At 43.3% G+C, this 72,089-nt stretch overlaps 1 pseudogene; it reads right to left on the bottom strand.

Moving 5' to 3' along the window:
• Nucleotides 1-54,692: 54,692 nt before the first annotated feature.
• Nucleotides 54,693-55,599, bottom strand: LOC115780791 (ubiquitin carboxyl-terminal hydrolase isozyme L1 pseudogene; annotated as a pseudogene).
• Between the last annotated feature and the right edge of the window lie 16,490 nt (nt 55,600-72,089).

The raw sequence follows: 72,089 nt of genomic DNA, 5'->3' as shown, positions 1-72,089 counted from the left end.
CTCTGGATGGCATTACTTTGGCCTCCAGTAACACTGTGAGAAATCTTGGAGTCATTTTTGACCAGGATATGTCCTTCAATGCACATATTAAACAAATATGTAGGACGGCTTGTTTGCATTTGTGCAATATTTCTAAAATTAGAAACATCCTTTATCAGAGTGATGCTGAAAAGCTCATTCATGCATTTATTACTTCTAGGCTGGACTATTGTAATTCATTATTATCAGGCTGTCCTAAAAGCTCCCTGAAAAGCCTTCAGCTGATCCAAAATGCTGCAGCTAGAGTACTGACAGGGACTAGAAAGAGAGAGCAGATTTCTCCCATATTGGCTTCTCTTCATTGGCTCCCTGTTAAATCTAGAATAGAATTTAAAATCCTTCTCCTCACCTACAAGGTCTTGAATAATCAGGCACCATCTTATCTCAAAGACCTCATAGTACCATATCACCCCAACAGAGCACTTCGCTCTCAGACTGCTGGCTTACTTGTGGTTCCTCGGATACTTCCTGTTTCTTGCTGTTAAAGGGAGTTTTTCCTTCCCACTGTCACCAAGTGCTGCTCATAGGGGGTCATTTGACTGTTGGGTTTTCTCTGTATTATGGTAGGGTCTTTACCCACAATACAAAGCACTTTGAGGTGACTGTTTGTTGTGATTTGGTGCTATATAAATAAAATTGAATTGAATTGATATTTTTAGTTTCAATTGTTCAAAATTAATTTCAGGCACAACACAAACAGCAGCATAGAACAGGTGGGTGTAGCCTCATGGACAGCAGCACCTTCAACCACCACAACCTGTATATAGAAGTGCTTCATCTAAAGTATCAGCCTGAAATATCTGCTATCAACCAGCTGGCTGTCAGTGACATCATCAATCCAGTCCAGTGTGAATGTACGTACGCACTTACAACAGTGAGTCCTAATACTGAGACACAGCAATAAGCATGAAATTTCTATGATTACACTATAAAGTAATCCTGAAATAATTATCCAAAAAAAAAATACTCTTCAAACTGACAGAACAACTGTGAGAAACAGCACAGCTGTGTTGTGTGTCCTTGCAAAACTGCAGCACATGCAGAGTGTTCTCAGCAGCATGTGGGACCTTTCAGTCTCAGACAGACACACACACACACACACACACACACACAGGATGACGTGGCTTCAAACTAAAGGTATTGACAGAAAGACTTGCCCTGAATAATTTCCCCCTCGGTTTAAAATGTGTGTTTTTTGTTGCATGACGTGGTTTCATATTTTTGCATGTTTCCTGTTGGATCTGCTTTACTTCATCATCCCAGGTATTCACTCGTCGTGTGACCGGCTGGCAGAGAAATGATGAAAGATTTTTGTGTTACCCTTTTCTGGGTAAACTCGGTCTGACATGTGAAGTCTGAGTGAGCTGCATGCATGCTGGAACCTCAGAAACACATGCAGATCCCAGAGCGCTCTCTGCTCAGCTGCTTCATGCACATTTAACTGTTTTACAGTCCAATTTAAAATTCCAATCTTACACTTCCATCTCCTTCCTGATTGTCCTCCATCTGTGTTTTATTTTTACCAAGTGGTACATAAACTTTAATGATGTATTTTTCAGAGTTTTTCCACTTCTTTTTAATTCATGACAGGCTTTGACCTTTGAACTTCACTGTAAAGTGTAAAGACAATCGAGCGTGCTGATGCTGCAACTGAAAGCAGATCTTGTACCGACACGTTTCCTGAAATATTATCCGCTGATGTTGTTATTTGGAGCACAACAGTTTTCCTGATCCTGCTTGTACAGGATTTCTCTTTGTTCCCGCCCCCACCCAAAAACGTTCCTACTACAGACTTTCACAGAATTTGTGTCGTCTCCCATCCCACCGGGAAAACACATGATTTCACTGTGCAGTACAAAAATGAGATGCAGTCCTATCAGATTATATCAAAATGCATAATAACTTTCAGATAGTGTTTATTTGTCACATGCGCAGTTATACACAGTACAATGCACAGTGAGATGTATTTCACTGTGTTCACAGGCTTATAATAAATAAGTTTATTCTACATTGTATCTAAGAGATGGTTGTGTTCTCCTGTGGTTGCAAAAAGAAGTCGGGGTGCACTGAAGTCTGCACAGAAACTACTCGACTTCTCACTTGATGACCTCAGCGAACATTTTCCAGATGTGTTTATGATCTCAGCTGCTACTAAAAGTTTATTATTTATTTTCATTATGTTCATTTCATGAACTGATGCTGTGATTTTCACTGGGAGTGAGCAGGATGGACAGGATTAGACTTCAGAGGGACGCCTCAGAGTCAGAGAGGCTGAGGTGGTTTGGACATGTGCAGAGGGAGGGAGGGTGGAGATACTGGAGCTGCTGGGCAGGAGGAGAAGAGGAAGACCACAGAGAAGATCCATGGATGTAGTGAAGGAGGACACGCAGAGGGTTGTGTGATGAAGCGGGGAATGATTTAGGGCACAGCTAGTCAGGACCAATCTCAAAGCTCCAATGCTATGACCATCTTTTATTTACAGCTTATGTTCTGCTCCAGCCAGGACACCTCTTCTACTGATCGGCAGGTATCTGTGTACCTGTGCAGTCTGTGCTAGCATTACCATAACTTACCATTTCTGCTGCAGTCACGTTGGCTTTTTCGAGACTATAAGACTGTGCAGTAGTCTGGTGGGCAGTACTGTGTTCTTTGTATGTATTTATTTGTTATAAATGAACATGTGTACGACTCTCACTCCAAATCTCTTTTTTGTATTCAGCTGATGTTACAGCAGAGGAAGAGCCAGAGGGAACCTCTGGGTTTGTTGGTTTGAACCTTTCAGTGAGTTCACTGCAGCGGAGCCCTGTTTTTAGAAGTGAAACTGAGTTTTCCTGGGCTCAGGGTCAGTGACCTCAGAGTCAGAGGCCTGCTTTCGGGGCGTGTTTGTTGGTAAAGGTGACATCAGCACAGCAGATCATGAGAACATGAGCGCGATCGTCCCAAACCTCTGTGTGAATTCTGAGTGGTGGTAAGAACACAAAATCCACCCTGGCCCCCTGCACACATGCATAATATGTCTCTGTGAGCTAGAACATTTTCTGGCCTCTTAACCCAACAAACACTGGCAGTACTCTCACACACACTGGCAGTACTCTCACACACACTGGCAGTACTGGCCACCAGTATTTTTCCCCACTTGCTGGTTTCTTTTATTCCCTCACTGGTTAGCTGAAGGAACTAAAGTAATCTTTGTATAACTAAGAGTGGCAGATCCTTCTTGCTGATCCTGTAATGCGTCACCGTACAGACTGAAGGTCATCGTGTGCATCATTCACAAACTGGCACTAACTGACATCCTGGGGATGAGAACAGGCTGTGCAGGAAAGGCTGTACTACAGTGTTTGCCATCGAAATCATTGAGGGAAATGTAAACACACACACACACACACACACACACACACACACACACACACACACACACACACACACACACACACACACACACACACACACACACAGTCCAATCCTGGTGGTTCAGGTTTGTCCCTCAGAGGTTAATATAACTGTTAACATTTCAGGGCAGCAAATGAACTGAAATCACATTTAATTCATATTTAATGATTGAAACACTAATTATATTTTTCCTGTAATAACTTTGTGATTCTTTGGTCACACTGTGAGAAGGAAACATAAGGAAACATTGGTCTCGGTTTGTGATTATGTCATTATGAATATCAGCCTCTGTTCTCCATCAGCGACTCGGTCACCGTCTGGAAATTCAGCAGAATGAAGAGCAGCTGTAGCCACGGTGCTGAGAGCTTTTAATAAAAAAAAACTATATCTCTACGTTCTTGTCACTGAGTGCATCATGTCCGGGCACGTTTCCTCTTTCTTTGACCACAGAGCTTTTATTTGGCTCATTCAAACTGAATGTGTGCATCAGAGGGAGGTGGTTACAGATGTAACCAGTAGCTTTAGTTATCTTTAATAAAAATAGTGACCTGAATGACCCAGTTTTTATTTTTATTATTATTTCTGTAAAAATCAGCACCAACCTCTGGACTTCATTTTGACTCAGTGTTTAAAAACATGGAGAATTATTTTCATGCCACCATGTATGAAGCATGTGTGAGGTTTAATGTTACATTCCTTACCTGTAGTTACATGATAATGTATGCAGGTGAGAAAGTAACACTGAGTGGTTCAAAAACTTACTTTCCTCAGTGTGTAAATAACTAAAATAATGCATTGCTTTTTTTTTTAAGTGTGTAATTTTTATGTGAGTGATGACCCCAACACTGATCTTAGTGCACACACAATCAACAGAAAGAAAAAAAAAAAAGATGATCTAAACTGTAAGACTTCATTACAACACCTCTTTCTGTGGTTTGAACAGTTTCTGTGGCATGATACCAAAAATGCTGCAGGAGCAGAGCTGTGGGTACGTACCCCTGATTGTGTCAGATAACTTGGGCTCTCCTCCCTCAGAAACAACCAGCCATCTGCATCGAAGCAACACGGGCTCTGCAAATAAAATATGAGAAAGCACAAACTCACGCGCAGTAACATCGTCAGTTGGAGGAGCTGTACAGGTTCTGCAGCCAGCTTGGCATCTGTTTTAAAACTCATTTTCAGGTTGTGGTTGGAAAAAAGACAGAACGTACTGAGGTTGGATAACAGCTTGAGGTTTGGAAAGTAAGCCACACATTTCAGGCTGTTGAATCATAAAAATGAATGATTTTTTTTAAATATCCAAGGGGAACAAATGGTTTCAGGACTCATCATATCGTGAATGTTTAAGTTTGAGCTTTAGTGCCACTTCTGCTTTCTTTTTCCCCAACACAAATGAAGAGGATGCGTCAGGCTTTTCTTTGTTTCCTGCTCTCTATATATAGTCATAAACTGCTCATATTTAACACGACCAAAGTGTCAGATAATAAGCCAAACACCCAGCATTGCTCTAGGTAAGCACCAACGCCCCGCCCACCTGCCATTCAAAGTTTATTTTGGGGTGGGGGGCAGCCAATCAGAAGACATCTTAAAGAGAAGGTGGCGTTACAGAGGGAGTGGCTAAAACACGCAGTATAAAAGACTGTCATAGCTTCTGAGTCTAAAATTGAACACCAACACATAAGTGCCTTAAACCTGCATTCTTTTTAAAGGCCACCAGTGGCCTGCTTAATTTTCTGAGTCACTCTCATCTTTTTGGTCATTCTGGTCAGAAAAGAGGATTATCCAGGATTTCCTCACTGGCTAATGACTTGTAATTGATGAGTGATAAGCCAATGAGCATGCAGTTTCACAGTCTGAAGCGCCCCACACTCTTGACATTCATGATTGGACTAACCAAAGGGTGACGTCACAGCAGCTACAGCATCTTTCTGAATGTGTATGCTAAAACCACTCATTTCAGACAGAAGACGCACTGACCGCCTGCTTCAAGGTCTGAGATAGTTTTGGGTTATTTTGTCAACCTATTCAAGTAAAGTCAAATAAATATATTGTAAAAATTGTAGCGGCGCTGCAATGAAAGAGCCAATCAACAGCCAGAAAGCGTAAAGATGTAGGTGATGTTCTTTACCTTTGTCCTCGGCTTACTGCATCCATGATGTGAATTAGCATGGCACTGAGTGCTGTGGTGGGATAAGCAGATGTGCTGTTTGCATTCTGGATTGAGCGGCTAAGGATATGAAAATTAACGCATATCTTGCAGAGTAAAAAAAGCTTTTTAAAAGTTTATTTTTGCAACAATGTTGAAACATTTTTGAAACAGTTTTTGTTGGATTTGACAGGTGATTCTGTACATGTGTGTGTTTTTAATGTCCCTGCGATACACAGTCATGGATGAAAATGTTGGCACCCCTGAAAATTTTCCAGAAAATGGAGTGTTTCTCTCAGAAAATTATTGCAATCACGTGTTTTGTTATGCACATGTTCATTTCTTTTGTGCGTTTTGGAAGAACACAAAAAAAGAGAGAAAAAAACAAACAAACTTTATATAATTTCATGCTAAACTCCAAAATGGGCCGGACAGAACTGTTGGCACCTTTTCAAGACTGTGGGTAAAAAACTTTGTTTCAAGCATTAGATGCTCGTTTAAACTCACCTGTGACAGTAACAGGTGCGGGCAGTATAATAATCACACCTGAAACCAGTTAAAAAGGAGATAAGTTGACTCAGTCTTTGCGCTGTGTGTGTGCCGCACTAAACATGGAGAACAGAAAGAGGAGAAGAGAACTGTCTGAGGACTTGAGAACCATCATAAAGCACAAAGAAATGGATGAAAACAAAGAGCTGCAGAGTTCTGAAGTGGCAGCAATGAGTCTGGATCTGAATCCCACTGAACACCTGTGGAGAGATCTTAAAATTACTTCAAATATCAGACACCTGGAGCAGTTTGCAAAGGAAGAGTGGTCCAAAATTCCAGCTGGGAGGTGAAAGGAGCTTGTTGATGGTTATAGGAAGTGATTGATTTCAGTTATTTTTTTCAAAAAGCGTGCAACCAAATATTAAGTTGAGGGCTTCGTCCGGCATAGAATTATATGAATTTTGGCTTTTTTTCCTGTTTTTTGTGTTGTTCCAATACACACAAAGGAAGCAAACATTGCCATAACAAAAGATGTGTAAAACGATTCTGTAAAAATTTCAGGGGTGCCAACATTTTCGGCCATGACTGTAGAAATAAGAGGATTCAGAATAACCTGATTTCTTTCCTAGATGAAGATGCTGAGTTGCCAGAAGAACTGTGTTAGTAGAGCAGCTGTTGTTGTGTGAATCTACGTTTTCTAATAGCAAAATTCACACAAAGATCAACGCTGCGTGGCTGGAGCTCCTTTGACAGAACTGATTGTTAGCACACAGCTAACACGTGTCTGTCCCGGCTGTCGGTCACCATAAGTCATATTTTTGAAAATACCCCAAAACTTTTTTTTCAAACTATATCACAAAACATGTTGTGCTCCTGGAAACTGTTTTTCTAATGAAACATGGCTAAATATGAAATCAAGTAAGATGAAGATACGCCTTTAAGAACTTCCTAGAAGCCCCGAGACTGATGACGACAGTCAACACGATCCCGTTCTGGTCTGACATCGATAAGTTCGGCTGTGGTCAAACTCCACGCTCATGTTCTCATAAATAACGGCTGTCACACACAAACACAAAACTGCATACAGTGCAAAACTATAAAGGCTCACTTTACACACTGTCTACTTTCTTATCATGTGATAGAAAATAAACACACACACACACACACAGTCATCATCATGACTTTTTCCAGGTACACTGTAAATGCACCTTGTGACACATTAACCTACAGTGTTGCTTGTGGGACTCCAGAGCGCTGATGTGGGTCTGAAACGCACCAGCTGACAGACAGACTGTAAGCACAGCAGCTCTAAGCTGAGGGTGCAGCTGGAGTAACGGAGACACTGAAATACTACAGTTCATGGCGACCTTCCAGATACAGGTCACATGTCGCCTGGTGCAAACGGCAAGTCCAGCATCTATAAAAACACCGAGCGTGAACCATCATCTTTAATATCACATCCACATCTCTGAGATTTCACCAACATTTTCTTATTAGACACTCGGTGGTGGCCGTGTAAGGTGGGGGTCATCCATGTGGAGACAAGAGCTGCTGCTGCAGGATGTGTCTCCAAGCAACAACCACCAACACCTGCTGAAGAAGAAGAAGAAGGAAACAGCTATCAGTAGTTTACTTGGTTTTTCTGGGTTGAATTTATAGCCAACACGTTTTGACATATTTAGTGTTGAACGCTATCTTATCAACTAGTGCATCAAGTTTGGTTAGCATATCCATGGAGACCAAAATCACTGGAGGAGCTGCAGTTTTGGCGTTTCCTCACTGGCTTCATTTTTCAGTTGTGTAGGTTGTTGCTTGACCCGGCATATACGGATGTTTTGGGTTGCAATTTAATGTTTAGTGCAGGTCACAAAGATATCCCAGATATAACTTTGTATAACACATCTACTTCCATGCAAGCAGCACAATATAAACAATGCACCTCAGTAGAAAACATAGAAACTATAAACAAAAGCAGTGAGAGACGGAGGTCAGGGAAACAGCACACACACAGTTTATAATGCAGCAAAGTAACAGAAAGGAACATTTTAAAGGTGCCTGGTCGTTTCTTCAGGGTTAGAAACACAAAGCCTTAAAGTACAGATAACAATTACTGATTAAAAAATTTGTAAAAGTTGTATTATTAAGATAAAGTTATGGTGTCACTCTATTCAAAGACTGGAAGTAGTGCAAATGGATCTGCTGTTATTAACACTTAACCTCGGTGTAAGAGCACAGTCTGTCCACTAATGAATGAAGGTGGTTCCGGGTTTCACCCTCATACGCTCACACAGAGATGCTGAAACCAGAACGCAGGTGGGGGTCGGCCTTTATTTGTGAGCCAGGGATGGTGCAATCCTGCACTGACGAGGAGAAGATGTGCCATCCTGATACTGAATTGTTGGCAGTTGGCGTGCCAGGAGAATTCAGCCATAATTCAGCCAATAATGGTGCACGTCCCACCCGACGCAACAGTCGAAGTTCCACGTGAATGAAACTTGCTGGGATACAGACTAAACATCCAGAGGCGCTCCTTGTAATTTCAGGAGGCTTCAGTCACGTTTCTCTCTCCTCTCTCCTGACTGCATGAAAGCCGGCTCTGTAACTGGAGCCAGACTGGACACAGTGGGAGAGGTGGTGAAAAAGAAGCCATCCTGAACAACTGTGATCAGCCACTTTATAAAATCAGCACATCAGGACTGGAAGACTCCTCAGAATAATCATTGGTACCTGCAGCCATCACACTTTTAATTCTCATGCAAATAGCAGATGAGCTATGTCAGACATATGAATTTCCGTCTGGGATCAATAAAGTTATTCGTATTCTTATCTAGTCTTTCATGTCTTTAGATGAAGATGGAAAGGAGGAGGTTTGCTCTTCTTACTGAGCAGTGGAGATGCTGCTGAGGGACTTTAGATGATCTGGGATGCTCAAAAATGTGGTGCTTCTGTCTCTGCAGGAAACCTAATAATGTATGGTGGGGTGGTGGTGGGGGCGTGCAGGATAGCCTCAACACAATAACTGTCGCTTTTGTTTTGTGAACACTCAAAGGCAGTTTTTGTTTCCACACCTGTCCACTCAAAGTTTCACCTCCTCTTTGTGTGATGACTCTGGTGTCATCTGCAACTTGAGAAAGTGGTTTGTACTCTTTTTGAAAGCACACTCATGAGTCACTGCAGTGAGCAAGCAGGCACGCAGCGCTCCCGTGCTCTTTGTGAGGGCCTGTGCCCACCCAAACCGCCCGAGGCCTCCCTGCCAGGAAGTCCAGGACTCAGTTACAGAGGTGTTGATGTCAAGTGAGCAGTATTCTGACACGAGCATCCCACCCCAAAGGTCTCCAAATGTGATGAGTCTAAAGAAAGTGACAGGGATGTGGTGTCGGCAGTAGAGTGGATGGTTTGGGATCCAAACTGGATTGAGTCCAGAGTGGTGGTTAGACCGGGTTCAGCCGAGTCTCCTGAAGCACACCGGGCTGCTCAGCTTCTCCAGGGCAGAAATGCAGACATAAGCTGATTCCTTACATGAAGCTTGGAAATCAGGTATGAGTATTTTCCACAGTACACATGTAGCATATTAGCAGCAAACATTCACACTGCTGGAAATACTGAGATTTAGGTGGACGAGCTGCCTAAACTGTGCTGAGAGTGGAAACACCCGACTATGAGCTGGACTATTCTTACGTGGCTGCTGATAAAGACCAGCTAATCTCTGATCCAGCTGCAGCCGACGCTGCTGTTCTCACACGAGTGTCAGCTGATGTCCACAAAAGTTAATGGCTGCACTAACTTTGTGAAATATACGTCCCCAAACTTAAATACCCTTTAATCACCAAGGAAATCTGTTAGGTCAAGTTTAGAAATGATCACTGACGAGAGGACGTAAAATGTGGATGGTTGGAGTCCGTGGAGTCTGCTCTCTGAGCCAGGCACTGATTATTGGACTCCGTTTGTTTGGGGTTAACTCGTGCTGATTGCAGCTGATGCTACGAGTGGAGGAGAGGCTCTGAGACACTCGGGAGTGAGTATAAGTTTCATCCTGCCTTCTTCACAAAGAAGTCCCTCCACAGGCTGTTAGAGAGCTGCTGAAAGTCTCGTTTCTCATCTAAACATTAGAAACAAAAAGTGTTTAATTTAATATTTTAATGCTGTGACTCTTGGAATAAGTGTCAGATCAGGACACTGGATTAATACACAACTCCATTCTTATGTCATATCTGTGGGCAAGCACACACACACACACACACACACACACACCTGTCAGGGTGTGACCGTTGGAGGGAAACTCTCCACGTCCTGTAATTTCCTCTGGAACTCAGTTCTTATCTTTAATATTAAAAGTGGGTTTAAATGAAACCACTCAAACAGGGACGACCTCGTTTTAATATTTCCAAATGATGAGGAACATATTCAGTTTAACAGGTCATTTAATCTTCCTGTAACAAAACCTTAATACTTAGATTTTTATCAAATGATCATGTTTCCAGATAGTTTTCTTCTTATGTTCAGAATTCCCTTTTTCCTAATTTAGGAGCGTTCTTAAACTAAAACAAAGAAAATGTATCCACATAAAAACATTTCCGCTGATTTCCTAAAGTAGAGAAGGATCGTGAACGTTTATGAAGTAACTTCTAATATGAACCTGTCTGCATCAGTGTTGTTAGTCTCCTCAGCAGGTCAGAGAGTGGAACGCGCACTGAAACCAGGGAAAAACTTTGAATTGACCTTTTCAGAGGTTACAAACAGTTAACAGGGCGTGGGAGTGCAGGTCTGCACCGCATATTGTCCCAGTAAGTACTTCCTGTTCCTGCTCCTGGTCAGGTGAGACAATATAACAGTTAAATGATTTACTGCTGTCGGCGCTGTGGCTGTGATGATGGATTGGAGGTGAGTTTCCTGGCTCGTTGGGATGGGTGTGGAGCTATAAAGAAAGTGAAAATCATTTGATAAATAAGAATTGGACATTCTGTTCGACTAGCCCACAAATAAAAGTGAGCTCAGAACACCTGCCGCTCCTTATTCATAACTCACTGATTAATATGTATTTTAACACGCCCACACACCAGACTGACACTGCACAGCTGTGAATGTTTAAACATTACAAGGCATTAAATAAACAGTTTTCATCACAGCTGCACCATAAAAACAGACAGAATATCTTACAGACAGAATAACGTTCAGCTGAATGGACCATCAGAACCACCCTCCCCAACCGGCAGGACATTTACACCAAGCAGTGCAGGCTGAGGGCCATGAAGATCCTAAAACAGCCCAGCCACCCCGGACACTCTCTCTTCTCCCTGCTCCCATCAGGCCGGCGTTACCGCTGCCTGAGGACTAAGACTGAAAGGTTGAAGAAGAGTTTTTACCCACAAGCCATCCGTCTGCTCAACTCTGAGCCCTAACTGGACCATTATTGCACAATGTAAATATTATAATTTATAATCTATAATTCCATGTAAAAGTGTGTATAGTGTATAGTATATAGAGTATAGTGTATAGTGCGAATTACTTATTTTTATTTTTATTCTTCTTATTTATATGTGTGTGTGTATATGGTTGTAGGTACAAAATACATTTCACTGTGCATTGTACTGTGTATAACTGTGCATGTGACGAATAAACACTATCTTATCTTATCTTATGATAACTAATGATTACAGATTTAGCCACTAACTGCTTGTCAGTGACTTCAGGAAACATGAGGACTCAGTACATGCTGGTCTGGTGATTACTGGAGAAAAGGTGGAGCAGGTGGGGACCTCTCAAGGGTAGTAAGCAGCAGAGACTCTTCTTCCACAGGAAAACTGGGCTCCCACAAAAACTCCTCACCAACTTCTACCACTGCACCACAGAGAGCGTCCTGAGCTACGAGTGCACGGTGAGGTTCTCCAGCTGCACCTCAGAGGAGAGAAAATACCTGCAGCAGGTTATTAAAACTGCATCGAGGATCACTGGTGCCACTCTCCCATCCCTGAGCCAAATCCACTCTGCCCGGATCCAGTCGGACCCCCCCCCCCGGCTCAGGCTCAGGGTCACGAGGGCACGGACAGAAAGACTTAAACACAGCTTCTTCCACAGAGCCGTAAAAGCTCTGCTGTAAGCCAGAGCATGGACTTCCTCCTTACTCCACATCCACACTTTATGGACATTTAGGCCTCTGTTATCTTATTTACTATTCATATTTGTTGCTATTTTCTTGTTATTCACTCTTCACAAGCTCAAATGAAACAAAAACAACTTCAACTCTTTCTTTACTAAGTCCCCAATGATCCGGCCCATTATTTCTTATTTCCTGGTAACATATTATCCAACAGAGAAATTCACTCCTGGAGTGCAGACTTCCTTCTGGTTTCTGGATTACTAAAGTAGACGGGGAGGACGAGCCTGCAGATTTCAGGCCCCCCTCCTGTGGGAGCAGCTCCCAGTTTGGGTGCAGGAGGCAGACAGCCTCTCTATCTTTAGGATTAGGTGTCAAATGTTCCTTTTTGATCAAGCTTATAGGGCTGGATCAGGTGACAGTGAATGTCCTTTAGTTTTTCTGCTACAGGCTGCTGGGAGGACTTCCCATCAATGCACTGAGCATTTCTGTAATTAAAACTGTGTTATCTCTGCTGTGGTTGTGTTTTGTGTTGTTTGCTGTTTGTGGTTGCTCTATACTCCTCATCTCTGTCTCTTTCTGACTTCTAGTCTAATCTGATCGTTCTCTTTGAGTCAGCTGGTACACCCCCTCTGAGTCTTTAACATTACTCAGCTGGTTACTTGGAATTTGGTTAACTGGATTTGATGCATGGTGATGCATATGAGGGTGTTACTCATCTCAGTAATCCTGACTGAACGCTCACTTTAGTAAACCATCATCATAAAACAGCTACAAATGAACAACAATGCATTTCAGCATTTTGATGCTGATTTTAAGGAGCCGGCCTGGAAGCACATCATCTTAGATCTACTGTAACACAATTACTGTCAGCTAGATGCACAACAAATGTAAACTTAGATTCTGGATAGATGATCTGTCAGCGCTCATCTTAGGATAAAAATGTTTGAGTAACAGTGATAGGTCAAAGGTTAAAAACAGCTTTTATTCATCCTTGCTGACCGTCTATGATGCTGTGTATGCTAAAGGTCACCTCACTGCAAATATAAACAAATACTGTGTGTGTGTGTGTGTGTGTGTGTCTGTGTGTGTGTGTGTGTGTGTGTCTTTCCTTTGAATTGTTAGTTCCTCTGATTGAGGCTCATTGTGCTGTAGAAGTGCAGAACATTTATATCGGGTTCTCTTTCTTGTAACCGTTTTCCCGTGAACGTTATCATTCAGCACTGTTAAACATTAACGCGGTGCTGCTGGCAGCCAAAGCTGTGTGGGAGGTGAGGCTGTAAAGTCTTCATGCACTTCTGATCTCTCTGCGGCCGAACACAGGAGGCTGGATTGTAGGAGGACAGCTGATGCTGTTCTCACCACCGTTTGAAGTGATGCGAGAAAAATCTCAGCGCATTGTTGTAGGGTCTTTGCCTTACAATGTTTGTTGTGATTTGGCGCTATATAAAATTTTTTTAAAATGTTCCCTTAGTCAGAAAAATCTTCTTTAGCAGCTTTTGGTCACACCACAGTCTTCATCAGTAGACTGAGATGTTGTGGAATTAACTGCAAAGACATGAGTACACATAGATTTCCCTCTGAATGGTGCCTGCTGACATAAAACTGTAACTGAGGTGTCATCTTATGCGTGAGATTTAAGTGGAACAGTTTGACACATTTACTGGTTACATAAACAGATATTAATCATGATCCTCTGTATATTTGAAGTGCTTAGATAACTGACCACATCAAACACATGAAACAATTCCCCTGTACTGCTTAGTTTGTATAGTTTATGTCTCCATTGTTTGTGTTCTGTTTATTGTGCATATTTAGCTGCTGCATGCTTAATTTCCTTCAGGAGCAATAAAGTATCGATCCATCTATTGGCTGCAATGATTTCTCACCCTGAAGAGCTTTTAGGCATCTAGACTCTGTGCAGGTCATGCACAGTTAAACTGTGTGACACAGACCTAATAAACTTGGGTCAGACATTAAGTTTACAGCATGTATCCTGTATGTTGGCCATGACGCCTGCTGAAGTCTTCCTGAGCTGTTTTTCCTGTTGTCCTCTAGGTGTGACAAATGTTGGAGGACACGTAACCCAAGTTCATAAGATCTACTGTGAACTGAACAAACAAGCCATCAGCAGATGAGCGCGAGAAGCAGAAACCAGTGTGAGGGAAACATCAAACAGCCGTGTGGATCCATTTTTAGTTTCAGTCTCATGACGTCCACCTTCAGGTCTTGTGGCTAAAATCCATTCTGATCGAGCTTAAATGAGGATTTGTTGAGTCAAAGTGGTTTCTTTGCCATCAGTTATCATGCTGTTCCCTCACCTTATCTACTAAATATTCTGTTGAAGCCACTGAGAGCTAAGATGAGACCCAGTGTTTTATGTTGTGTATATTTTTTTGTTGTGCATGCCTGCATTTTCTGTCGACGTGCACAGATGTCTCTAATAAGCACGGTGAATGTTACCTTTACAGGCTGCGGGCTGGATCTGAATGACAGCTGACCTGTTGGACTTAACTGTTTCTGTGAACTTGGCACTGAGAACATGAGACTGTTGAACCGTGATGGTGAGCCACCCACAGGAGAACTGAACTTCCACCAAAGCCTTACTGTTCCTGGATCAGCTCACTGTAACACGACTACACAACAACACACAACGGACTCAACCCCAGAACTGATTACACACTGGATCATGAATTCAGATGGTTTTCTCTGTAAATCTGTGGTGTGGTGCTGGTAACTCACTGACACGCAGGTCTAGTGAGGGAGAGGGTCGGCTGATTGGATTCAGGCCTAATTAAATTAGTAACTGAGCCGACTCATTTTGAGAGTTTGAATGGCAGCTAAAAGAAATCTGGGTGATCCCTAAAGAGACTGGTTCAGGATTAAAACCAAACCTGACCTGGACAGGAAGCGAGACTTATTTGTTTTTACTAGTTTTATTTTATTCTGGGTTTGGGATGCATAAATGAATGTGCACTGGAAATTGTATATAAACTGGTCTGTGGTCTGTATTTTAGGGCGTCCAGTTACAACCTTTTTCTGAGGTAAGTGAACTAGATTTTCTCTTGTGGGAGTTCCATACACTTTAGTGCACGCAGCTCCTCCAAAGCCAAAAAAATACACAGAATTACAATTAAATTTTTAAAAAAAATGCACCGAAAGAAAACAAAATACCAAATGAAAATGTGCAGGTTTAATTTAAACATCTTCCTTATCTTGTAAATGACTTCTGTCACTGTTGGATGTCATCACTTCTAATTTCTTGGCACTATCCTATGGATGCTGATAAATCTGGATTTTTTTTTTCAATGCAGTGAGTTTCTCCTCGCTGGCTGAGAGATCCTAATGTCTGTTATTTTTTTTTTTAAACTGTCATCCTTCATTCTCATGGAAACTCTTTGGAAAGCAGTACCTTCTCTGGCTTCCTCAGATGCAGTTATTTCAGTTTCTTCAGTGAGACTTTGTGCTGCTTTCTTGCCTTATTGGTGCAGGCATCTCTAACATCATTACTGCTTTCTGCTTCTCCTTAAATAGAGAAATGGGCCCTGTCTGTAAGCCATTTCTCTATATAAGGAAACACAGGATGTGCAGATACACAGTGGTAAGAACAACTGCCACCTTTGGTCATAAGAGCCTTGAATAGATCCCCTTCAAACCTCTCTCACTAGACTGAGTATTTTTCTGAGGTTGTCACATTCATCACCTTTCATCTTTGGCAGCACAATAAAAGAAGAGTTTACACACAGCTTTGCACAAAAATTAGTGCATGTATACAGGTTTTTAAAATGTGGATTCACTCGTTTATGTTAGATGTCTCCTTGTTAGTAGATGAAAAGCTAAACCAGGAGCCGGCCTGTGGTAGAGTGAGCTGCTATCTGCTGAGCAGGCTTGTAAAATGGTTATCTTGTCTCATTATTTTCTGCAGTTTGTGCTGCTTTCAGACCCTCCAAACTCTGAGTTTCTGCTCACTTGGTGTCATGTTTCCAACACCAGCCTAGGAGCCAGATCCAATAAATAACCTTGACCACTGCAGTCATTTTATCCAGAATTGAATCCAGATTGTACCCTGTTCCACTGATAAAAAGCTCAAGGTTGGTGGTGGTTTCTCTGGTAATTGGGCTTTAGCGAGGTCACACACTAATTAGGGGTAATGATGCTTCACTTTGTAGCTGGTATTTTAGTTCATCCCAAATTTTTTGGATGGAGTTGAGGTCAGGTGTCTGAGAAACCAGAAGGTGTTTGTTTAAGGATGCTGCTTTGTTCCCTGAGATCAAATGCTGACCAACTGTCGCCACAAAGTAGCAGGTTGTTGTAGCTTTTAAGATTTAAACCCTTTACCCCAGGAAAAGCAAAGCGTGCATTTTGTAGGATTTTTACTCAAGACAATGGAGAAAAAAGGAAAAATGTTTACTCCAAAGATAAAAGCACAAACAACCTTTAACCCATACAGTAGTTTTCTAATGCTGTGTTACAGTCTCAGGCAAAGCCATTCAGGGAAATGCTTCAGCTGAAGCAGATTGAATTTTTTCACAAATGTTATGATGGAAGAAAACTCAGTGATCTTTGACCAGAGGAGTCGAGCAACATGTTTACCCTGAAGTTCTTCACAGGTATCATTAAACTGTGGAAAATATCAGCAAATGATAGAAGACAGGAGACAATGTGTGGTCATCAGCTTTCTGTACAACATCAACCACCGTGTGCTGACTGCTGCTGTCAACTGAATCTGCTGCGTACGAATGCAACCAAACTGAGGCCCCGTTTACAAGAGAACGGCGTGACAACGACACTTTTTGAAAGTGGGTTCAAGACTGGAGCGTTTTTGAAACGTTTCTGAACTCGTTACTTTTCGTAAATGTAAAACAGTAAAACGGAACCGTTTTCGCTGAAAACTCCTGAATTAAACTCTTCCAGCAGAATTCCCAGGAGGTGGTGTTCTCACCTGCAACATCACATTAAATGAACATAACAGTATAAAGTTTCAGTATAAACATCACATTAACTGCTCCTGGACTGCTCGAAGAAGACCACAGACTTTGATGGGACGCAGGAACAATCAACCCAGAGGACTCAAAGAATCCCCTGTAGACACCCGTCCTCCATGTCGGGGTTTGGTAGTGCTCACTTTACCTCAGTTTCACTTTTGCAGTGATACATTTGAGAAATAAAGATCTTTAAATTTGAATCTTGAGTCATCTCACAACCCCGCTCATCACCATGCTAGAAACCTCTAGTGTAACTTATCACTGTGAGCTGCAGTAGTCATTTCCCTGCCTGAAACCTGAGCTGGTTTCAGTATGACTGCATTTGTGAATGACATATGCTGTAGGTAGCTAAAGCATGACTTTCATTGCAGAGCTGTTTGTTAGTCATTAACACTCACCAGATTTTATTGTGCTTCCTTGGCAAGAGATTAAAGTTAAGAACCGGCTTTCAGTGAAGAGCCGGCAGCTGGGATTTCAGTTACTACTAACAAATGTCAGTGAGGTTAATGGGTCATCCGTCCCTATGAAGTTATAGTCTTAAGGATCTCTTTCGGGCCCTTTTCACTTGTTTATAAAACAAGGTTTAATTTCAAATATCCATTTTTTTTTTTTAAGAGTAATTTTGTTTTTTATATTTTATTGAAAGGGCAAAACGCTCATGTAAAGGGAAGCTTATGTTCCTTTGGCTGTTGGTATATCCATAGACTGGATGTAGACGTCACCCACTGCTCCGTGAAGTCCTGTTGTGAAGTCTCGACCTGAGCATTTCTGCCATCACCATCTTCTTCTTACAGCTTCACCTTTCCACCTGTCTCCTTCTCATTCACTCATATTCTAACCTGCTGACTTTTTTATGCTAATCAGATCCAGAAATTATAAAATAATCACAATGCTGTATTCAATAAGACTTTAAACTTGTGAATGAAACCATAAACTCACTGAGAAAGTCTTTACTGAGGTCATCAAGAGAGCAGAAGGCTGATTTCCCATGAACGTCTTTACTATCAATTTTCCTTTATCAATCAGAGTCACGTCCAGGTTTAAGACACTTTTTACACCTCGAGGCTCATCTTTGACATAAAGCTACCACAGTGTATTTAACAGGCCGTCTTTATTTGTGAGGTAAAAGGTCTCTCACTCAGCCTCTCATCACTAACTCACACAGAGGATTATTGCACTTTCAGTTGTGGCCGAGCACCACCTGTCCAGCTGCTGCTGCTTGTGAAAGCTGGGATCGAATCCAGGAGTTTAAAAATGAACTCTGACCTGGTTAACTCTGAGATCAGCAGCTGATCAGATCAGTTTGAGCTCTGATTAATCACTGCAACAGTTAAATACAAAACAGAGCCTCCATTTTAATCCAGTGGACAGAAGAGTATGAACGTGCTGCCCTCAGGTACGTTTTAGGAACAGTCTCTGACATTTAGTTTTTTCAGTAATTATTCAGTAGAAATGTAATGTACTGATGTAACAACCTCATTATTTTATTTTATTTTTTTAGAGAATTTCATTATTTCTGCCATTACAATCAGACTGTCTGCGGCTGCATCTGAAGCCACTATAAAATACATTTACTTTCATTTTAGAGTCTCAATCATTTTGTCTTCACTCAAACATTCATATAATATAAGACATTTTTCCATCAGCGTGACCAACAGGGGCGGCCCGGGAGCTTGGTTTGGAGAGGCCTTTTATACGATCGTACAACGGACAAATCTTAATTTTAAAACGAGAGCTTTATTTGCGGTATTAAAAACAGTTTTTCAACAGCATTAAAACAACTGTGTGTGTGTAATGACAAAGCAAAAACTAAAAATCAGTCAACAAAAGATCAAACAAACAGCTTATAAAAAGAAAGCAGATATTTGGGAACCAAAAACCTCCAAAGCTATACAGACCTAGGACCCCCCCCAACAGAAGGAAACTGTCATAACTTACATCATTAACAAACCCTTGAGCAGCACACTGGTCTCTGCGACTCTATGACAGCATCATTGTCTAAAGTCATGAGGGTCTCTTTCTCTGTCAACATTAGCATAAATGCCTCAAGATGACCCCGTGTCAGTGTGGTCCTCAGTCTGTTTTTCACAAACTGGAGTGTAGAGAAAGTCCTCTCACAGGCCACTTGACAAAAAGAAAGCGTTAGCAGGAACTTATAGGCTAGTCCAATGACATGATAGGCATCAGTCAGTAGGTTGTATTTGGACAGTATGTGATAAACACAAACTGCACAGTTTTTACAGGAGGTGCAACTGGTGTTTGTTGGCTCCATGTCTTCCACATTTTCTGTCTCTTCTGCAGTCACAACTGTGTATGACTCCAAATGGGGCAACTTAAGTCTCTCCCAGTGGCTGGCAAGATGACAGAGCTCAGCCTTCAGCCTTCCAGATGTGGCTCTGTCATCAAACCTAAGGAGACACTTACTGAGCTGTTGGAGTGTTTCAGATGGAACCCCCTTATCTCTTATTGCACCAAAGTTTCTTGGATCAAGGCATGCAAAATCATCATAAAGGGCTTCATTTGCTGAAAAGCGAGTCTGAATGCTCTCACTGACCGTGTCCAAAATAATATTGTGCACGTTTACCCTGTACTGTTCCTCTGCTACTTCAACTGGCATGGTTTTCTGCTTTCTGATCTTTTTTTCAGGTAGAGTCACCTGAACCACCTCTTTTGATCCGCTCTCCTTCAGCTTCTTGTTTGCCCACTCAGCAAATACATTTGCTGCTTGAGTGACACCATCCATGTCCCTGGTGCATATTTTTAGTCTGTCTAAGGCCCCCATTACAAGCTGATGAGCGGTGATTAGGTCCATGTTGCTAGTCTGGAGATATCTGGAGAGGGGTGAAGTGATCTCAAAGATCCTCAAGAATATCTGTGCTGTAAGCACAGTCTCGTGTTTTAGTAGGGACTCAATATAGCCCTTAGCTTTTGCTCTGACATGTGCTTTCACTGACAAATCTTCCACTATTCTTTCCAATGTTGTGATCAAATCAACAAACAAGGCATTGTCTGGGTGGCCAAAACAGCCAAATATCTTGCCCAGGGCTTGGTCCTTGGCCCACCACCTTGTCTCACCGATGGAGGACAGCCGTCTGTGACGCCTGTCCTCACTCACTTTTCCCCACATATTCATACGCTTGTAGGAGTCCTTGATAAATATGGCAATGTCATTCACAATGGAGAAAAGGGAAGCACTTTCTATTACAACACCTGTGGTGTCTCCCAGAACGAGACTGAGCACATGTGCATAGCACCAAATGTGCACTTGGTTAGGAGACTCTGATGACAGCAGAGTGGAGAACCCCTTGCTTTGCATATTTGCTGCCCCATCTGTCGAGTTACCAACACAGTACCGGATATCAATCAGCCCTTTCCCGAGTTTCCTTAAGAAGTTGAACAAAATGCTCTCCTGTTGGTGACTCACATGAAACAACACTGATGAGCTTCTCATGGACCGTGTCAGTCACATACCTGAGCACAACAGCACACTGGTCTGTGGAGGTAACATCCTGTGTGGTATCTATCTGCACAGAAAACATTCCTGCATCCCTTACCTCCCTTGAAATGTTTTCTTTGATCATTTGGCTAATGATGTTGATTATTTTGTTGACAGATGTTTTAGAGAGCAGTGTAATGACAGATCCTCTCCCTTTAGCCCCAGTTTCATTTAGGCTTTTGCTTTTCTTTATACACTCACTAACATGTTCTTGAAGAGAAACATCAAATTTGCTTAACAGCAGGATCATTTCCAAGAAGTTTCCATGATTAAGAGCCATGTTTTTCCAAGTGTATGCAGCCTAAAATTTAGTGCCCCTGTAGCTATGACCACACTTTCCAATGACCTTTATCACATCTATGATATGGCTCATGACTTGGCGTTTTTTTCCTGACCTGTTCACGATGAAGTGACATTTGTTTTCCTCCTAGTAGACTTGCTATGTCTGCTTGGTTGGCCTTCATAAAATATGCTTCTGCACCATCTCGATGCACTTGGTTTCTTTCATGTTCTTCTATTCTTTGATGCACATGCTTCCATGTTCTCACTCCACCTTTAACAAATGCCCTGTCATTTCCTGATGGCTTTGCAAATGCCAAACACACTGTACAGTACAGTGAGTTTTCTTTCTCACAGTATGTAAGCCACTTTCTTTTAATACCATCTTTGGTTTGCTAAAAACACATCCCCTTTCTGGGGGGCTGTTGAGGATGGTAAGAAAAAAATAGATCAAAATCTTTGGGGCTTGGGCGTGCATAAAAAAATCAAAACCCTCATCCTCATTTAGTTTCTTCCCTGGCTCAGTTTCCCCTATGCTGGCCCCTGCATTTTCTTCAGCCTCTTGTGCTGCTAAAGAAACAGTGATAATAAAGATTAGCAAGAATTTACTATCAGTGGACAGAAAACAGATGCTTAATTTAGAAAACCACAGGCATAACTGCAGAGGTGATATGCGTATTGTTTCTGCAGTTGGAACATCAACAAATTGCATTTTAACCTCTTTAGACCAAATCAACTTAGTCAAAAACTATTCTGTACTTTTTAACAGCTGAAAACATAAAAAAATATGAATTTCCCTTAAACAAATACTTAAACGTTCCTCATGACAGATCTTGCAAATTCATTTTATTCAGAGTGAGTCTTCATGTTTGTGATTAAAGAGGTAGATTTGATGCATTTTAAACATTGTGCACATTTATGGACATGAAGAAAAGTGCAGAAGACTAATCTGGATAAAATTTACACATCTGCTGGGAGAAAGAATGAAATATGTTTGAAGGGAAATTGATAATTTCTTAGACTGTTTTCAGATGTCAAAAAGCCATTATTGGTTAATATAATCATAAAGAAAGACATAATGCTAACACAATCCCAAACGCTGCACCTGGCACTTCAGTGGTTCCTGCTCCACTCTCCTGCTTCTTCTCTTCCTCCTTCTCTTGTACCTCTGCATCCATCTCTTCTTCGTCCTCCTCACTCCTATTTGCCTCATCCTGTCCCTCATTTACAGGTCCTCGTACACAGCTGACACTGTCCTTGTCTGCTACTTTACAACAATGATAAATTTTATTCAAACAAATCATAGTGATAGAACACAAATAAAATATAAAAATCAACTTAAGGAAACGCGCTAAACATTACTGACTTTGTTTTTTTCATGAGTGGGTAAAACAGCTAATAAAAAATCAAGAACAGATATATTCAGATATTATATTTTTAACTTTGAACACAGACTTGCTCCTAATTTTTTTCTTTTGCAATAAAGAAATGTGTCTTTTTGTGTTCAGCCACAGATTATTTGTGCACCTATAGAGTAACCATTGCTGACAGGCAACTTTAATGTTCTTTGTGCCCTGAACACATCCAAAAACACAAGAACACACTATATTCCAAGTCTGGGATAGCAGTCCTTGCTAACCTGCTGTAGTCTTGCTGCTTGGTCCCTCGTCACTGCCCTTGGACCCTCCACCAATTAAAATATCAGTTAATTTGGCACATTTGGCTGCAACCTGCATCAACTTTTTCTTTTTTCACGACGTTTTTCAGCCCCACCCATCTCTTTCTCCTTTCTTTTTGACATTTTGGCTAAACGAAACCACTACTCTTCGTGCTTTTCTTTTTGAAACTGGGAGGGGCGTCGTATCAGACTGACTCAGTGTGACGTTGATGGGAAGTTCGGCTCTTTCGGCTCCCAAACGGCTCTTAATTTATTATCATCTGCAGCCTCATATATTTTAGCTTAACGTGGCAAATATTAATGTTTTGTAAGATAAATCCTTATGCATTCAGTGTTCCCTATATAAGAAGCCTTATTCTTGCTTGATTTTATGCATTTGTTACGAAAGCAGGCATTCTTACTTTTGTATAATATTTTAATCAAACTTTTAATTTTTATTTAACACAGAAACAAACGATAAAACACTGCCAACAAATCTACCAAACAGACCCCTAATAATAAAAATAACAATGATTTATTATTATTTATTGTCTTGCCTTTCACCTCTGCTATGTCGTGCTGGCTGGGCTGTTGTGTTTGCAGCCCCTCCTGATGAAAAATGGCTGTCAGGGAAGAGCCAGCTACTGTCATTCACTTCAAAGAGCTCTTAGAGCCGAAACTTTCGCGACCGGCCATCACTGTCTGCACCTGCTGGGCTTACTTGGGTAAAAAAAAAAAAAAAAAAAAAAATCTTATGACCGGCCGTTTGGGAACCCTCCCGAACCTCCCGATGGCCACCCCGCCCCTGGTGACCAATGATTGATCATTGATCAGTGTGCTGTATCCAAAGCTTTATGCACTGTGATTAGGGCTGTGAATCTTTGGGAATCCAAACGATTCGATTCAGAATCGATTCTTGGGGTCACGATTCGATTTTTTTCCGATTCTTTCAAATCCAAACGATTCGATTCAAAACTGATTATTTTCCGATTCAAAAAGATTCTCGATTCAAAACGATTCTCAGGATCTACTCCAGTCTGCTGGCATGAAAGCAGAGTACATTTATAAGGATTTTATTTTTTGCTGCCATTCTGCTGTGATGTATTGCGCTGTAAATGTAGCGTATGAGTCGGTTGCCCTAGAGGTCCAGTGATCACACTCAGCGCTACTCTGGTGGTGTTTTTGGCCACGGCTTCCCCGACCTTTAGCTTTGTCTCTCTTTAAAGTTCAGGTACAGCAGTGTCCGTGAAGTATGTGCGTGAAGGTATGACATACCGTGGCTCAATAGTCTTAATCATGAATTTGAAGCCGTCTCTCTCCACTGCGCTGTATGGTCGCAGGTCTTTTGCGATGAAACAAGTGATAGATTTTATCTTCTTTGCCCGTTCACAATTGTGTGGCAGTTTTTCAAAGTGGTGAAGCGTGTGCTGATCAGCTGGTCGTGTTGGCGCTGTCTTCACTGGATTACCCAATTTTACCAACAACACTGGGTGATGTCTTTCCAGGTGAGAACGGGGATTTGAAGTATTCCCAAAATACTTTACTGTTGCAATCTCTGCAAATAGCATGAGTCATGTCAAACCTTTTCTTACCCGGGCCAGGTGGATGGTAAACTCCAAAGTGTTTCCAAATGGTTGCTTTCAAAGACCACAGAGGCGGTTGGATTTCTTTTTCTTCATCCTCCAAACTTTAGCAGCGCAACAACAAACACCCTAACACGACACTACACACCCCTCTGTAGCCTACTAGGCTTCCATGCCTGTACATAGCCCACGCTGCTTCCTTGTTTTGCCTAGCACTACGGTGGCTGAGAAGGTACACCCGCAAAAAAAAAAAAAAAAAAAAAATTTGATTTTTTGAAAATGAGAATCGATTCTGAATCGTTCAATGTTAGAAACGCGATTCGAGCTCGAATTGATTTTTTCCTGCACCCCTAACTGTGATTGCTACTGTTGCCTCCCTAGGTTTGTCATCTGAGGGGCAACTGGCTTCCTGTGCCAGTGTGGTGCTGTGGTAAAGAATAGCAAAAGGCACACACGTTGAGCTATCGTAGCTTCATAACAGGAAGGTTTATTCTTCTCAATAGGATCTATAAACATACCTCAGGTATTACTAAACTGAATATAAACCAATGGCCTTTCACTTCAGTGTCTTTTAAAAAAGTCTCTTTGAGTCCATTAACACATTATAATCACAATATATGAACACATTCCTTTTAAAGATAAACACAAACACACTCATACTCATTCTTAAATCAACCCTTTTAAACTACATGTATAAAAGACAGTAACACATTTGCTTTTAACCATTTTAACAGCTATTACAGCATTAAGTGCAACGTTCCTTTAATGGCGCTTTTCTCTCATCAAGAGTCATACATCAGCAGTCGCCATTACACACCAAGTCGCTTTACCATACTAAATTACTGGTTTCAGTATTAAACCACAAAACTGTCCTTTAACTAAACATATTAACCAGAAGAATAACACATGACTGTTTCATAGAGCGCACAGTGAATAAAAGATGTGAGTTCAGCAGTTTGTCATTTGTTTTAGGCTAGCTTCCCCACACTACTCCACATTAGCCAAGCATTAGCATTCTTTAGCATGCATCAATAAACCACGTCTCTGGAGCTTGAAAAAGGCGACTGGACTTCTTTTTGTTTCTTGAAGACGTTTCACCTCTCATCCGAAAGGCTTCTTCAGTTCTCAACCAAATGGTGGAGAGACCCAGTGAAAGGATAAGACAGGTCCATTTCACCATAGATGCACTCCAGAACAAAATCCACCAGACTCAGCAGAAACTGTCATCCCTCTTACCTCACACCATCGCAGAAGAAGTTTTTACATTTGTGGACAAAGCCCAGCTCGCACAACACATCAAAGGCAAGGAAAGACAACTACGTAAATTTCAAACTCTGCAAACCAAGGCATACCATTCATCTGTTAACAAACAGGACGACACGATAAGCAATGGAAACCAAGGAAAGTGGGTGAAGAACCTATCAGACAGGGTCCTCACCAAACCAGAAGAAAATGTGCTAGCCAAAGGACTCAACTTTGCCATAGCCCCACAACAGCTTCCTATAGTAGACCTCATCACAGCAACAGAAACCGCTATAAGAAATAACAAACTTTCTCATCCTGAAGCAGAACAGATCAGGATGAAAGTTTCAGCCACTCTTTCCAGTGCAAGACTTCCTCCATCCAACCTCACCATTCAGGAGAAGAAGGCCATCACAGCCCTAAGCAAGGATCAAAACATCACCATACTGCCAGCCGACAAGGGGAGGTGCACGGTTGTGCTGAATTCATCGGATTACCACAACAAAATTACTACACTCCTCAGTGACAACAATACTTATGAGGTCTTGAGACGTGATCCCACAAGCAACTACAAGAAAAAAGTTGTTTGCTGCCTGCAACAACTTGAAAAGGAAAAAGCCATTGACCGCCCCACTTACTACCGCCTGTACCCTGGAGAAGCCACTCCATGCATTTATGGACTCCCAAAGATCCACAAAGAAGGAGTCCCACTTCGACCCATTATCAGCAGTATAAACTCGGTCACCTACAACATTTCCAAACACCTCGCCACCATCTTATCACCGCTTGTTGGCATCACACCCCACCACATTGAAAACTCTACAGATTTTACTAACAAGGTCCAGAATCTTGTACTGGATCCAGATGAAACCATGGTGTCCTTTGATGTGGTTTCACTTTTCACTTGCATACCTACAACTGAGGCAGTGGAGACCGTCAGAAGACGACTACAGGAAGACGATTCCTTACTGAACAGAACCAGCTTCACCCCAGATCAGATTTGTGCACTTTTAGATCTCTGCCTTACCACAACATATTTCAAATACAATGATGGATTCTACAGACAGAAGCATGGATGTGCCATGGGCTCCCCAGTGTCTCCCATTGTAGCCAACCTTTACATGGAGGAAGTGGAAAGTAAAGCTCTTGGTTCTTTCAAAGGTGTGGCGCCTAGCCACTGGTACAGATATGTAGATGACACCTGGGTCAAAATCAAAACCCAAGAAGTAGAAGCCTTCACTCGTCACATCAACTCAGTGGATAAATACATACGTTTTACCAGGGAGGACACCAGAGATAACAAGTTACCATTCCTGGACTGTGCAGTGCTTATCGAGGAAGATGGAAGCCTCAACATTGAAGTTTACCGGAAGCCCACACACACAGACCAGTATCTCCTCTTTGACTCCCACCACCCTCTGGAACACAAACTTGGGGTGATCAGGACCCTACAACACCGTGCGGAAAGTGTTCCCTCTAAGGCAGAAGGGAAGCATAAGGAACACACACACATTGAGAAAGCCCTCAAAACATATGGTTACACCAACTGGGCCTTCATCAAATCAGCTAAGATGCACAGGAATGAAGGCCAAACACAAACTACAGAGAATAGGAAGGACAAGAGGAACAACATTGTCATCCCATATGTGTCAGGCTTGTCAGAGAAACTCAGAAGAATTTTCTCCAAGCATGACATCCCAGTATACTTCAAACCAAGTCACACCCTAAGACAAAAACTGGTTCATCCCAAGGACAAACCCGCCAAACACAAGATCAGCGATGTAGTGTATGCTGTTCAGTGCAGTGAAGAGTGCTCGGACCTCTACATTGGTGAAACCAAACAGCCTCTTCACAAACGAATGGCACAACATAGAAGAGCCACTTCGACAGGACAAGATTCAGCAGTACATCTGCATCTGAAGGAAAAAGGGCACTCTTTTGAGGATGCCAATGTCCACATTTTGGACAGGGAAAACAGATGGTTTGAAAGAGGAGTGAAAGAAGCCATCTATGTCCACTGTGAACAACCATCATTGCACAGAGGAGGTGGATTACGTCACCAACTTTCCCCCGCTTACAGTGCTGTCCTGAGCTCCCTTCCCAGACGTCTCAACCCCCATTCACACCTTTGTTCCAGTGACCTCAATAGGCCACAGGAAACAATGGAGCGGAGTCCTAAATTGGTTTCAACTGAAACCACTGATTAAATATGACCCACGCCCCCTTCACACCTGGGCACATGTGTTCACGCACATGATCAATAGAGGGTCATAACCACCTCCAGGGGACTACGCCCACAGGGGTTTAAATACCGGGGTCTCTCCACCATTTGGTTGAGAACTGAAGAAGCCTTTCGGATGAGAGGTGAAACGTCTTCAAGAAACAAAAAGAAGTCCAGTCGCCTTTTTCAAGCTCCAGAGACTACTATGACCTGGATGACTGAGAATCTACACAGACATCAATAAACCACGATTTACACACCAGTCTCTTCACAAACGGCTTCTTTTGCCGACTTGTACGAGTCTCTCTTACACAAAATTCTCTACACATACGGTCTGTATTGTACAATCGTTGTAATGTGTTTTTACTGACCTGTGGTAAAGAATAGCAAAAGGGACACACGTTAAGCTATCGTAGCTTCATTATTCTTCCTCTGTGCCCCAAAACGACTCCATACCACGAGCGCGATAGGCGCCCTCTAGCGTCCTGCTGTGGAAATGCACCATAATACATGAAACTGCACATAACTCACAAACATGCTTAAATGACAGTCAAATTCACAAATAAAACAAACTAAAAAACTTTAGGGGTGACTGTTTGTCTTTATCCCCTTTGATACTTCATCTCAGAAGTGAGATCATTTCAACTCTCTGCACTACAGTACAGTGAATATTTTAGAGTATCAGTCTGACAGCCGCTCACTGAGTCTCACTGTTACAAAGATGCAGACTATAGATTTTATTCTGAGCCGATAATAAATCTGCTGCATAATCATCTCCATCCTTACACACACACACACACACACACACACGCACGCACGCAAAAAAAGGTGTAATAGCATCTGACCAGGATTTCAGTGTTTGTAAAGATGTAAACTTCTGCAGATTAATTTGTTCCGTTGTGCACAACTTTATGAATGAGGAGATGAATCAGAGTGTCAGCCACCTGGTTCAGGTGCTGCAGGATGGGAGGAGTCTGTTGAAGAAAACCTGCCAATGAGCAGGTGAAGTTCACAGAGTCTGTTATCTGACTCAGAGTTTAAGTTTCTTTGTGGAATTAAAAACAGTTTCCCCTCATCGCAGGGCGAACCTGCTTCTTGAATCTGCAGCGGTTTGTGGTCCTCTCCTGTGATTCATTCAGGACAATGGTGAGTTTACTTGGATGCGCATGATTCAAAAACTGGTTTCACTATGACTGTGAGATACACATACAGGAGGAAAGTCATGTACGGTTTTCACTGCTCGGCTGAAGCTGAAAGCCTGATTTCAGCTACAGTTTCACAGTTATTTGATGCTGAAGAAAGGTATGATCTTTGTCACATCACAAATGAAAGAACAGGACTGGAATCTGTCAGAAACTAACTGAACTCTGATGAGTTTTAACGTTATTTTTAAAATTACATTCTAATAAGTCTTTATTTCTCATCCCTGTTTGTCCTGTTAATTCACTGTTGCTGCTGTTTCCTGATGACCTACATATATACATGATGCTAACTTCATAGTGAGTTTTGTGATTGTCTTCATGGTGGTTTCCAGTGTTATCTTCCACAGGCCACTGAGTTCCTGATGAATGTTATTAATGCACTATTAGCCTTGTACAGTGCCAAGCCCTCCAGCACCATCCATGTGTGGGGGGGCACTGAGTGGTAGGCTTCAATCCATATTTTATATATTTAACCAGTAACCTCTGAGCAGTGTGCACGGGTGAAGGGGGTGGGCTGCATGTTGTAACTTCAGAGGTTACTGGGCCTCTCTTTGAGTGTTACAATATCTTCTAATGTGTTGAAACAATTTGGCAATTTAGCGTTTTCGCTGGGATTTCTTCCCCCCATCATCATTATTACAGCTCACTTCCTCTAGTTATTTTAACTGACTTACTGTGACTGACTGTAAATGTTGCATTTATTACCTTTACTGTTGATAGATACGTAGAAAAGACAGTTTGATAAGATCTGAGAGATATGTTGGAAATAGTGACAAAAACTAATTTTAAAGTAGTGAAAGGCTGCCTTTCAGTAGCTGCAGCTGCATGATTTCTGATGCTAAGAAAAGCAAATTTATACAGTTTTTTCAGAGATCACTTTTTCAGATCTCAGATAATGTTGGTTTTTGCACCGTCATTGAGCAGTTAGCATAATGCTTGTAGGTTCTCAGAAGTTCTTGATTATTTACATGTATGCTGTCTCCTCTATAATTCTTTGTCTAGACTTGTACATCTTGTCCAGTGTAGACATCCAGATTTTAGAGGAACTGCTTGGTTAGATGTTAGATTCAACTCTCTGTCATTGTGCACACAAGGCACACAACGAAATGAGCGTTCCAGATCACTCATTCAGAGACGAGCATCTGCGGTCATGCAGCCAGAGACCGGCACTACCGTTTAAATAGGCAATGTGGTTCAAGTGTCTTGCCCAAGGACACAACGCCAGCGCAAGGACAGGGGCTCAAATGGGCAACCCTCCGGCTGCAAGGTGAGTGGGTAGGCTGGTGGGTAGCTGATGGTTGGGCTTTTATCAGGTGCCAGGTGGTGATGTGGAGCGAGGTTTCAGAGTACCTTAAACGTAGCGGGAAACAAAACTTATCACATCACACTTTGACAACTCAGATCCGCTCATTGAAGTCGATTCTGAAGCACTTTGAAACAAAACATTGTGGCTGCATTAATGGTTCAGTCCATGGTTCTGACATGCTCACCATCTCTGCTCAGTCCACCAGAGTATTAACAAACTCAGTGCCAATTCCAGATATAGAGAGAGAGTTCATGAGGAAAAGGTAAAGAAGTACACTGGCCCACATATTAACTACAGTAATTAGAAAAAGCACCACACAGCAGAGACTGTTCGGAACCTACTTTGTGGGTACATCAGTGAAACATGTGCCCCTCTGTTGAGTCACTGCACAATATCAACTACAATCCTGTATTTTAACTAGAGTTTGAAACATCACAACCACAAAAGTGATTGTGGGTCTGTTGAACACGTGCAGTGGAACTAGGAGGAAAGTCTGAGATGCTGCCTCAGAGGTTTTACATTGACCCACATAAGTGGAAGAAGATGGATGGATGGATGGTAAAGTTTCAGGAGCTTTCTTGTTGCACTTTGTGTAACAGCACGTGTGAGCTGCAGTGTTGAATGATTGATTTGCAGTGTATACTATCGTTAGTGAATTGAAAAAGAAAAACTAGCCCTGTGGGCTTTTCTGTGGAAGTTTGTTTCCGGCAAGTCGAAATTTAGCTCGGCCAATCAATGATGGACGTCATTTCCTTGTTACCTGGAAGCAGATGGTGCAAACACATGCACATCAGTGAGCCTACAATGTAAAGCAAACATGAACACACTGGCATCAGATCAGGGTCTTCAGCTTTGAATACCTTCTAGTGAAAGCTGCATAAAAGGTAAGAAATCAGTGCGTTGGCGACAAACTGTTGGACAGCTGATACCTTCTGCTTCCAGGTAACAAGGAAATGATGTAACTTCACAGAGCTTCCTGATTGGCTGAGCTAACTTGAAATTTATGGTAGACATTTTTTCCAGTGGCATAAACAAGTTTCCGTGCTTACCTGCTGGGAGCGTCCCTGGGGAGGGATCGTGTGCGCAGCACTAATACTGTTGTGTTTGACACGATCACCACCAAAGAAACCAGGTCACTGCTCTGACACCATCTCAGGTTTGTCTCCACAGTGATTCCTCCACCTCACTGACTAAGACGTGAGAAAAAAAAAGTGTTGTGTGAGCTAAACTTTGACAGGGGAATCCCTGACTTTGTTGGCATGTCTGTTTCCTCAGACCTAAGTTTAAACTGTGACCATGACCTTTGGCCTTTCTAACATAGTGATATCAGACAAAGCCTTCCTTGCTCCAATCTGACAGACAAATAAGTAGAGAAATTTCCTTTTCCTGTGTGTGTTTCCTCTAGATTTAACACACACACACACACACACACACACACACACACACACAGAGAGCAGGGTCAGTCCTTCCATGGAGGTCAGTGAAACAGCACCGCTGACTTCTTTTGTTCCAGATAATTCAGCTGGACAGAAAAAAAAAAAAAAAAAAAGGTGACATATTAAACAGCTAAATGGGATTCTGTCACCACGTCTTCATTCACGCGCACGTGTCAGACAGAGACAATGAAAAGTTCATTTACAGTTTTTTCCTGTCGCTCTCTCCACCCACCCTCTCCAATTACCCCGTCGGTCCCTCTCATAACAGAGAGAGGGTCTCTGTCTTTGACTCGTGTCCAGACGTGTTTCAGCTCTGACTCCGTCCATTAAGGGCTTCATAATAGAGCCACAGAAGGCATTTATTTTCACTGGTGAGTTATTTGGAATTTATTTGCTCTCATGTCAGAAAATCAGAAAAATGGACATCATGGAGTAAAATCTGGCATCACCGAAGGTCAACTTCTGTCTGTGGCCCAAAATTCAGCGATATTTAAATGCAGTCATACAATAAAACAAGACAGCAATTCATCCATATAGTTATATATCTGACTATAAGTATGATTATAGATTATAGCTGATGACTGTATTTGCCTATTGTTGATCAGTCACAGAATATTGGGACTTATTTCAACTGCCTAAAGCTTTACCTGTGTGTTCTACATTTACAATCGGACAGTGTTGGTATTAAGACACAGTTCAGATTTTAAAACAGACCATACCTCAAGGTTTCATGTCCAGGACTTTTGTCTCTCTTGTTCCTTACTTCCTCTTTTAATAGACCCAAATAAAGTCAAAATAAAGGTGAAAATAAAGGTGAAAATATCTGAAGCAGTTTTTCACAGATTATTTTTTTGTTGCTTTATTCACATCCGTGATAAAGTATTTCTTTAGTATGTGCCATGATTTTAAAATGATCTATTGTTGCAGAAGAAGCTACTTTTTTGTTTTGTTTGCATTAAAATCTGTTTTCACAGCTCTTGAGGATTCTCGTGTGACGTCATGTGCACATTGCTCAAAAGTTGTCCGCCACATTGGATGTGATGTAGCCACCGGTTGCTGGTGAAAAATATGTGCTCCCTGACTCGCTGGCAGTGGTTCCTGGGAGTTGGTGGAACCGAAAACCTCCTAATGATTGCTTTGGTTGCTAGCAGGTTGCCACAGTTTCCTGTAGTTTTTCATGTTTGTCTGCAAGTACTTGGTGGGGGGGGGCTGTAGCTCAGGAGGTAGAGCAGACCAGGCAGAGATCACCTACCAATCGGAGGGTTGATGGTTCGATCCCTGGCTGCGCCAGTATATCATAGTGTCCTTGGGCAAGATGCTGAACCCTGAGTTGCTCCCTGATGCAACTGTGAATGTGTGTGAATGTTAGATATACTTGGCTGTAGAAATGTATAAGTGTGTGTGGCTGGTGAATGAGGGGTGTTAAGCGCGCTGAGTGCTCAAAGTAGAGCAGAAAAGCGCTATACAAGAACCAGACCATTTACCAAATATAACCAATACGCTGGGAGGATCTAAATAAGGGAAAAATAAATATTCCATTAGTTCATTCCCATCTTCAGTGCAATGAGCTAATCTTCACTCCTGCATGGAGCTGAGCGTGTTGCTGTTTCAGGGCTGCTGACTCTGAAATTCCACACCGCAGGCCGGGAGCGTGCGCGCACACGCGTCTGCTTTATGTGAATAAATGGCTCCGTGTGACAGAGCAAGATGATGTGTGGCCCTGCTGGTTTCTCTGCGTGTGCTTATGTATCTGAAAATGTGCGTGTCGTCAGTTTGTTCATCGATCTGCTGCGTGTGCATGTGTGGGTCTGCGTGTTTCAATGTGTGTCGCAAGCTCAGCTGTTTTTGACATTTATACAATGACTGATGTCCAGAGAGCGCTCCCTGCTCCTCTGCTTCATCCATTATCTTATTCTCGCCATCTTTCACGATACTCTTTCAGTTCCTGGAATTTCATGGAAGGTTCGTTCCAGGGAGAGAAAACAGAAAATAAAATCTGAACATCTGATGAATTTAATCAAAGGTGCCGCTGTTAATACAAAACAGAACACTTCCATAAACACATAAATAAGGGGGGGAAGGATCAAACTCCTGGGAACTACAACAGAGCAGGAATTCTTCTGCTTGTATGGATGAACATGCATGTGTGTGTGTGTGTGTGTGTGTGTGTGTGTGTGTGTGTGCTCATTGGACCTCACCAACAATGGCTGAATTTTGGAGACCAGACCAAAAAATAAGCTGAAAGTCCACATCTGGTCATCATTTCTTCTTTTGAGTGCATTGTCAGGCAAAGCCATAGATTTAGCACCACTTTGATATTTTGTCACCACACCACTCCACTGGGCTCCACTGAGCCCACTGCTGCCTCTGGATCAGATTCAGTCCCTGTTTGCTTTGCTCGTCACCGTGCTAACATTTCCTGGGACGTTGATGCACTGACAGCTGTTATTATCACCGGTCCAGCTGAAGCTGCAGACGTTGTCATTGTTGGTGGGTTGTCTGCGCTGCTGGTTGGTTCTGTTGATCTGATGTGTCACACTTTAAAGTCCCATCAACTGGAAACCCTGTGAAACAGACGGGGGTGCGTTTTGACCTCACAGAAACAAATAAACACACAATTACAAGTACGGCTACACTAAAGCAATATTTCATTCAGAACTTTTATTTGTAGTTGTGCAGTGCAGTAGTAATGTATGGTTATTAGTAGGGATTTTTACTGAAGAGTTAGATAAATCCCACGATGGGGAAATTCTATTGGAAAGGTTCCCAAAAGGACTCTGCATCACTATTTTCCTCAACATCTTTCTCCAGCAGCGTCCTGTGTTGTATTCGTGTCTGCAGTGATCGTTGAAGGTGAGAAAGCTGAGCTGTAGGCCGGAGAGGTCTGTCTGAACTGGGCTCTCAGTGGAAGGACGGCCTCAGGACTGGAAGACAACAAATAGTCGCCTCAAGGCGCTTTGTATTGTGGGTAAAGACCCTACAATAATACAGAGAAAACCCAACAGTCCAAACGACCCCCTATGAGCAGCACTTGGTGACAGTGGAAAGGAAAAACTCCCTTTAACAGGAAGAAACCTCCAGCAGAACCAGGCTCAGGGAGGGGGGGTCATCTGCTGAGGGGGGAGGGAGACGGGACAAAGACACACTGTGGAACAGGTGATTTTTTTGTTATCCACTTATGCCTTCACAGTCAGACTCCATGAGTCCCAAACATGTGCGTGCTGCTTGCATACATGACAACTACACAATGCTGCAGTCATTTCCCTCCTGGACAGCAGCATTTCCTGTCGCTGTGAATGTCTTTATGAAAAATGGGTCCATGTTCAGTTTTTGTCGATTTGTACTTCAGGCTCACGGCCATCTGTCAGAAACGGTGTCTTATGAAAGTCTGCATCTGCTGCGGCTCTAAATGTCGGGCTGCTGTGAAAAACCCTTAACCTCCTGACCTCTTGTCTTTTACAGCATCTGCATCACCATCTGTCCATCCTGGTATCATGAAAGAGTTTTAAGTTATTTAGGTAGTTAACACCTGATTTTTGTGGGTTTTTTGGTGCCATTTCATGCGAAGCACTGACTTATGGATGAATGGCACCCAAACTTTGACTCAGTAATTTCATTAACATTAGATGAAAAGCAAAAAGGTTAAAATGCATATACGAGGCACAGAAAATAGACCTGAAGTGGTGCCTCTTTGTCTTCTTGATTCTCTCTCTTCCTTTTTTCCTTTCCGAGTCGCTTCCTTCGGTTTCAGTTCTCCCCCTATCTTTTCCCAGAGAAATATTTGAGCTTGCAGCAGCTGTTACGTGCGCGCTCTGTGTGTCGGTGTCTGTGTGCGGTTATGCACTGAAGCGTGATCTTTTGGCGGGAAGAAACTCTCACGTGTATCCGTGCAGTGTGTCACAGGAACTGCCAAAGAAGGCAGCAAGAAGAGCAGGCATCTGCTAGCGGAGCATGTGTGCATGTGTCGAGCTGGCAGATCCAGCAGGTCTTACTGTTCAGATGTCACTGAGCATAAATGAGTCACTGTTCCTCCAGGATATGAAAGTGGTGTGAAAAAGGTGCATTTTTTTTTTTTTTTGTAATAAAACCAACATCTGTATCAGGCTCAGTTAATTTGCTGGTAACAGGTTTCTGTCTTTGTTCTCTCTGAACAGGTGTAATTCAGAGGGGTGGGAAACCTGACACAGATTAAAGGAGTAGAGGCTAAAAGAGATGCATTACCTTTCTTTGTGATTCTTTGATGGGGAAAATAAAAATTGGAGCTCGAAGATCCTCAAGACAGGAGGTGCAACTACCATGTAAGGAGCCATTGCAGACCGCTGTATTGATTGAAATGCAGTCTGTGTTGACAGGAAGTGCACAGGACACATGACTGTAAAGCACAGCTGCGATGAATCCCATGTAATGTAGAGCGGACTGTTAGGGCAGGTGCAGGTGGAGCAGGAAGATTCATAAGTCCTCCTCACTCCACGGTGTCTTCACAGTTTGCATGTGCTTCTCACTTACTGCAGGAAATAAAGGGAAATAAAGCTTCCTCTATAACAAGGGAAAATCCTGACACAGCAACATGTTTCACAAAAATGTACGAGTGCAATACACAGACGCAGACACCTGCTAGTGACAGACTGATAAGATACTCAGCTCTCAGCCCTTTACTATTCTCCATGTATACATTATCTCAAGAGAACCACATCAGTTTGCATTGTTATGCAGATGACTCCCAAACCTATTGCTAAGGAGGGCTCCCTTGAGGCTGGAAATCATTTCTCTCCGGGACAATGTGTGATGGTCGCTCTCCCCCTCAGCCCCCTCTGTGGTTTGTGAAGCTGGATCTGGTGTACCAGGGCCGCTGATGAACATCCAACACTATCAGCAAACTATTTTGGCTAGGAGCTTAGATCTGGCTCCACAATGCCCCCACCCTCTCATCTCCGTCTGCATCCCCCCCTGCCCTCCCTACCCTACCCTACCATATTGCTATCCTAGCTTTTAATGTGCAAATATGCTTTGCTTAAGGAGGTTTTTTTGGACCAGATGAATTTTTTTTAACCTAACTACCCTGTTGTGTGTCTGTTTCCTTTCTTCCGGGGACTGATTGTAGCGGCGGCGCCCGTAGTGGCAGCGGCTGCAGACACCTCCCCTATATTAGTCTTGTCTGTTCTCCTCTGGATGATTATTCTGAACGTAATTTCATTGTATGACTTGACGTATAATGACAATAAATTCTTCTTGATTCAGATAACCCTAACCCTCCTGCCAACAAGTAGCCACTAAGTCACCATAAGTGATGGTCAAACTTCTCAGATGTGCTGTACCAAACAGAAGGCAATATTATCTATCAGATTTCATTAAAAATGTTCCCGTGGCTCCAGCGTAGTGGGTTACACATTCATCTAAAGAGTGAAAGATCCGCAGTTTGACTGGGAGGAGATGTGACCTCTGGAAGGACATTAAAAAAAAATCTGCCACATCAAATGTGGAGCTTCCTGCTGTGGAAACCTCTTGTGAATATAAGAAACCGCTGAACTAAACATCTTTATTAAAAATGTTCCTAAAAGTAAAAACTCCACAAACACGGTACAAAGATCCAGATCAGTAACTGGAATTAGCAGAAGTGAAGCTTTACAGACGTAAGAGGCGACTTTTGCAGTCAGCCTCATTAGAGCCATCAGAGGAGCTGCAGGTTTTGTCCTGCTCTTTGGGCAGTGGGCTGATTACCATTCATCAGAGACGCTTTCATTCAAATAGAGCATTTAAAAGCATCCGTGCATTATATTTGACCTTTAAAACTCATTAAAGCAACACAGAGGAGGCAAAACCCAAAGTGGGTGATAATATGAACGAAAACACTGAGCTGAGCATCTTTCAGCGATCACTTTTATCCGGTACATGCTGCTAACCTCATACTTTCAGTGAAATCTATACATGTAGCATCTTCACAGTGGAACTCTCCCACATTGATTTAAAACTGTACCCATGTGTGCAGAGGTCATTTTTTATTGGTTGAGACACAAAATCAAATGCAGGAAATATGATTTATGCTGTAAAGAACCAGTCAGGGAACAAATTATAGAGAACGTCTGGTACAGCAGCCCTACCTCCAGGTTTAAAGAACAAAAGCACCCGAATACTCAAACTGACTGAAGCTCCCGTTTTTGGCAAATTTAGGGACGTGTTTCCCGTTCCACTGCACGGCCCAGCAGGTCAAAATTAAACAAAGGTTCAACTTTGACCTGCAAATTTGCACGGCTGACCAAACAGGACACTGCTGTCTCGATATATCTAGAGTTACAAAACTGAGGACTACAAGCAGCTTGACATAACCAGACTAAGATGTGTGACGCTCAGCCGCTAGATGCAAGGTGTCAGCTGCTGCGGAGGAAAGTCTGTCAGTGTTTCTGTGGACCGACAGCAGAGGAGCTGTCAGAGTGGGGCTGCGCTGGAGTATCAGCTCATAATGAATTCAGCTGTGTGTGAACAGGGCTGGACCCAAAACACAGGACACCGAGGACAGAGTGTAAACTCAAGACTTTACTGAGGTCAACAAAATACAGCCCCAAATACAGGACTAACACACAACCACAGGGGGACAACACAGCAAAGAACTGCAGAAACAGGGGCTTAAATACATACCTGGGTGATTAGGGAAACAGGACACACCTGGAGAGAACAGGTGAATCAACTCAAAGTAACAAAACAAGTGAAGCAAAACTGAACACAATGCACAAGAGACAAACTGACCAAAACAGGAAGTAACTAAGCAAGAGACAAATGCAGACTTGACAGGACAAAAACACAGGGACTCGGGGAACACAATAAACTGAAACCAATAAAGAACCCAAGCAGGAACCAAACTGCAAACACAGAACAAACTAAGAATTACAGAGATCCTAAATAACTGAAAACGCTCGGTCACCGACTCAGGATCATGACAGCGCTGCTGTGCACCTGTGTGGACACGACTGCATGTTACTACTCAGCTTTCTGTGACCATCAACTGAAAAATGAAGTGTGCACTGACCTATTGTTGCTGCTCGGTGTAAACTCAGTGTGATTAACTTTATTTAAACATTTACCTTTAATCTTGGTTACACAAACTGGAACTCTCTTTGGCCTTTTCACCACACAGACTAATGTATGTGCTAAAGGCTGTGCATCTCCTGCTGTTCTTTCAGGTCTGTGCAGTTACAATCAGTCACTGTGCTGCAGTGTATGAAGTTGTGCAATGTTTCAGATGATGAATCAAAGGCATGCTTCACATGAAAGCTGCAGTAAAGCTGTACAGTAAAGCCTGAGGAGATTAACAGTATACCCCAGCTATGCAGGTTACTGCCTGTTACAGAGATGTACATGGGAGAATTTATGTGCAGACTGTATACCTGCACATGAGGGAGAGAAATGTTAAAGGGAGGAAGAAGTGATGTGGAAAGAGAGGAGGAAAAAGGTAACCAAAGAAGAGGGAGGAAAGAGGAGAGGAAAAGTGTGCACGTGAAATAAAGAAGGAGATATCACTGGCATGTGAGTCATTTAAGATGTGAATAATGATGCAGTTATAATTTCGTGTGTGTGTGTGTGTGTGTGTGTGTGTGTGTGTGTGTGTGTGTGTCAGTGAGAGAGAGATTATTTGAATTGTGAAATTAAAACTTTCTCCCAGAGGATTGTGTGATATATGTCCACACCCATGCGCTTCATTCCTGAGTGACACAGTGATACACTTCCCTGAGGAGTTCCCACACACACACACACACACACACACACACACACACACACACACACATACACAGACAGGATTTATACCTTCTTCAATCCCACCAAGCTCCAAATCATGAAGTGACAGGTGATTCATCCCTGTTAGACCGTGCTCTCCACACACTTTAAAAACAACACAATTATCTTTATAATTTCCCACGGCCGTATTTCCGTGTACACTTCAGAACGTACACATTCTGTGACACACGCGTTCAGCAGAGGTTTTCCTGCAGGAAGTTTTCACTCGGCTGAAGGCTCAGAGTAGTTTGTTACTCATAAGATTCCAAACAGCTGTTGGCCAAGAAAATCAGGTCCCCACAAAAGTGTTTGAGGGGGCAGATAAAGGTGTGCGTTTCTAGTGTAGCAGGCTTAAATAGTACTGCTTAAAGAGTCTGTGAACTTGTTGTATGTCTACACTTCACACATTAACTTTGGACTGTTTTGTGAGAATCGGACCTTGGTCACACTTTCTCACATGCTGAACTCAGATACTGGAAGTACTGGGGTTGGTTCAGTTTGTGGAAATTTCCAGATAGGGCTTGCAGGGGGCAGCACACATGACACTCACTCAGAGGCACAGAGTGCACTGATAGATTAACTGTGCTCTTTGCACACTGGCACACTCCAGCATTACGCACATTTTAACAGGTGTTACAGTTCCTGTGTCCATGAGTCCACTCGGGTCTGCTTGGCTTACGTAGAATTCATTATCAGATGGTGAGCGTGAGGATCCGCGTGCCTGCCAGTTTTTGTGATGTCATCATATAGGGACCAACAGCTGGGAGATTACATCAATACAAGTGAACCAACAGTGCATGTACTGATAGCCCAGATTTTGGAAAAGGCTCTAACTGTGTGCTGGCAGAAAGGCAAATATCTAAGAGACGTGTGTGTGAAAGTCAGAAGGAAATTGAAGGAAGTGGTGCAATGGGCAGTATGTTGAAAGCCCAGCTAACTGCTAACTATGCTGTTGGTGCTTTTGGTCCAGTCAAAAGTGTGCGAGACTATCCCAAAGTTTGAGGGACTTGTCAAATACCTGAAGGACTGGTTAGATCTTTTATGGATTTGTCATATATGTGAGGGACAACTTTGGATTAGTCAGTTGTGTGAGTAAGGAAATAAAAGTTTAACAGGGTTGTGAAACATTCTGGAAACTCATCAAATGTCTATGAGACTGGTCAGATAACCGAGCCGTGGCTAATCTAACTCCACATGAGATGGAACTATCGAGACTAACCAGATACTTTCATAATTTAAGGTCTGTGTGGACATCCCAACAACATACTATAATCTCATTTAAAACTATTTACTTTAAACTCCCTTTGACATGAATAAGTGGGTCTTTTAAAGCATTTTTCCAGGTAGATTATTTCTTTATTTTTCACTCTTCCACAGAAACAGAACACACACACGCACAGACACACACACACTGAATACCAGAAGAGCTGACAGTGTGATTCACTCCTCCGCTGAAATATTTTCCCATGCTGAACAATGAGAAAGGGCAGGACACTGTTTACAGAGCTGGGCCGGTGTATGACAGAGGCGTCACTCTGTCAGTAAAACTCACATTAACATCAAACACAGAAAGCAGAGTGACCACGGCTATGAATGTGAATGAAACACTATGAATCTATTTCCTTCATAGTTCATTGTGGAAAACATTTAAGCTAGCCATCTGTAAAATATAGTATGCTCAATGCCCTGCAAGTATGTAAAGACCCTACAATAATTACAGAGAAAACCCGACAGTCAAAAAATGACCCCCTATGAGGAAACACTTGGTGACAGTGGGAAGGAAAAACTCCCTTTTAACAGGAAGAAACCTCCAGCAGAACCAGGCTCAGGGAGGGGGGGTCATTTGCTGTGACTGGCTGTGGCTGTATGCAAAAGTTAAATAGCATTAATATATGTAGTCTTGGTTCTGACTTCAGTTAACTCAACAGATTCAGAGCACATGGATGCTGCAGTGGACATGTAGCTTTTAACATAGTGACAGTAGCATACGGTAAATGAATGTCACTCTTTAAATGCTCTTAGGTGAGCTAATTAGGATGATATGGCAGAAAGTTTCAGTCAAAAATGAAGTGGTCAGCTCAAAATGAAAGTGAGTCCTCTATTTGTCTTTTACATCATCCTAACACGTCAAATTACATCATCCCAGACAAGCCCCCAGTCTGCCATGACTGTCACGACACCATGAATTAAATAAAAGAACCACAACTTTATGTGATATGATCAGAAATAATTACAGTTATCAAAAAGAAAATGACATTAATCAGGTCATTAAAGCAGTGTTGTTCGCATGTAGCATGCTGAGGCAGAAAGACACAACATTTCTATTCAACTTTGTAAATATGTTACATTTACATTCTAAAACTGCTACATTTGATATGGTAACATCACCCTGACTTTGGTACATCATTGCATAACAGTTACAACATCACCAGTTGGTTTTATGACCAAATGCAATGGTAGTACTCTGCCATGTGTTTGTAATGGTGCTGGATGTGTCACCATGAGAAGAGTCAGGCTGTGTGAACAAGCTCACAGGCTTTATTACATTTCACAGATGTGTGTCTGTGTGAAAGATAAAGAGTTGAAACAAGTTTAAAAGCACAGTTTAGACTTCAGATTTTCTAGAATGTTGCTACAGGTTTGGTTTATGATCAGAAAGTTAGTTTTGCATTAAAGCTCAGCATATCTTGTATCTCATCTGTAAACTTAAACCATAATTGATGAATTAATATTGACAGAGTGGTTCTTGATTCTGAACCATTACTGGGCTGAGTTCTGGTGAAGAGTAGAAGTTACAGCTGTCATGGTCCGGGGTCCAAAGGACCCCGTGTGTTTTTGTTTTGCTTCATTTTGTCTGTTCTGTTTTGGGATTTCTTTTGGTTGTGAGGTTTAATTGTTTTTTCTAGTCCCTGGTGTTCTCTCTGTATTCTGTGTCAGGTCTGCGTGTCTGTTCCATCGTGTTACTTCCTGTTTTATTTTGATAGTCATCCAGTTCTGGTCTCTTGTGTTTAGTTTTGCTTCCCCTGGTCTCGTCAGTGTTATCAGTGTCACCTGTGTTCCCACCTGTTTCCTCTTCCCTCATCAGGCCTCTTGTGTATTTAAGTCCAGTGTTTTCAGTGCCTGTTGTCGCGTCGTCGTCTATGTCTCCTGCTGTGTGTCCTGTTCTGCCTTCATATTTTGCTCTGTGTTTTGTCACTAGCTCTGCTAGTTTGGCATTCTGGTTGTGCACCTAAAAATACAGACGAGTTACCTTTTACCTGTGCCTGAGGTGTCCTGCATTGGGGTCCTCCTTCCTGCCTGCCACACAGACGTTACATGACAGAACGACGCGACCAGAATGGACCCCGCGGATATGGAGGTGTACAGCGGCTCTCGCCTGGCTCTGGGGGGACCCGGATATTGGAAGGGTCCCCGACAACGCCGCTCACCTCTACAGCCTAAGCCGCAGGTTTATTGTGGGGACGGACTGTTTTTGGCTCCAGCCGCTCCCGCACCTGCCTCTCCGCTCATTCGCCCCTCTTCCCTCTCGCAGTCAGAGCAACAACGGAGGAAGAGGAATTCTCGGCGGCAGCGGAGGGAGTTTTCTCCGGAGCCAAGTGGGATGACGCCAGAGGAAGCGTTTTCCCGGTACCTGGGATATAAAGGTCCCTGGCCACCCAGTTCACTCTCTTCACTGCCGCCTCAGCCTGTTCCGGAGGGCAGGCAGCTAGACTCCCAGCAGCGGTGGAGAGGATCCCCTCCGGCGCCGTGCGGTATAAAGCCGCGGATTTCATCGCCACTATCGCCGCCGCAGGTTTCCCCGCCGTCTGCGCCACCAGTATCTCAGCCCACCAACACAGTGAGTCAGTCTGTTTTGGGTTCAAAAGGAACTATTAAACCACAAACTGTTAGCAAGGCTCACATGGACAAACCCGAAACCATATCATACCGTGAAGCTATGGACTCAGCGGCTCTTGCCCTGTTTGAGGAAAAGAAAAAAACAACCATTCGGAGAGTGGACACTCTGTGTTTTGAACTGTTGTCTGACCCGTGTGAGGAAGAACAGAAAGCCATTGCAGCCAAGCTTCAAGGGCTGGTTGATAACTCTCCTTGGCTTCTGGATTCCTTACACGGGTTAGTAAAGGACTTTCTGATCACCACCCTTCGCCGTCAGCCATCCACACCTGCAGCAGCAGAGCATCCGCCCCAGCTTCAGTCTCCGTCGCCTGCAGCAGCAGAGCATCTGCCCCAGCTTCAGTCTCCGTCGCCTGCAGCAGCAGAGCATCCGCCCCAGCTTCAGTCTCCGTCGCCTGCAGCAGCAGAGCATCCGCCCCAGCTTCAGTCTCCGTCGCCTGCAGCAGCAGAGCCCCCGCTGCTACAGCCTGCTGCAGCAGGCCCCAAGCTACAGCCACGCACCAAGCCGCCTGCAGCAGCAGCAACAGGCCCCAAGCCACAGCCACGCTCCAAGCCACCTGTAGCAACAGCTGCAGCTATTCCCCTGTCTCAGTCAGCTCCAGCTCCAGCTCCTGTCGCTCTGCCCCGTTCTCAGTCAGCTCCTGCTCCTTCTGTACCTCCGGTCACGTCAGCTTCCACGCAGTCAGAGTCCCCAGTGTCAGCACTACCAGGTACCTCACAGTCTTCGGTGTTAGCTGTGGCAGTCTCCCCTCAGTCTCGGCCAGCTGCAGCTACCCCTCAGCTTCTGCCAGCACCTCTTGTATCAGTCTCAGTAGCTTCCCTGTCTCAGCCCCAGTCTCTCCCGTCGGCTGCTGTAGAGTCTCTAGTCTCCCAGTCAGAGTCCCAGTCAGCTCCCCTGTCACCATCAACCTCACCATCGGACTCACCCAAACAATGCCCTAAGCAGCCCCAGCCGTCGGAGGAGACAACTGCGCGCCCTGCAAAGCAGCCCCAGCCTGCGCATCCAGAGCCCACGCTGGAGGGTCCCGCTCAGTCCGAGCCTCCTGTCTCGTCTGTTTGTCGCCGCCGCCATTGGAAGCGCAGCCGGCCTCCTGTCCTGTCCCGCGGCCGGCCTCCAGTCCTGTCTCTTCGCCGCCGCCGCTGGGAGCGCGGTCGGCCTCCAGTCCTGTCTCTTCGCCGCCGCCGCCGCTGGGAGCGCGGTCGGCCTCCAGTCCTGTCTCTTCGCCGCCGCCGCCACTGGGAGCGCGGTCGGCCTCCAGTCCTGTCTCTTCGCCGCCGCCGCCGCTGGGAGCGCGGTCGGCCTCCAGTCCTGTCTCTCCGCCGCCGCCGCTGGGAGCGCGGTCGGCCTCCAGTCCTGTCTCTCCGCCGCCGCCGCTGGGAGCGCGGTCGGCCTCCTGAGGACCCTTCTTTTTCCTGGCCTGTGAATTTTGCCCCTTGGCCGGGGCGGCCCCTGAACATTATGGACTGTTTTCTGGCCTTGTGCTGTTTTTTGTTTTTGGCTCTTTGTGTTTTTAGTTTTGGTTCCTTGACTCTCCTGAACTGCTTCATCTGTCTCCGCCTTGATCGCCTGGACTTTGTTTTGGACTGCTTTTTCCGGCCTTGGGCTGCCGCCTTTTGTTCTCGCTCTGTGTTTTTGTTTTGTTTTGGACTTTATCCCTTCCCTGGCAGACCCCCTGAACTGTTTTTGATTTCTGTTTTGTCTCCCGGGTTTGGTTTTTTTCGGTCCCTCCGGCCGGTTCCCCCTCCTCCCGCCCTGGTCTGGTTTTGTTTTGTTTGTTTTTTGTTTCGGTTGGGACGTCTGGGGCCGTCCCTTCAGGGGGGGGTACTGTCATGGTCCGGGGTCCAAAGGACCCCGTGTGTTTTTGTTTTGCTTCATTTTGTCTGTTCTGTTTTGGGATTTGTTTTGGTTGTGAGGTTTAATTGTTTTTTCTAGTCCCTGGTGTTCTCTCTGTATTCTGTGTCAGGTCTGCGTTTCTGTTCCATCGTGTTACTTCCTGTTTTATTTTGATAGTCATCCAGTTCTGGTCTCTTGTGTTTAGTTTTGCTTCCCCTGGTCTCGTCAGTGTTATCAGTGTCACCTGTGTTCCCACCTGTTTCCTCTTCCCTCATCAGGCCTCTTGTGTATTTAAGTCCAGTGTTTTCAGTGCCTGTTGTCGCGTCGTCGTCTATGTCTCCTGCTGTGTGTCCTGTTCTGCCTTCATATTTTGCTCTGTGTTTTGTCACTAGCTCTGCTAGTTTGGCCTTCTGGTTGTGCACCTAAAAATACAGACGAGTTACCTTTTACCTGTGCCTGAGGTGTCCTGCATTGGGGTCCTCCTTCCTGCCTGCCACACAGATGTTACATGACAACAGCTTTAACACTGGACACTGCAAATCTGCAGTAGATACAATCTTCATTCATTCATGAAACTTTTACCCCTACACGTACACTCAGCTGCTAACAAGTATGTGCATCCTTTGAAATGTATGCTGACTACATGAAATTGAATTTTACAGTTGTATTTCAGCTCTGGTTTTGCCAAGTGGTGCATTGTGAAATCATTTCAAACACATGCTTTTATGAATGCTCTGGTGACATTTCAAATAAATAAAGGTGTTACACAAGTTTCTGGCATCAGTACAGGGCTGTTTCCGGTCTTATTATCCTTCATGTACTAACGTACACTGCTGTTCCATGTGCATTAGATAACATACAGAGATGAAATTATGCAGAAGCTGCCAAGCCAAACACACCCACACACTGATTCCCATGGGATTCTTCAGTGTGTGCATGTGTGCAGATTAGGGTTAGGGCATGTGCCGGCAGGTCAGAGTACTGTAGGTGTTTAATGAGTGACTGAAAATGAAAGGTACGAGTGGAGGAGAGCAAAGGTTGAAATAATAACCGCAGATAGGCGGATAATTAAATATCAATTAATTACACTTTAAGGATGGCAGGTGTTTTTTTTTCTAATCAATCATAATTGAAATGAACACTTAACAGTAAAGTCGGGTGATGTTCACCCACATGAAAGTGAAAGTGTTGCAAAACTACACGTTAGTGTTCTGGGGTTATAAATTAATGTTGTATAAATTAATAAACCAGAAACACAAGGACAGGTGTCAAACTCCAGGCCTCGAGGGCCAAGGTGTCCTGCAGGTTTCAGATGTGTCCCTGATCCAACACACCTGAATCAAATGGCTCAATTACCTCCTCAGTATGCAGTCAAGTTCTCCAGAGTCCTGCTAATGACTTCTATATTTGACTCAGGTGTTGTTGAAGCAGAGACGCATCTAAAACCTGCAGGACACCGGCCCTTGAGGCCTGCAGTTTGACCCCCCTATTGGCTCTGAAATCTCTGTGAAGTTAAACTGAACATTACCTAAAATAGGGTAACTGTGGCCTCTTCTTTCACACGCTGGGAATCTAAGTTAGACCGATGCCAGGTAACGCACCTGTAGAGCTGATCTGTCAAAGACAAAGCTGCTGATTCCATCAAATGCACCTCAGCAAATTTCAGTAGATTGCCAGGATCTACTTTTGATGGAAGTTGTGTTAAGCTGACACAAAGTAAGGAAGAGGAAAGGCCGAGCAAATTCAGTCACTTTTCAAAATAAAAGGTGGGGTGTAAATGCTCAGCTCCTGAAATGCTCCTGATATGATTTGAAGCTGGTGAAGGATGGCACAGACGTGCACCCACAGATGCAGTTAGGCTGTTGTTGTTGATTGAAGATGATCAAACTGTTGATCATCTTTAATCCTTAATGTAGTCACTGACTGGTTCTCTGCTCATCCTGCAGCTCCTTCACTTCTTTCATTTTTTCTGAGCGCTCTGAGCTAACAGCAGCTGCTTCATTAAAACAGCCACTCTGCCCAGGCCTGAGTGAATCTCTGCGGTTTGGTGCTCTGTTTCAGATATATACTAAGTGAGCACTGCAGCAGCACTTTGGTTTGTTTTTAGATTGAGAGCCTTTATTCTTAAATACAAATATCACGAGCATGCATCGGAAATCATTTATTGTGACAGTCCTAACTCAGCCAGCATGTCAGATTCTGGAAGGCTGATCGAGCTCCAGCCTGTCTCAGCTCACTGACAGCACAGGTACATGTTGCCTCAGACCTTGAGTACATAATACAGTTGAAAGGCCTTTTGGGTAATACCCACCTGTATGAACAGTGGGAGTGCCTTCATGCCTTTTCAAGTGAGTTGACTGAAGGCAGTGAAGAGATGTGGATTATGGAAGTACGTCTGACTCCAGAACCTTTGTTTGGGTAATCTTTAAGTACACGGGCAGGTTTGCTCATAGGGCAGATTTTGTTCTCCAGCTCCTCTCCGCTGTTCATTACACATTTACTTCTATATATACACAACTGGCATCTGCACTGAAATACAGGTAATTATTAGCTTTCATAGGCACCATTTTTATCTGTGCATTATGTAATTTGGTGTGTACAAATTTCCCCTTTACAAAAAAGGGGGGAAAACATGCTGTAATCTAAAGAAAATTAATTATTTGTATTTCTTTTGAAGTCATATTGCAATGTAAATGTGCAAAAAGTAATAGCAGCACACACAAACACACATACACATATATATATTAGATTTAATCTGAATGCACTTCATGATGATGCATCAAACCTGTATCTGGGTCCAATCTCCTACTGTGTTCACTGAGGCTGCTCTCTTTCTGTTGGCATTATTTATGTTACATGTTTAAAAACTACAGTACGGCCCACAGGCTCACGGTGACCCTCAGATTTCTGTGTGGACATTAAGCTCAGGAAATTGGACTTTTCCATAAGGAGTAGTCCAAACCTCACAGCAACATACTGATTACTAACCTCGCGTTGTAGATGGATCATCTCAGGAGTCCTGTTGGGTGAAGTTTGGTCCATTTTCCATGTCTTCTTCCTATCATATGATGGTGTTTGTCTCCACCAATCAGGGACCCTCAACATGAACTTTTATTAAGGAAAAACCCTCATCCTACACCTTCCTAATCCTAACCACAGCTCACAGCTGCCACCAGGTACCACATCTTTATACAGTGGCTTTCAAAAGTATTCATACCCCTTGAACTTTTCCATTACAACCACAAACATAAATATATTTCACTGGAATTTAATGTGAAAGACCAACACAAAGTGGTATACAACTGTGAAGTGGAAAGAAAATTATACATGATTCAAAACATTCTTTACAAATAAAAAACTGAAAAGTGTGGTGTGCAAAAGTATTGAGGCCCCCTTTTCTCTGAGTGCAACCAATTGCATTCAGAAGTTGCCTGATGACTGCTAATGACTGAAAAGAGTCCACCTGTGTGTAAAGATTCTCACTGATGACCAAAACAGTTTTTTTTTTTACAGTGTCCATAAGAACATTCCACAAGTTTAAATGGTGAAACACTGAAAGAAAACCTGTTGATTTTTATCCCTCCGGAGGGGCTGACAATGTTGCATCTGAAGAACAGATCATTAAGTTCTTCGTTCAAGCACGTTTGCATGACCGACACAAAATCACTGTTGAAGGTGAGCCTCTCCAAGTTACAGTGGGCTTCAGAGAAACTCACCTGTCTGGGACATGTGATCATGTCAGATGGTAAGTCCCTCTCTGCAAACAGGACTGCAGCGATTTAATCCACTCCAAAATCACAAATACATTTTCTTGGCATGACGTCATGTTGCTGCCAATGGATACCCAACTATGCTGTGTGCGAGGCTCCACTGTCAGCAGTAACACATGACGCCACATGACAGACCTCAGTGGACTGATGATGCAGACAGAGCCTTCACTGACCTGGCTAAGCCTTTTGATCGTCTACAAATGGATTTCAGTGAAATCCTTACCCCTAATGGTAATGCACATGACAACCAGAGTAAGAGTTAAACATGACCTCGGTGCTTTTTGTTTAGACGAATGACCGAAAGGGTTAAAAAGATTTCCACATTGCTGAGGAAGACAGCGGGGTGTACGACGTGCTGCGCCCTCTCAACCTACAGCTGCGCTGGAATGACAGAGCGAGGAGCGAAAAAGCGCCCTCCTCCAGCGCCTGGAGCGTGCCGAGCTCCAACTAAGAGACGTGCAGCACGAGACTGCATCACCCATGAGGATGATGGGCAGCGATAGGCACCACCTGTTGAATCAGCCAGTCCGTGTGGGCTGAAAAGCAGTTATTGGTGTGACCCTTCTGAGCTTTCTACCACATGATCAACATGACTCTCCAAACATCACAAACGCAGCAGGAAAAGCTTATCAGTCACCCAGGGTGCTTCCTGGAGAAGGGTGTGAACCTTTTTCTGTTACCTGACAGAGAAGGTGTGTGTGTGTGATGTTTGGTGATAGATACTCATTCATTCCTAATAATAGTGTAGCAAATGGGTTTTACTCACTAATTGGAAACAGTGATGAATTTAAAGAGGGAGTTTGATTAACACATCTTTAAGTGTGGACATAAAGGAGCTGTTATTATTTTTCCTTTTGGTCACTGTGGTGCAAAGACTCTTCGTGCTGTTTTGATCCCTTTGCAAAGATTTCTTTCAATAAATCTGATGCTCACTTTATTTTTTCCACAACACTACTTACCCTGTTAGTTCCTATGGCAACAGTAAGGGTGTACGTAGTTTTCCAGAGGACTGCGTCTGTGTTTTGGCTTATTTTTATTACATGGTGTGATGTATCATGTTCTTTAGATCAGCTGAGGTGGTATTTACCTCACTTTAAGAGCTGCTAAGATTATCTTTTATTATGTCCTGATATAGAAAACCTTAAAATAAAAAAGGAGTGTGTGACCATCTTACTATGACTTATAGATGCTAAGGCTGTGTTCAGGAGGGCGCTGCATGTGTAACTGTTATTTAGCAAATTCATGATATTTATTTTATGAACTTAATTCAGTTTCGATAGCCGGGGATCAGTCCGCCAGGGCCTCCGCCCTCGGCCACCGCCCGACACACACTGCACCCGACCCCTACGACACCTCCTGCGGGTGGTGGGCCTGCAGGAGGGCGGGCCCATGTAACCTTTCCGGGCTGCGCCCGGCCAAGCACCACGGGCTAATGCCTGGCCACCAGACGCTCTCCCTCGAGCTCCCTCCCCAGGCCTGGCTCCAGGGTGGGGCCCCGGTAACCCTATCCCGGGCAGGGTAAACTGTTCCCTTGTTTTTTCACTCATAAGGGTCTTCTGAACCGCTCTTTGTCTGGACCCTCACCCAGGACCAGTTTGCCATGGGAGACCCTACCAGGGGGACACGCCCCCAGACAACATAGCTCCTGGGATCACTGGGCCACACAAACCCCTCCACCACGATAAGGTGGCGATTCCCGGAGGAGCCGCCTTGGGGTCCCTCCGGATGAGCTGGAGGAGGTGGCTGGGGAGAGGGAAGCCTGGGCTTCTCTGCTTAGGCTTCTGCCCCCGCGACCCGGCCCCGGATAAGCGGACGAAAATGGATGGATGGATGGATGGATGGAACTTAATTCAAACTGAGCAGCAGCACCTGCAAAATGCATAAGATGCATGCTTTAGTGCATGCACACACACACACACACACACACACACACACACAATTCTGACAGCTAAAAATAAATTAAAACTAGTATTAATGAAACTATTTATGGAGTTATTCTTAACTTTGAATTATTATAAAAGTGGTGAAGTGGATCTCTGCATGTGTGTGTTGAGTTCAGCAGCAGAGTTGTTTGGTTTCAAATCTATCTAAATCTAAAAATATTCCATGTGTCACTTCCTTTTTATCACATGTGATGCCGACTCTCTGCATGCATGAGGTAGGAAGCACCAACAGCAAGTGACCACAAAGACAAAAACACATAAACAAATAAAAACGAATGCAACATAAATTAAACAAATGTTTTGCAATGTGAGCTGTGTGTAAATAATGGCCTGACTGCAGCACAGCCTCCTGCTGCAGCTCTGTATTCTGTCTCTGATCTGATCAAATGTCTTGATGAGTTTCCTAGAAACACAGAATCAAGTGGCCACTTCCTTTATGACAGGAAGCTTCCTCGGCACAAAAAATGTACAAACCTGCAGATGCGTGTAGTGTGTGTCTGTGTGTAGTGTGTGGCAGTATAGTGTGTGTATGTGGTCTGTGGTTGCACAAACAGGTGAAATAAGCTGCTCCATTTCGAAGGTTGCAGCAAGTTCCTGTCAATGTCAAAACACAGCAACGAGAATAAAAACAGCAGCAGGGCTTTAAAGTGGTTCACTTTCACTGCAGATGTATCACGGCAGAAGGAAATATAGAAAAAAAGAAAGTAGAAAAAAATCAACGAAAATAGAGAAAGTGTGTACAGGTTATGAGAGCAGGAGCAAGGCATAAAAGAATAGGGAGATGAAAGAGAGGCATAGAGAATGAATGGAGGCCTGCAGCCTTCATGCAGTCACAACAACAACAAAAAAAGGAGAAAAGCTGCCTGAGGAATTCCATTCAGTCATTTCTAAGAAGGTGTGGGAATTTCTCGGGGACTGAAATGGAAAACCCCAAAGAAGGAATTATGTGCTTGAAGGGCCATGATAACAAAAAGGGAATCCCATTTCCCCACAGTGGTATGTTCAGTGTTGGATTAATACTCCTGTAGTTTCAAGATATCACACCAGTACAAATAAGAACTAGATGTAAACGGGTTTGCCCTCAGGATGAAGTGTGACATGTATTTTGTTGTTTATAGTAGCTTTCCTTCATCTGTGATGCAGAAAGAGCGAGTAGCACATTTCAGGACTCAAAGACTCTGACGTGCTTCCCTGAGGCTGCATCATCAGAAAAACCTGCATTAATTTTCATTGCTATGCAGATGATACTCAGCTTTGACCAGGATATGTCCTTCAATGCACACATTAAACAAATACGTAGGATTGCCTTCATTTAGCTGCACAATATCAAAATCAGAAACATCCTTTCTCAGAGTGATGCTGAAAAGCTAATTCATGCATTTATTACTTCTAGGCTGGACTATTGTAATTCATTATTATCAGGCTGTCCTAAAAGCTCCCTGAAAAGCCTTCAGCTGATCCAAAATGCTGCAGCTAGAGTACTGACAGGGACTAGAAAGAGAGAGCAGATTTCTCCCATATTGGCTTCTCTTCATTGGCTCCCTGTTAAATCCATCCATCCATCCATCCATCCATCCATTCATCCATCCATCCATTTCTGCTTATCCTTTTCAGAGTTGCGGGGGGGCTGGTACCTATCCCAGCTGCCACAGGGTGGATGAACTCGTAGCTAAACCTGGTGTATCAGAGCTCTTCTCTTTGGTTATTAATGGATTTATATCCAGCGTCTGACAAATAAATGACAAAATGGAACCAAAGGAAACAATTTACTAAAGAATCACTTCACAGGCAGGATAAACTGAGCGAAGTCCCAAAATAATCTTCCTTTACTTCCTCTTTCCTAATGAGCGTGTTCGATTGCTTTCATAGATGGCTGCAGGGAAACATGGAAAAGCAAATTTCAGTTACTTATTCAGTGTCTTTCTGGGATAAACTGTGTATCCAACTTCATTTGACAAATCACGCAACAACACTGTACAAAGCAATTTGCATTCAGCAGCAACTTCAGAGGTTTGGGTCATAAAACAAAAACGTAATGTCAGTCTTTGACCTTTGTGTTGACCTTTGTGCGTGCAACTTGATTTTTGAGTATTTTATGGGCCTTCAGTTCATGATGGCTTAAAATATAAAAGGTGTTAATTTTTGACACTGGAAATAGCAGCTCACAAAACAAATTCAGTTAAGTAGGTGTTCTGGAGCTCCCCATCATATCTCAGTATTCAACTTTACACCACACTGATAATGGGATAATTTAGTTTTTAGTCCTGGACGGCCTTTAAAGACTCATTTTTCTTCTCCTTTATCTGAACACTCAGCAGCCGTGACATCATCAGCCACTGAAGGCCTCCTACATTCAAAGCATAGCTCGAAGTTTCTCTTTCCCAGAAGTCTTGCATTACTGCGGGGGATTTCTCAAAATTAGGGGTCAGATCCACAAATGGCTCCCAGCTGCCCCCCCCTCCCCCCTCCCCAGCCCTCCATGCCCCAGCACCATCCCCCAGGAGCTTTCACACAGACTTGATTTAATGAGCAGAGGGTCTCAGTACGAGAGGAAGATACATCACATCCGATATCCACAGCATGAAAAATCCCTCACGCCCCTTAAACTAGAGAAGAGGCTGCCTCCACATTCAGCTGCCAGAGCATGGAAATGGCACAAAGAGAGTGTGGGGGGTAAAGAGCAAAATAAGAGAAGAAAAGGGTGAAATAAAAACATAAAAGGCAAAGTCAGAGAGGTTTTTATTCGAGGTGAGCGTGTTCTTGATGAAAGGTGGGACTTCCTCAACAGGAAGTCAGTGAAAAAAATCATTTTAATAAGAGTATGATAGCTTTTTCTCAGATCCACAGTGAAACAGAACCTGCAGTATTTCCCATGACCTGTAATAAAGTAGAAAATGGCAACCCCCCCCCCCCCCCCCCCCCCAAATAGTAAATTGTAGTACTTCCATTTCTGCTACTGCAACAAAGAGTGCTCTGAGAAAACTGGGCTGGGGAACACTTAAGTACTATTGTTCTCATGAGTCCATACATTTCCCAGGCAGGCCCCCGGCCCCTGGCCCCCGGCAGGCTGAACGTGAACCTCCAAAGTCCCTAAAAAAAAAGGTCTTCAATGAGTCACTTACACCACACTTATTTTAAAAGCTAGTTTTATGTTTAACTTGAATTTAAAACTCTTTGGTGATTTGGTTTGTAGCCTCACACTGCGTGGTGATTACACTGTGGCGTAGCCTGCTGAGCTCAGTAGCACAGGTTATCGTCAGGTGAGCCAGTCTGTGCCATGTGCCCCCCCCCCCCCCCCCCCCCCCCCCACAGTCTAAGGGCCCGTTTACACGAGAACGGTTTCAGCGGAAACGGAGTGTCTCTAAAACGCTCCGCTCTGGAACCGGTTTTCACGCGCGTAAACGTTACCGTTCTCATCTGAAAATGTTGTCGTGTAAACGGGTCCTAAATCTAGTTCAAACCAAACAGAGTGTTTCCAGTGCTAAGAGTACGTGTGAAGGACGACCTCCTGCTCCGGGCTGTAAGAAAGGAAACGTGTGAAAGACACACACACAGCAGTCAGGATGACTAGAACGGTGAGCTGGTTGCTTTAATAGTTTTATGTATGTATATGTGTGAATGTGTGTTGATGATTATTATCAGACAATTTTCCACTAATGTGGACAATAAAGTTATTCTGTTCTATTAAATTACACCCACACGAAGCTGAGGTCTTGAGGTTGTAGTCCAAGTCCTGTTCCCCCATCAGGCTTTGACTGCATGCAGTCTGCAGGCCCAAAGACAGTTTGCCTTTGCTGCAATTCAGTGTTGAAACTGATGATGACTGAACTTTTCATTCGCTGTTCTGAAAGATGCATCTGCATTCTGATTGGTCGGGCTTGGTTGACAGGGAGCTTAAGCCTCAGTCTTTTTGCTTTCCTTTACTGGAAATTGGAAGTGTACATATTTGAACATTTGAGGATTCATTTCAACAAGAACTTCAGGTTTTTTTTCTACAGAACTTTCAGAACCACCACCAGTGAAAACGTTGCTGCCATGTTCTGAACAACAGTATGAACTCAACCACACAGCAGCTAAAGGTCTTTAGAAACAACTTCCCCTAACATCTTTTTCCCTCCTTCACCCTTATTGGCACAAAAGGCATTTGCTCAATTTGGTGTCATAGTGAAGATCCAACTGCGACAGAGAGCCACAGCAGAGAAGCGCACTCCACCTTTCTCCATTTCCATGAAGCCACAGATGTTGGCTGAGTCCTTTATGAAGGACTCCTCTTTGGTGGGACCATGGTTCACTGGTCCATTCATTTTCCCATCAAATTCATACAGTTGTCCATTTACGTCGACGAAGGCAATAATGTGAAAGTTAACTTTGTCGGCTTGTGGCTGACACTGGCCCTGTGCAGCAATCTCATTGTGAGCCTCACAGATTGCCTGGTTCTTCTCCAGCTGTTTGGCACGGTCATCAGGAGACATGTTTGCTGTCTCATCCAGAAACTTCTTCAAGGCAGAGGCACCATCAAAAGTCATTGATGGTGCATGCCGCAGGGCAATGGTGCCACAGGAATTGACTGCTGTCTGCTTCAAGAAATAAGCCTCAGAGCCTCCTGAAACCTTGTCTGCCTGCTGAGCTCTGAAAGCCTCATGCTGTTGCGTCAAGGGGAAGAGCAAAATCAAGGCACAGCACGGCTTCCGGACATCGCAGAGCGGATCACCCTCAAGCCCCATCACGTCGACAAAGCGCCAGCTTTCACCAACGCCCAGCTTGCACATCATCTTGTTCAGCGTCTCGGCATTGAGTTCCATCGGGGTCCACTCCATTGTTGCTAAAGTTGTACGCTCTCTCGGTCTCAGCTTAAGCCTCAGTCACACAGGCCTAGAGACCAGTCGGCGAATCCTTGGCAACCTTCAGCTGATAGAGAAAAATATGTATTCCCGGATCAGCTGGCGAGTTGGTTGCTGGCTGATCCTGGGTCAGATTGGTCACAAAGAAGGTGCTACACCAACGCTGTCCTTGCAGTTGCTTTGGTTGCTGGCAGATTGCTAGCAACCAAAGCAGCTGAGTCGGTAGTGAAACTTCAAACAATGTGACGCATACGGGAGAATGTTTGCCTTCAAAGTAAAAGTTGCACCTTTAGAAACACTTCCAGTGGTAAACTTTTCAGAATCAAAATCAGAATCAGAATCAGAAGGTTTTTATTGCCATATGGGTGAACAGGTTCACAGCATTAGGAAATTGCTGCGGTACTTCGTGCTTACAGAAAAAAAACAAATAAGTATAAAAACTATAAGACAATATACAAGTATACAAATTGCAAATATACAGAGATATTAGAGCTATAACTATAGCACAATATTACAAAATTACAAAATATACAGTGCAGAGACTAATTAAAAGATAAAAAAATGTAGACTATATTCCACTAATATGTACATCAGTGCAGTCAGACAGGTGCATAGACATAGGGTCATCAGCGTTTGTGGAGGGTGGTGGTAACAGTCTTAGGGTTACTGTTCATGAGTCCAACAGCAGAGGGGAAGAAACTGTTCTTATGGCGGGAGGTTCTGGTCCGTATGGACCGTAGCCTCCTGCCTGAGGGGAGAGGGGCAAAAAGTCTGTGCCCAGGGTGAGAGTGGTCGGCTGTGATCCGACCTGCACGCCCCAGTGTCCTGGAGGTGTACAGGTCCTGGAGAGATGGGAGGTTACAGCCAATCACCTTCTCAGCAGAGTGCACAACGCGCTGTAGTCTCTGTTTGTCCCTAGTGGTGGCTCCAGCGTACCACACAGTGATGGAGGAGGTAAGGATGGACTCAATGATGGCAGTATAGAACTGCACCATGGTCCTTGCTGGCAAGTTGAATTTCTTCAACTGCCGCAGGAAGTACATCCTCTGCTGGGCCTTTTTGACGACAGAGGTGATGGTGGGCTCCCACTTGAGGTCCTGGGTGATGGTAGTTCCCAGGAAGCGAAAAGAGTCCACTGTGGTGATGGGGGTGTCAGTCAGGATGATGGAGGGTAGAGGGGCTGTGTGCTTCCTAAAGTCCACTATAATCTCCACTGTCTTCTGAGCGTTCAGTACCAGGTTATTGTGGCTGCACCAGGACACCAGACGTTTGACCTCCATCCTGTAGGCCGACTCGTCCCCGTCTGAGATGAGTCCGATGAGAGTCATGTCGTCTGCAAACTTAATAAGCTTGACAGACTGGTGGTCAGAGGTGCAGCAGTTGGTATACAGGGAGAAGAGCAGAGGAGAGAGGACACAGCCCTGAGGAGTGCCGGTGCTGATGGTCCGGGAGTCCGAGACATTCTTCCCCAGCCTCACGTGCTGCTTCCTGTTCATCAGGAAGTCAATGATCCACCTGCAGATGGGATCTGGCACGTTCATCTGGGACAGCTTGTCTTGGAGGAGATCAGGGATGATGGTGTTGAAGGCAGAGCTGAAGTCCACAAACAGGATCCTGGCGTAGGTTCCCTGGGAGTCCAGATGCTGTAGGATGAAGTGCAGAGTCAGGTTGATGGCGTCGTCCACAGACCTGTTGGCTCTGTAGGCAAACTGCAGGGGGTCCAGAAGGGGGGCTGTGAGGGACTTGATGTGGGACAGCACCAGACGCTCAAATGACTTCATGACCACAGAAGTCAGTGCCACAGGTCTGTAGTCATTTAGTCCAGTGATCCTTGGCTTTTACTTTGAAGGCAAACGTTCTCCGTTTCCAGTTTGAAGTTTCACTACCGCTCGGTGGTTAGAGAGTGTTTGCAGGCAAGTCGATGTGTTCTATACAAACTATGAGCGACTTTTGGCGAAGCACCTTCTCTGTGATGGATCTGACCCAGGTACAGCCAGCAGCAAAATCCTGGGATAAAGACCTGCAGTCGCCCAGGTTCATCTGGACTTTTGGTTTAACTTTAAAAATGTTCAGCCCTCTGTGAAAGGAACTGAAACAAGTTGTGTTAACTTTGTGTTTTGTCTCTTTTGATGTCTTCCTAAAGACAATCCCAAAATCAGACTACTATCTGTCTGCATTCATGAACAATGAGAGGCAGCAGGAAGTCAGTCGACTGACCAATGAGATCTCAGTGTTTAAATTTAAATTAAATTTTTTACCTTTTACTTTGATTTTTGCTCATTTTGTCATTAAGAATTGCAAAAACAAACCTCCAAAGAATAAATTCTTCAAGGTTAATCTTTTTTAGTTGCTTGAACCGGACTTTGGTGAAGTTAGAAGTTAGGCTGAAGGACCTGATAATTGTGCGTTTGAGGTGCAATCTAATGCATTTCTTCTTTCCTCAAAACACACACACGCACAGTCCATTAACTCCCACACTGCATCATTACACTCTGAGTGGAAAAACAGCAAGAACAGCAGTCTCGGAAAAACATAGAGACAAAACAACAAACGAGCGCGTGCAAAACGGAGTGAGAGAGCGAACGCTGTGCAAACACCGGTTCTGCAGACCAATGAGATGTTCACTGTTGTTATTCCAGTTTAGTCTGACAGAAACAGGATGAATGTGTGAATGAGTGTGAGAAAAAAGCAGAGAATGAATGAGTAAGAGAGAGCAGTGGGAGGGGCCATGAAGTTTGGGGGCGTGTCTACACATGATCAAAACCAGTGGCGCTGCAGAGGTCAGCTGAGCTATCAGAGCATATTCGGTTCCTGTTGGGGGAATCTGCTGAGACCAACGCTCTTATTTGTCCTGTCAGAAATGCTGTGTGTGTGTCGGGTGCAGTGATTCAGAGGTCTCCATGGACAGATGGGACGAGTCCCATGTGTTATAGTTTAAAAAGCGAGTCATTGGCTTCTGGGGAATGGCTGCTAGAAGGTAAAGTAACAAAACCCACCAGGAGAATGCACAGCTTTTGTTTACATTTGTTTAATTTTTTTTGTGGTATATTTGAATAATCAGAGGGCTCACAGATTAAACTCTGATAAGTGTGGGTTGTTTTTCTAAACACACAAAAATGTTTGGCTAAAAGTTATGACTGAGCAACAGTTTAAAGCGATTTTAAGAAAAGTGAGCCTGAAAGCAGCTCAGCCTGTGACTTTGTCTTCAGTTCAAACACGAATTCAAGGAGGAAAAGTTTCAAATTTAAAAGGGTGAAAATCATTTTAACTCCTGACGTCTCTGGATCGCAAGACTAAGTATGAGATAAAAAACAATAACAAAATAACAAAAATATAATAACTAATATCAGATTGCAGAAGTAAATCAGTCAGTTTGTCTGCTGGGGATTTGGGGCATTTGGTTATTGACACTGAGATTTCTGTATGATTGTGTGCCATGTGTGTGCACTGGATTGTCGTACAGTTCTGAACTTACTAAAATCTGACACACACACACACACACACACACACACACACACACACACACACACACACACACACACACACACACACACACACCCCGCCCAGATCATAAGATCAAGAATGAAACTAAAATAAAGAAAAAGGTTTTTAAACAACAGAAACAGTCTGTAAATGAACTGAAACATGAACCCCCTGAAAATCTTATTATGACTTTATGAAGAATGTAAACACAATAAATGATGCGTTTAATTAAAGTATCATATATATGATAATATGATATGATGATAACAATAATAATAAAGTAAACAACACTGACACAGCTGGACTCTCAGTTTAGTCCTTCAGCTTTCAGATAAGACGCTGCTGTGTGGTCTGAATGTTTGGACTCCATACAAAGTAACCACAGTCGAGGGAAACTCAGGTAAAGATCTGCTGCCCCAGAACAGACTCATACCCTGATGTGGGCACGCCGGGGGAGGACAGTCCATTCACAGGCTGCGCTTACAGAGAGGGACAGACACAGGAAGCCAAAGGTCAGCGCAGAGTTAAAGATCTGCTCACATAAGCACAACTTAACACACACACACACACGCACGTGCGCGCCCACACACACACACACACAGTGGCTGCTTTAGAAGGTGAACAAAGCAGAGCATCTCTCAGTGTCTTTGTGTGTGGATGAATGGTGGGACTTGCTTCAGGCTGGGAGCGCTCTGCTGCTGAGGATTAATCCTTCCTTTCTTTCTTTTTTAAATCCACTGAGTACAAGTTTGCAAACTAAATTTTACCAGCTCTGGTCTTCAGCCGAACCCCTTTAATTTTTTCCTGCTTTTGCGCATTAAGAGGACAAAGACCTGCTTCTTCCCCAGATGCTAAAATGCAAATAAACACATTCCTAAAATTTTTTACTCAGCAGTTCAAAGGTACGACTTTCTAATTAAAGAAAATACACAAAACAACAAAAGCTCTTTATCTGATCGTCTGCTCGGGGTTTTCTTCTTCACAGATCTTTTTCAGTAAAAGTTCATTAACTTCACTGAATTGATCTTCATACACTAAATGTTGTCTCATTTAACAGGAGGGTTTCATGCTGAGTTTTGGTTCTTTGGGCTTGTGTTACAGTTTAGAAACTGGACTTTTAAATTTACTCTACAAATTATAATACTTGAGTCAGCATCAGTTCTCTTTTCCTTCTGTTTCAACCTCAAATTCATATTAATATTATTTTTTTCTTCATCTTCCTCTTTTTCTCTCTCTCAGCTTTATTTTTAATGCCTTATTAATGCGTTTCATTGTTTAAAATATGAACTTCATCATGTCATTGTGATTCAGTGGGACGATGAGTAAGCTGAACATAGATGGAGCGCAGACCTGTGTTCAGCTCCGCGCTCTTTTTAAATTAAATAACAGTTTAGCAGATTGGTGAAACAGTCAAATTTAAGTAATAGTACAAAAGTTTTATCAGCAAACATATTTGCAGTTATTATCACTGATTTAATCTGCTGTCAGTCAGTTTCTCATGTGTGTCCTGATGACTCAGTGAGAGGCTGGCAGAGAAACACTGGGAATGATGCTCGGGCTGAACTGTGTCTCATCTCATGAAGACTTTGCTTTGGCATTAATCTGAAACATCAATAAATAAATAAACAATGAAGTTTTTTTTCTTTAGATCAAACAAACTGAAATAGAGATTTGAAAAAGTCTTAAATCCTTTTGGTTCTCATCGTCGATGACCCTCGGTGAACCTTTGGTCAGACGGGGTCACAGCCTGTTTTCTGTGTGTGTGTGTGTGTTGAGGTCAGAGGGTCGAGTATCATTGATGATGCAGCTCGTTGACCAATAAAATAATTTCTATGTTTGTGTGTGAGATGTTTAGTTTTACACTGAGGAGAAAATAAAACTTTCAAAGGAACATTTTTTTCATACCAGGTTGGAGTCTATTTTTTCTATTCACATTTTTTTCATTATTGTGTCTATTTCAAAAGAAAAAGAGAAAGAGCGTTCTCATGGCAGTCAGCCCATCCTGATATTCCTACTTTCCAGTCTCCATTGTTCTATAACCATCATCAGTGCTATAATTTCATATCCTTTCCTAAACTTTCCTACTCCTTTAAAAGCCTCTTACTAATCTCTGACCTTGTATTTATATCCTCTTCTCCTCAGTGATGTTATTTCTCTGTGCTCCTTTTTTCCCGCCCTCTTTCTTTTGCCTGTTTCCTCGTGTATTTGTCCCCTCTCATTTCCTCGGCTGTATTTTCCTGTTCTACTCTCTATTTTCCTCCTCTGCTCTTCCATCTGTCTTTTTCTCATCGTTCAGGGTGGATTTGTTTTTCCCCTCTCTGCTCTTTTCCATCATTCCTCTCTTTCTCTCCCTCTGCCCGTTTCCTCCACTCCTTATATGTCCGTTCCTTGTTTCGGTGACCGTCACTCTTAGATTTATGGAGCAAATGTGTTTACATTTTAGTTTTATCCGTTATTTTTGTGCTTTCATAATTACGTGAACACCAGTGGATGCTTGTACCTTCCTTGTATTGTGGTCAGCGACATTTCTCTTGCTAACATCCGCTGACTCAGTCTGTTGTAAACTTCTGCTTTAAATCAATGAATGAAACAAGGATAAAGAGATAGGGAGGGTGGGTCTGCTTTGCCAGCCTTCCAGTAAATGTATTTTTTTTCTATCCTCCGAGAAGAGGAAGAGGTCTGTTAGTCACTTTGATATTAAATTACGCAGCAACTTGAACCGAGTCCAATTTAAACGGCCCCGGCGTTGCTTTGCAGCCAATCACAGAATTCCTCATCACCCACACAACTTCTCTCAGCCAATGACAGGCGAGTGTTGACTGATACAAACGGTATTCCATTCATTCCTGAGCAATGACCGTTAAAGCAGTGGTTTGGTGTTTCCTTTTTCTGTCCATCCCTCGATTGTTCTTTCCGTTGTGTGCATGTGCGCGCACACTTTGGGGGGGGGTTGAGTTTATCAGGGTGTGTGGAATGTGTGGTGGGATGTGAGCAACTTCCTGTTTTTACTTGTTAAGTACTCTGGAGCTCGACTCTGTGTGTGTGAGAGAGAGAAGGAGGGATTTAAGTACAACATATGGCCCAAAGTAAGTGGACACTGTGACAGTATGAATAAAGCAACTATAAGCAACAGCTGAACATGTGATTACCGGCTATTAATCTGCTGCTATAATAGCCGAGCCTTCTGGTTTCCGGCTTTGCTCCAGGAGTCGAACCTTTTGGTTGCAGTGGTTCACTCACACTCAGCAAAACTGTTACACATATTCAAATGTTTTTGCAGTTTATGTTTCTTTGTTAGCAGAATTACTCAAAAAGTTATGGACTTATTTGGCCTCAACCAGATTTGTATTTCTTGCTGTTTCAAGATATGATAAGAATTGTCTTATTTTGTTCTGTCATCATAAATACATATAAAATTCTTTCATAAACACATTATAAATTTACACTGAGAAATCTTCAATGCACATATTAAACAAATATGCAGGACCGCTTTTTTGCATTTGCACAATATTTCTAAAATTAGAAACATCCTTTCTCAGAGTGATGCTGAAAAGCTAATCCATACATTTATTACTTCTAGGGTGGACTATTGTAATTCATTATTATCAGGCTGTCCTAAAAGCTCCCTGAAAAGCCTTCAGCTGATCCAAAATGCTGCAGCTAGAGTACTGACAGGGACTAGAAAGAGAGAGCAGATTTCTCCCATATTGGCTTCTCTTCATTGGCTCCCTGTTAAATCTAGTATAGAATTTAAAATCCTTCTCCTCACATACAAGGTCTTGAATAATCAGTCCCCATCTTATCTCAAAGACCTCATAGTACCATATCACCCCAACAGAGCACTTCGCTCTCAGACTGCTGGCTTACTTGTGGTTCCTAGGATACTTAAGAGTAGAATGGGAGGCAGAGCCTTCAGCTTTCAGGCGCCTCTTCTGTGGAACCAGCTCCCAGCTTGGATTCGGGAGACAGACACCCTCTCTATTTTTAAGATTAGGCTTAAAACTTTCCTTTATGATCAAGCTTATAGTTAGGGCTGGATCAGGTGACCCTGAACCCTCCCTTAGTTATGCTGCTATAGGCCTAGTCTGCTGGGGGGTTCCCATGATGCACTGAGTGTTTCTTTTCATTCCCGGTGTGTTTATGCACCTCTACTGTATTTAATCATTAGCAATTATTAAACTCTGACTGTTTATCCCCTATAGTTTGCCTTGTGTCCTATCTCCCTCCACTAGCAAATTTAGAAGATGAGTTCAGCTGATGGACCTGAACATTATTGAATAGACTGTGCTGCTGTGCAGGTACGTGAACTCAGATGGGCCACAGAAAGAAATCATTGAGTTGAAGGACCAAACATGGGAGGAGGACATTAGTTTGGCCGTTTTGAGCTGTTTAAAAGCCAAACTAATGAACACCAGTGATGTGGTGTCAGTAGATCCAGATGGGGAACCCAGAATGAGAGAAACACAGAAGGGCTTTGGGACCTCAGTGAAGAAATCACTGGATCATCACTGTGTGCAAACATTCCCTCCACAGTGTGGAGTTGATGAACCTCATCATCCAGAGAGTGAATAAAGCCAAATGTTTTAAACCACTGACAGCTCACTGTTAGATGAGATCAACAGTGCATATTTGAATCTGGTGCTGCTTCAAATCCAGTGGCTTGCAGCAAAACCTCCCTGCAAAGAACAGATCTACATGTATCAATGACCGGAAGATCCCAGTTGCCTGTAAAAATTGTGCTTCATGGTGGACATGACAAGGCACCTAATCACGCTGAACACAAGTCTCCAGGGAAAGGAGGAAAAATGGCCCTGCAGATGCAGGAAGATGTTTCAGCGTTTGAGCACAAGTTGATGCACACTCCTCTGTTTCCCTCCCTGAGAGACACGATCACATCAGTAGTGCCATCATCTGAATGCAAACTGCATTTGGGGAAAGAGTTTTAGCAAAAGCTCTTTACCTAACTTGACACCACACACAGGGAAGCATAGGGAACACAGAAGGAATACCAACACACCGACACTCAGACAGACATATGGGGACATGAGGCCGACATGGAAAACTACAGCATGAAATACATAAATCCAGATATGGTTCCTGCCTCATAGAGGAGAGCCTTCAGTCCTGTGTGAAGATCAAAGTTACATCTTGGAGCCCTGATAGTGAAAAACTCTGCAGTGATGCTCAGAAACAGTCACATCAAACAGGTGAGGCTGACATTATGTTGCACCATTAGCTGCATTTAGCTGCATTTAGCTGCATTTAGCGGGCATCATTTGCAGGTCTGAGGGTCGAGTGCTGTATGAGCTGAAGAAAAGAGAGCACTGCCTCATACTGAACTGGACTTTATTCAAAATTACACTGAAATCACCTCATTTCTTATTATCATTGTGATGCTATTTAACTATTTTAGATCTACAGTTTCATAAATGCAACAAAGTAGTATATCCTGTAAAATAACTCCATGCAGATTTTTTTGGTCAAAAACTGTCAAAAATGACTCTCTTGATAGAGACGGGCCCACCAGCACATTTCTATCAGGTTGTGGACTTTTACTGGGCCATTGCAGCACCTCAATTCTTTGTAGATTTGCTGCCGTGCTTGGGATCATTGTCCTGTTGCGTGACCCAGTTTCAGCTTTAGCTGTGGGCCAGATGGCCTCACTTCAGGAGCTCATGGACAGATCAGTTTCTGAGAGGCGCCCTGGGTCTGTCGCTGCCAAACGAGCCCAAGTTATGACCCCTCCACCACCGTGCTTTGCAGCTGATATGCTGCGTTTGTTGTTCTCCATCACAGACAGATATCTTTGGTCTCATCTTGTTTGTTCAGAGACAACTTTGAATCTTTAGAGCGATGCTGTGAAAAGATATTCCCTGAGATCAGCACACACACCACAATTAGTACATTAAAACATGAACATGCTCGCAGTTTTCTTTGTTGTTAATCACTGCTAGATGTGAGTATCTTAATACTGAATGTAAAATATAGCACACTGGCTTCATAACTGTAAAGAGAACATCTTTATTTCAGCAGCTGATGATCTTTGACCTTCACAGACTGAGCTGCTTACATGGTTTCACCTCCACAGTGAAGAACTGGCAGAACAGACGCTGCTGTGATGAAGACATTAAAGTGTTTACAACACAACATAAACAGCCAGGATTTTAATAATGTGATGAAGGTCAAGTTCAAACTTTGTGTGTAAACTGTGTTTACATGTATACATGTGTGTCACGCACAAACCAAACATGTAATTATCATATCAGTTATTTCATCATCCCCATCAGTGTGTCAGCCACTAGGAAAAAACTGTTTGAGGAATCATGTAAATAGAGCTGCTGAGTGGGAACAGACCAATCAGTTTAACGCTTCAGGGCTGCTGTGGAACATGTTCCTGTATGCGAGTGGCTGAAAGGATGCAGGCTTAAACCAACTGAAATGTGTGTGTGTGTGTGTGTGTGTGTGTGTGTGTGTGTGTTTACATGTAAATGCTGGGATGACGTCTGATGGAAGCGATCTTTTTAAGGCAGCAGCTGATCACGCGCTCTGCTCGTGAGTGAGTGGGTGCTGATCTCTCGGCTATTTACTCCGGGTTTGTTTGTTTTGTTCATCAAGGAGCTGAAACCTGTTTTTACCTCAGCAATCGTCACGGTTTGTTTGAATAACGTGTGTGTGTGTGTGTGTGTGTGTGTGTGCGTTTGAAGAGCTGCAGGTTCTTTCTTGCTTTGTCCTCACCCTGTTAGATTTAGGCAAATTTCTCATCTGTCAGTTATATGAAGAATGATAATTTAGCTGCAGATGATTTAGTTTGAAAAGGAGCGTTTTTTCAGTCAGTTCTTTTTCTAAAAGTTTACTTCTTTCAGAGACCATGTACAAAACACATTAATCACATAAAAAGGAAAAGATGCTTTGTACCAGATTCAGCAATCAGCCATTTTTCATCTGCAGGCACTTTAGCAGGGAGCCCAGGACTGAAGGTCCAGGAAAAAGGTGAGCCTCTGCTGAACGGACAGACCTCAGCATCCGCTCATATGATTTCAGCACTTTAACAGTGTATCATTTTTGACCCCAAAGTGACCACATCCATAAGCTGGCTCAAACACCTGCTAATCAGTGCTAGGAAACATACAATGAACCACAGAAATCCATGTTGTCTGTGAGATGACTGCAATAGAAATGCTGCAAAAGTCACTAACAGCATAAATATGATTGGGAGGTCCAGTTTGAATTAACAGGTGGAACTTTGATGCAAACATGGACATAATGTAAGAATTTGCTCCTAAAGTTTAAAAAAAATCTTCCTTATATTACAATATTTCTGCAGTACAGTCAAAGTTACATAATTCTACCGCTTCATTATAAATAAGGTCAGAAAAATATTCTGCGCTCTTACCTCCATCTTTCTTACAATAATAAATAGTGTGCCCACCAGCGCAGCTGAAACTGAGGTGAACCTCCACCGTTTGTATGTGTCAGTGGGAAAACTGATTGGCTCATATGGTTTGTGGTTCTGCTGCTGACCGGCAGGAACACGACAAACACCATCATTCTCTTACAGATTTCTGTTTGCCATTTTTTTTTGAGTGCCATGTGTTTCTCTAATATCACTATCTAGTATTTGTCCAAGTGTCCATGAAGCCAGTAATGTGATTTACAGTATATGTACTGTGGAAGATGAGACCTGCTATGATACGCTTTGCAGATGGTGCCACTGACAAAAAGACAAGAAGAGCAGGTGGAGGTAAAGAGATGAAGGTGGTGGGGGTGGGGGTGTCAGACATGAGTATAGCAGTGGGACAATTTGGACACAAAGTTAGAGAGGTTAGACTGAGATGGTTTGGACATGTACAGAGGAAGGATGGTGGATATCCTGGGCACAGGATGTTGAAGATGGAGCTGCCGAGCAGGAGATAAAGAGGAAGACCTCAGAGGAGGTTCGTGGACGTTATGAAGGAGGACATGTTGGTGTGACAGCAGAGGATGATCTGCTGTGGTGACCCCTAAAGGGACCAGATGAAAGAAGAAGATATCAGGAACACATTTTGTAGCAGTTCCTGCCGTAAAATTGGCTTCAATGAGGACTAACTTTCTTTTGAAGGGAACCTCAAGTGGTCATTAGAGGAACTGCAGTTTTCTTACACTTCTGTACTGATTATGTTAAAGTGTGGCCCATCCTCTCTTTAAAAATTGCCATACAGATAAGGTTATTGTTAAAAAGCCTTGTTGAGAGTTACTGATTGACCAGGTGCAGTTTCTTCTTCCTGTTTGGCCTTTGTGGAACAAACCAGAGCAGACAGCTGAACAGCAGACACACCGGTGGATTTAACAGAGTGAAACCAGAACTGAACAGGAACTGGAGACGAGAAAACGCTCAAAAGCCGAGCAGGACAGCACGCACCATCTACTGCTCGACAGCTGTGATTTATTACATTTATTGAGCTTCTACTTTGATTACACTGAGGAAGAACATCAGAGGTGGAAAAGTACTGACATTCTGTACTTAAGTAGAAGTACAAGTACTTGTGTTAAAAAATACTTTGGTAAAAGTCAAAGTACTGGTTCAACTTATTTACTTAAGTAAAAGTAAAAAAGTACAGGCTCTGAAATGTACTCAAAGTAAGAAAGTAAAAGTTCTTTGGAGGACGTTTCTACCTGCTATTTTTCTGTAAAGCTAACTGAACCTCATTATATGTGATTGTAATAATATAAAATAATACATGAGAATACAAATGTACATTTTAATTCTAATGAATGCTCTCAGCTTGAATCTGTTATGTAGGACACAAACTGTTAAAGGGAATTTAAACACAGCTCTGTTCTGTGTCCTCCATAGTAGAGGGTGACTGTGCCTCCACCTAAACACCAACATGAGGATACTCAGGGGTTACAGTGGGATTCAGAAGGTGGAGGAAACCTAAGATCAGCTGTAGTGGCTCTGCATGGGGAGAAGAACCACAGCTTTCTATTGTAGCTGCAGTAAATGATGTTGGTGTGCAGGCTGTGATCAGCTGACCTTCTGCTGCTGCTCTGAGGTTTACTGCTCTGTGTGGATGAACTGAACTCACAAAGATGTAACCCAGTATTTCACAGCTCTCTGAGCTGATCTCCATCCCCTACACTGACAGCATACAGGCTGTAGAAATGTTGGACTCAGTGAATGAATCTCAGCATCAGCAGCTTTGATTCAGACTCCTCCGTTTAGGCTCAGATCGTTTGATGTTTGACGGCGCACTGACCAGAAATGCAAACTTCTCTCTGAAGTGTTAAAAAGTAACGAGTCTGTTTGAAAATGTAAGAAGTAGAAAATACAGATACTTGTGTAAAAATGTAGGGAGTAAAAGTAAAAAGTAGTCAGAAAAATAAATACTCAAGTAAAGTACAGATACCTGAAAGTAACGAAGTATTTGTACTTCGTTACTTCCCACCTCTGGAGAAGATCATATGTGAACATCATTGTTAGACAACCAGGTTTTTCCATACAAGGTTCTCAACCTTCCTCTTTCTTAAAAAACGGCCACAGTGAGGTTACACAGCCGTTGTACACCCTTTTAAACCTTCGACCTTTGGCCACTGTGCACTGGCTGACATCAGTGTTTTGTCCTCTATGACACACACTGACATCAGCTTGTACTTGTGCTAAGCTGACAGATACACACAGGAAATGCTGGTTCACTGAGTCCAGTGTAAATACATCAGTTCTTGTTTTTGACATTTCCTCTGTGAGTGATATCTGTGAGCCTCGTTCACTGCACCCTTAGTCTGCTCACTGTTTCCTTTCTTTTCTCTTCTCTCTTTTCCTGCCTGTATGAATATGTCAGGTTTTCTCCTGACATAAACACACTTGACCATGTGTACAGCAACATCAAACATGGATACAAAACAACAGTTCTCCCTCATAGTCCCTCATTGGACTATTATTGCACAATGTAAATATTATAATCTATAATTCCATGTAAAAGTGTGTATAATGTATATAGAGTATAGTGTATAGTGTGAATTACCTATTTTTATTTTTATTCTTCTTATTTATATGTGCGTGTATATATGGTTGCAGGTACAAAATACATTTCACTGTGCATTGTACTGTGTATAACTGTGCATGTGACAAATAAACACTATCTTATCTTATCTTATCATCTGGGCCAGTCTGACCACAACTCCCTGTTTATAGCCTCCTGAGACCCTGCGTCCACATGTGGGGACATTACATTTTGGCTTTGCTGCACCTTATACTTCATTCTGCTCAATAGTATTTTATACTTTGTTAAGTCATGTTGTTTTGGTTGTGTTATGCTATAAAATAATCCCATTGTCCACATAAAAGTTTCCATAAAAGTATGTAACAACAATGTAACAAAATACAACTTCCTGTTCAAAGAGGAAGCTTAGTTTGTATACATATCAGGTCCATCTAATCACAGATATCTAGGTGAAATTAAAAATCAATCGCAAACAGGAGCTTGGGTCTCAGGAGGTTAACGCCAGATAAATGGCCAAATGTGGCCAGAGGGTGTTTCTGAGCAGCTTCAGCTCTGATTGAACAACAACATCGACACCTACACCTCATCTGTGCTGTTCTACATGAAAAGCTGCATGAACAATGTGACCGCAACAAGACAAGCCCGTGTCCTCTCTAACAACAAGCCACGGACGCCCGAGGATGGCCGTGTGTTGCTGAAGGCTCCCGATGCAGCTTTTCGTTTTGGTGACACCGCGCAGTACAGCGCAGCGAGGTCAGACCTCAGGGGGCATCAGGGAGGCCCAAACTGCCTACAAACAAAAACCTGAAAACTCTTTGGAAAACTCGGATCCACATCGTGCTCGATACGCCACATCACCGTTCCCTCCTGCTCTCTGACGGAGACGGTCGCATTCTCCCTCCTCTCTCTCCCTGTCCTACATATTCAGCTATTTGGTAGTGGTATCTTGTCTGTTTGGGCTCAGAGGATACCTGATTTACCGGGAAATTAAGAAAACCTGGGCAGCAGTTTGACAAGCTGCCTGTTCCAAAACAACATCTGCATTATCAGGAATTCGGCTCCCCTGCCGGCCTTGGGCTGGTAATCATATCTCTCCAGGGCTATGTGTGACAGTCGCTCTTCCCCTCAGCCCTCTCTGTGATTTGTGATGCTGGATCTGGTGTACCACGGCCGCTGATGAACTTCCACCACTATCAGCGAACTGTTTTGGCTAGGAGCTGGCATCTGGCTCCACAATGCCCCCACCCTCTCGTCTCCGCCTGCATCCCCTCCTGCCCCCCTCCTCCCCCACCATATGGCTTTAAATGTGCAAATATGCTTTGCTAAGGTGGTTTTTTGGACCCTGGTACAGTGCTCAAGATGACTTTTTTTTAACCTAACTACCCCATGATGTGTGTTTATTTCCTTTTTCTGGGGACTGATTGTAGCGGCGGCGCCAGTGTGGCAGCAGCTGTGGACACCCATCTCCCCATGTTAGTCTGTCTGTTCTTCTCTGGATGGTTGTTCTGAACGCAATTTCATTATATTATGATGGAATGTTGTTATATAATTTGCTGTATAATGATTAATTTCGTTGTATGTATAATGACAATAAAGTTCTATTCTATTCTATCACCGGCCAGCACAGTGACATCATTCCAGCCACCACACCAGTGCCTCCCACTGAGGGCCAAGCTTCTTGTAACTTTACTCGCACATTACGGAGGATCAACGTCCGGAAAGCGACTGGACCTGACTGCGTACCTGGACAGGTACTCAAGGACTGTGCAGGGGAAATGTCTGGAGTTCTTACTGACATCTTTAACCGATCCCTGCCACAGTGCACCACGCCTTGCTGTCTAAAGGTGTCCACTATAGTGCCAGTCCCTAAACTCACTGCAGTCACCTGTCTTAATGAGTACAGGCCGGTGGCTCTGACACCTGTCACCATGAAGTGTCTGGAAAAACTGGTACTGAGTCACATCAGGGAGGCTCTCCCACCCAGTCTGGACCCTCAGCAGTATGCCTACAGGGCAAATAGAAACTCCACCCCACCCTGCTACAGCTAGAACAGCGAGGATCATACACCAGGCTGCTGTTTGTGGACTACAGTTGTGCCTTTAATACCATCCTCCCTGTCAGACTGTTTGATGTCCAATCTCAGCCTGCAGAACAACACCTGCTGATGGATTCAGGACTTCCTCACAGACCGGCCACAGTCAGTCAGGATGGGACCCCATCACTCCACCACCCTGTCGCTCAGCACTGCATACCAGGCCACCACATCAACACAAGCTGTCAGCCGATCACTGGCAGTGATGAGACCCCTACAGAGAGGAGGTTCAGAGACTGACTGACTGGTGTTCAGATAACGCCAAAAAGACAAAAGAGCTGATCATCGAATACAGGAAACAGCAGGAGGAACATCGGCCTCTTCTCATAAACGGGGACAGAGTGGAGCGAGTCTCCAGCTTCTTGGGCACACACATCTCTGAAGACCTCACATGGACAACAACACAAACTCACTGGTCAAAGACGCACAACTGTGACTTTATTTCCTGAGAACACCCAGAAAACTTGGCCTGTCACAACATCACATTGGCCACTTTTTATCGATGTACCACTGAGAGGGTCCTGACCCGTGGGATCCTCACATGGTACAGCAGCAGCTAACAAGAAGGCAATACAACGAGCCACAAAGACTACTGAGCGCATCATCAACAGGGGGTGTTGATGTGGAGGGGGTATTTGATTGAGGAATTTGTATTTAATTTTAATATTTATTTTAATACTTACTATTGTGTGTGCACTTACTCCATTTTCTTTTACTCATTCTATTTCTTTATTTACTACTTATCTTTTTTGAGTGCAAGAGCAGCTGTTTGAGTAGTGCACACGGATCTCACTGCGTGTGCCTGTAAATGCAGTGACAATAAAGGAATCTTGAATCTTGAAACTCTTCTGCTGCGCTCATCCAAATTCCTGTCTGAAATAGTCCATTCATTCCTTCTGGGGTTGAGGGTTCATATT

Source organism: Archocentrus centrarchus, chromosome 5, assembly GCF_007364275.1.
Source record: "Archocentrus centrarchus isolate MPI-CPG fArcCen1 chromosome 5, fArcCen1, whole genome shotgun sequence".
Classification (NCBI taxonomy): domain Eukaryota; kingdom Metazoa; phylum Chordata; class Actinopteri; order Cichliformes; family Cichlidae; genus Archocentrus; species Archocentrus centrarchus.
The sequence above is the reverse complement of the archived record's forward strand: the minus strand, read 5'-3'. Positions and strand labels throughout refer to the sequence as shown.